Here is a 72,089-nt window from a genome sequence, read left to right on the forward strand (position 1 = left end):
TAATTATAAGTGATTTTTTCACTCTAATATTTATTCAATATCACCTTGGACTGGTACCTGAAGCGGAGGGCTGATCACCTTTCACTCATGTGTTAACGATCAAGATAACACTGCGTTTATATGCAGTGCCCTATGCACTGGGGTGCGGTATGTATATATATATATAATTATACATTTATATATATATATATATATATATATATATTTATACATATATATATATATATATATATATATATATATATATATATATATATATATATATATATATATATATATATAATATATATATATATATATATATATATATATATATATATATATATATATATAATATATATATATATATATATATATATATATTTATACATATATATATATATATATATATATATATATATATATATATATATATATATATATATATATATATATATATATATATATATATATATATATATATATATATATATATATATATATATATTTATATATTTATATATAAATATTAGATAAAAAATACATTATACACAAACTTAGTTCCGTTCTTTCCTCACTCATTTGTTCCACTTTCTTTTTATATCTAAATACATATTTTATTATTTGAGTACCTAAGTAAATATGTAGGTACTACAAATGTATTTTTTCAACAGTTTTGCGAAACTTTAACGAGTTTTCTCAGTACTCTAAACTGGGCCAAAAATGAAAATTTCTCCGAAGCGATAAAACCATAATTGGGTATTTTTAAAGTACTTAGGTATCTACTCTTGAAGCATGAGATCAGGCAAGTTTCCTCGCAAAATGCTTTCTAGTTTCAATTTTATTTGATCCTTTTAATTCAACTGTTTATATTCAAAGCGAATCTCTGAATTCACTGAGTCGGTTTTATAGGAACTACATATTTTTTGATGATTTTTTTATCTGAACCCAGTTTCTTCAACAATGCTTAAGTTAAGAAAACTTAAATAATTGTAATCCACCAACCTCTGGTACTTAGAAGTCGAGATGTATTGATTAATTGCCTTTTTTGCACATTTAGAAACGAAATTTAAAAAGGTAATTTTTGAATATCGTTTAAGTATTTGTTTAGTAAAATAAGGATATCTGGAATATGTCGCTTCCTAACTATAAAGTAATAGCAATTACAATATTTCAGGCTAATGCATAATTCCTTGTTTTTTATATGTTCATCCTTGTTTAGGTAAGTACTTTTCGAACCAATAATATAGTTACAAAGAGAAAATATATTATTTTACCGTAAAGTTTACAACATTTCTAGTACACAAACCATGATACACGATCTACCCACAACGAAGGTTTGATAATCCCAAGAATTAACAATAAATATGGGAGTCCAACACTGCAATATATCGTTCCAAACATTTTTAATTTGTTGCCGACGGAGGTTAGGGGTCATAATAAAATATGGAACAAAGCCAAAATAAAGAAATGGGTAAATGATCAAGAGTTAATTCTATGTATTTAGTAATATAGTCTTAATTTTCTCTCTCTTTTTTTGCTTGTATATTAGGTTAAAATGGATAAAAACAATAAAAAATGTATATTAAAAATAACTCCACCGACAAGAGACACAAGGTGGCTTGGTGGGTGGGTCTCTACAAAAACATATTTTTAATTTGTTTATAATTGTGCTTTAAATAAATGTATACACTATTTATGTAAATAAAAAAAGCAATTTATTATGTCCAAATTGGCTACGACCGTTAAAAAAGGGAAAAATGTCAAATTTTAAGTGAAAACCTGTACAAACAATATTAGCGAGCGTCCACAGACGATATCCTAGTTAAGGATATCGTCTTTGGACCTTCGCATCACTAAGGAGACATAAATTTCTTTGGAAACGGGGGTAAATTAATTAAATATTCATTCTATAAAGAGGAGAAGATTGATCTTCTGTTCTTTGGCGGCCCTATGAATTGCTCGAATTTGTATGCAGACAAGATGGCGGAGCGTCGTTCGGAATAAATACCACAAGTTCGTCACATCTTCGAAAAATACTCCCAGTATAGCCTATGCATTCGCAATATAAAGATTTAACACTTCGATTCCATCTTATATCGTAATCGTTCCCCGCACGAGACGCTTCTGCTCTTCTGACGTTTTGCGTTGACATTTGAAAACGCGGGAAATCGTATTTTTTCTTTTTTTAAAACTTGTGGCTGCTCAATGCACAATTAAACAGCTCTGTGTTAATTACATATTTTTTCAAGTGTTTTTAAAATTATTATTTTACAAAAATGGCGATAGATAATTCGGCATATTCTTGTTTGTGTTTTATTTTATTGGTGATATTTTTTACTAACACTGAGGGTTCTTCAAATCGTGGACCGAGGATGCGGGTAAAAATATTTTTAGTAACCTTTTTTCTTCTTCATTTATTTGTAAAATATGCAATGACATGCATAGGGATTTTATTCAGGGTAGACAGTAGGGATATTGAAAGCTGTCCCACCGCATGCCTAGATCTGATACAGAAGCATCTAGGCTTCCTGACAGATCTGCTCTTGCTAAGCAATTTTTTTAAAAACTAATATAAAATTGTATCCCGATTTTACTGTGAATTTACATTGGGTTGGGTAAGGATAAGGCAAAGGTCGTGTTTCTATATGGAACGCGAGTAATCCAGGGTACGCACAGCTATTCTGCCCATACAGAATGCACGCCTCTGTAAACATGGATGCACATATTTTGGTACATGGGGCGCTGCATCATATACACGCATAGTTATATTGATCGTTAACACATGAAGGAAAGGTGATCAGCCTTCCGCCTTAGGTACTGGCCCAGGGTAATATTGAATACATATAAGAGTGAAAAATCACTTATATTTATTTAACCCCCCGCCTGGGAATCAAACCCAGGACCTCCAGTACGGTAGCCTAGCGTGCTGATCATTACACTACGGAGGCGGACAAATACACACATATAAACATTAATTTATAAATTAATAAACATAACACAACATATTGTTTTTTGCAAAGACACCAAGCCACCTTATGTGTCTTGTCGGTGAAGTTCTTTTTACACACATTAATTTTTTTTATTTATTATTAAGTGATTTTTTCACTCTAATATTTATTCAATATTACACTGGACTGGTACCTGAAGTGGAGGGCTGATCACCTTTCCTTCATGTGTAATAAGAGATAACACTGCGTTTATATGAAGCAGTGCCCTATGCACCATTGGGGTGCGGTAAGGGATTTATTATTATTATTATTATTTATTTTTTTATCAATCAATTTCATTATAGTATATAAGTATACCCACAAAATAGATATAAGAACATAAAACAACATTTTTACAATATTATCTCTTGAGTACCAACCCATTCCTTTTTTTGTCGCTAATCCATATTTTTGTTTACCTCTACAAATTAAAAATAACAACAAATCTAAAAAGACAACAACAAAAATCTGTAATAATATCCACATGTAAAAGATACTGTCCATTTGTTTATTTTTTTATTATTAAAGTTTAAAATAATGATAATTATTATAGTTATAAACTATTTTACCTCTGGCAACACTATATACTCGTAGACTCTTCATATTCATAAAATTTTATAAATCAAATTGGCATTCGAACGTACCCTTTATTTATGGTCAGTCGTTTAAAATTTAAAATTCGAATTTAAAATATAAAAAGTACTTATTTAACAAAACGTATATTATTTATGATTTTTATTAATTTTTATTTTTATTAACTAATATTTAAAGGGTTTATTCGAATGAAAGGTTTTCTAGGTAGGTACGAAATTCATTAAATAAGCTTATAATACGTAGGATTAATTTAAACATATTTATTTGTGAATTAATAATAATAAATATTAAATCCCTTACCGCACCCCAATGGTGCATAGGGCACTGCTTCATATAAACGCAGTGTTATCTCGATCGATTACACATGAAGGAAAGGTGATCAGCCCTCCACTTCAGGTACCAGTCCAGTGTAATATTGAATAAATATTAGAGTGAAAAAATCACTTATATTTATTAAACCCCCCTGGGAATCGAACCCGGGACCTCCGGAACGGTAGCCGAGCATGTTGACCATTACACTACGGAGGCGGAAAATTTGTGAATTACATTCAATTATACTCAACCACTTTTTTTTTACAAAAATATTTATAATATTAGTACTTAACAACATTTTTGGTGTGTCCAAATACTTGTTCACAAATCTGGATTATCTCCAATTGAAGGAGTTATTTTTCATTTGATTTTTTTGAGATCTCAACAGAAGAATAATAATTATTCCATATTCTTCTTCATCTATGTTGAGACGTCAAAAAATAATATTAGTATCTAACCACTCACCGAGATTTTTATGTCTACCACCGGTTTCGTGACGTACCCGTCTCTTCTTCAGGACGATCACTACAACAGCTTGCACAACGATACTACCCGTCAACACCATAGCACTGTTCACACACTTACAACTATACAAAATGGCTAAATATTTATGATTCTGAGAAAACTTCTTTTATTATTGATGTAGGCCTTGTGGTCTGTTTTTTAGACGGATTCCCTGCGATTCCCAGCTGTCAATAGATCTCTTTGGTGGTTTGTCAGGAAGTCCTCTACCTTGGGGTTGTCCGTGCAGTGCGCTGTGGGGGAGTGTGGATGGTTCCATTCTCCTCACATGCGCATACCATTGTCTCCTTCGTTGCTTTCCCCACCTAACGACATCTTCCATCTCGCATATTTCCCTGATCCTGGTGTTCCTTATTCTATCTCGTAGACTCTTGTCAGATATGCTTCTTGGAGTCTTCATTTCTGACTCTGAAACACTGGATGTGTAAAAACATCTTTGTCGAGACATGTAGCATATCGCTCACTCCTTTCAACAACGTCATATAAAGATCGTTTTTAAAGTTTAAAAATATAATGAAATGTATTAAAAATAAATATCAAGCCACTTATTCAACTTTTTACCGTGCAACACATCTTTTTAAGTAAAACCTAAAGGTTTTTTTCTCCATTTGAAAAATAATGAAACAATACCTTTTCTTCAAAATGCAAAAAACAACACTTTCTGCACTGTAGCGGGTAAATATTAAGTTAAAAATATGCCGCTTTTGATGGGATATAGTACATTTTCTGGGCATTCCGAAAAAACGCACAACTGAAAATTATCGATTTTTGATATATGACGTTGTTGAAAGGAGTGAGCGATATATTTATTTATTGTTACTTTAAAGGTCATGGTAATATAAGTTTGTTGGTGGTGTGATTTTTATTTATTTTAGGCCATCTCTTTTGCGGTTGACACAGTCAACTGCAAAAACCTTCTTTCGAAGTTTCCTCAATAATTAATTGTTGTTTAATTTATCAATTCTGCATTCACGTTGTATTAATATATCCATTTTTAATTTATGTTTTAAATGGTAAATACCACTATTTCATAAATTCACATACGGTGTTTGAAAATGATGCGGAATGCATCGAAACACGTGCCGCAATAGATTTGAACAAAAAGTGATACTTTACCAATTAAATAAAAAATATATTTCATGCAAAAAACTAATGCCCATTACATTACATTAACTTTAAAAAAATATAAAAAAGACTTATACTATTAATTATATAAAACATTCAACCTTGCGTGTAAGTCCCTCTCCAAGCACAAGAGCTCAGTCTCTTTTTTGGATAGGCACAGCGAATCTAAAACTATAAGTTTGCCATATGTATAAATGTTTAGAAATTGTATTATGCTGTACTTAAAAATGTAACTATATTAAATAAATAAAAAAAAATGTTATAGAATTTAATTAACTGTTTTTTTCTGCAGATATTCACAAAACAGTCCCAAGCTGATACGTTAATGCTTCCCAGCAACGCTACATCAATCCGAGAAGATATCACTGACAACTTCAGGTATATTTAAAAGAAAATCTAGATTTTATAAAATCTATTTAAAATCTATCTAAAATGAATTTTTTTTTGGTATATATTTGTGTTCTCAGTACACACAAAAATATCTCCATTTCTTTATATTTTTGTGTAAAAAAATATAGTAATAAAAACATAAATAATAAAAATACTGAAATAATAATGTTTTAATTTTAATCTGTGTTGGGATCGGAGTGAAATTGAACATGGTACATATTCTTTAGTTGTTACCCGGAAGTTCCCGTGATTTGTGAAAAATTAATAGTACCTACGTACATGTAGTTCCGGCTAGTGAGAATCTCTACAATATTGCAGTTTTTGGTCGTTTTTGACCTCCGGGTTACTAGGGAACTAAGTATACATTTTGAATGTTAACTACATCATGTGGTCATCGTTCTTGGGAAACATTTTTGTTGTTACATACCGTTAGTATGTGAATTATGGGTTTCATCTTTATCCTTAACATTGTCCATCGTATTACAGTCAGAACTTGAAATTTACAGAATTGAAGCACGTGTTGTTGTAGGGATTGAACCCTCAACGCTAACTAACTAACCATCACGCCACTTCCCCGCAGGGGTAGGCAGAGAGAATAGAACGCCACACCACTCTGTCTTTGCAAACATTCTTCGCCACTTCCACGTTCATGCATCTCCTCATACATACCCGCCGATTATAACGACTCCTAATCTGACCACTTTCAAGTATTTGGCATATATATATATATATATATATATATATATATATATATATATATATATATATATATATATATATATATATATATATATATATATATATATATATATATATATATATATATAAATATATATATGTATATATATATATATATATATATATATATATATATATATATATATATATATATATATATATATATATATATATATATATATATATATATATATATATATATATATATATATATATATATATATATATATATATATATATATATATATATATATATATATATATATATATATATATATATATATATATATATATATATATATATATATATATATATATATATATATATATATATAACGTGGTAATATTTTCCTTCGTAAATTGGGTGTAAATAATATGTAAAGTGGGTGTATAATAATAAAATAAACAATGTGTTGCTTTGTAATTAAAGTTTATTCTTAATTTATCTTTATAATAATTTTTATATCTATCTATCTATCTATCTATCTGATTCTGACAGTTAATAATATTATCGGAAGTCTTTTGTTTTCTTCTGAGCGACGCATGCGACATCTGGTGGTAGAACTGTTTTGTGTAGGTACTATTTGTAAGTACTTAATAAAATGTATAGGTAGGTACCTAGTTATTTTATTACATATATATATATATATATATATATATATATATATATATATATATATATATATATATTTTTTTTTTTTTTAATTCGAAATAATTTATTTTTCCAGTTGTGAAAACAAAACATATGGTTACTACGCCGACGTGGACAATGATTGTCAAGTCTTCCACGTGTGTCTGCCAGTCACTTACTCCGACGGGAAGAACCAGACCTTCAGGTGGAGCTTCATCTGCCCAGAAACCACCGTCTTCAACCAGGTAACAAGTAACAAGATATCACATCATGACTAACCTCTTCATCTATGTTGAAACATTAACCCTTACTTGGCATCGGAATGGCGCCTCTATGCATGGTTTGCAGTATTATTTGAGTGCCGCCATGGAGGCGGCATGCATGATTTGCAGTACTGCGCGAATGCCGCCACAGAGGCGGCATATATCCTTTGCCGTACTACTTGTGTATCACCATAGAGGCGGCATGCATGGTTTACTGTACTACTCGAGTGTCGTCATATAGCCGGCATACATGGTTTGCCGTTCTACTCGAGTGTCTCCATAATCATGGCGTGCTTGGTTTGCCGTACGACTTGAGTGCCGCCATAGAGGCGGCATGCATGGTTAGTCGTACTACTCGAAAACCACCATAAATGTGGCATACATAATTAGTCTTACTACTCGAGTGTCGCCATAGAGGCGGCATGCAAGGTTTGCCATACTATCAAATGTCGCCATAGAGGCAGCATGGATGGGGTGCCGTACTACTCGAGTGTCGCCATAAAGGCGGCATACATGGTTTGCCATACTACTCAAATGTCGCCATAGAGGCGGCATGCATGGTTTGCCATACTTTTAGAGTGTCGCCATAGAGGCGGCATGCATGGTTTACATAACTACTCGATTGCCGCCTGGTTTGCTACACTATTCGAATGTCTACATAAAGGCGATATTCATGGTTTGCCGTACTCTTTGAGTGCCGCCATAGAGGCGGCATGCATGATTTGTCTAACTGCTTGAGCGCCGCTATAGAGGCGGCATTCATGGGTTGCAGTACTTCTCAAGTGCCGCCATAGAGGCGGCATTCATGGTTAGTCGTACTACTCGTGTGCCGCCGCTATGGCGCCAAGAAATTAAAGTCTTAAAATACTCAATATTTTATATGTGCAAAAATTATCCTTTATTTCAGGAAAATTTCGTGTGCGTTCGCGAAGAGGACATGACTATAAAATGTGAAGATTCCGAAGAGTACTACAGCATGAACGACAACTTCGGTGACAAGATAGAGGAAGAAGAGGTCACCGAGATGAACGAAATGGACCAGATGGAGGCCAGCCAGAACATGGAAGGGAACAACTTGGACCAGGGACCAAACATGGACCAGGAGGATGTCGCGCCAAAACCAGAAATGGACACGAACAGCCAAGATGACAAAATGGACACCGGAAATGATATGCAAATGATTGACAGCAACAAAAGAAGGAGGAAGCCGGAAACTGGGAAAAGACGCAAGCAGAATGACAAAAGATATAACTGAAAATAAAGTCGATTATGTTAACCCTTACTGGTCCAATGTCGAATCTCATTCGACATTGATTTTTTCCTTTTAGGTCCCATGTTGGATGTTATTCCACATTTTTTTCATCATTAGTATTGTTTATTTAAATTCCAAGCTTACATTTTGTCACTCGTATCTATTACAACAGAACGTGGAGAAGAGGACAAAAGATTTTTCCAATTGGAATGTATCTGTCTGACTAGATCTTTTTTTTTAAATTTCGGGGGACCGGAAAAGGTTAATTCATGTAATACACAACCCTAATGCACCTAAATACCTGGCTGAAATTTTTATATACCATTCAGATCATGGTCTATCACTTGGTTCTTCCCAAGAAAGAATACTTTCCATTCCTCGCCATAACACATCATTCTCAGCAATTCCTTCTCTGTCCAAGCGGCCAGACTATGGAATGAATTACCTCTCCGCGTAAACAAATGCACCTTCTCTAATCACTTTTAAGAAACGTCGGAGACATTATTATCTATCATTAGAATCCTAACTGTCCATCAAACCTCCTCCCTCTACCTCCTTCCCTAAACTCCCTTTTTCATTTACCCTCCATGTTGTCATCTTTTGTAATTTATGTTTTTTTATGTTCAAGCACTATATACCCTCTGATTGCAAACAGCTATATATGGTATCAAACGTTTTGATCAATATCACTAGTCTGTTTTTGGTTGGTTAGAAGATATTCCTTTTTAGCAATAAGCCCGCCAATGTACTAATTTCTTTTCTGTATATGAAATATAAATAAATAAAAAAAATGGATACAAGTAGAGCAATTAATAAAGACTTACCAATTTTATTTAATTTAACAAATACAAATTGGCGTTGCGTTCTATTCTCTCTGCCTACCCCTTCCAGGAAGCGGCGTGAAGGTTGGTTATTTAGTAAGGTAAAAATAAGATATGTAGTGATTTTAAAACCTTATTTTGAAATAATAAAATGAAAAATAATAATGAAATCGTTTCTTATATTAGTCATAAATATTACAATATTCAAATAAATACTACAATTCACAACATTTTGAGTGTGTCCAAATACTTGTTCACAAATCTGGGCTTTCTCCACTTATTTTCATATTTTATACAAATAAAGGGTCTCTTCAAAATAAAAGTTTTCTCAATCCAACACAGATGGGTGTTGTGAACTCATATGTACTGTATCGTGAGATTGATCAATACATCTTTTTCTACTTCTAAGCAAAGGTGCAAAGGGAACTGCAGTGTTGTTGTGATCGTAACTTACATGATCAATATGAAAGTTCGAGGAGTTCCAAAAAATTATGGGTATGTAGTCTTTTCGTAGTATTTTTTGTAGTATTTTCGTCCACCTCCGTGGTGTAATGGTTAGCGCGTTTAGCTACCGTGCTGGAGGTCCCGGGTTCGATTCCCAGGGTGGTGGTAATAAATATTTGTGATTTTACCCACTAATATTTATTTAATATTACCCTGGACTGGTGCCTGAAGCGCAGGAGTGATCACCTTGCCTTCATGTAAGTAATGATCAAGATAACACTGCGTCAACAGGACGCAGTGCCCTATGCACCATTGGGTGCGGATAAGGGTTGGAAGGAATGTAGTGTGGTTGTCAATCATGGGCAGAATTGGTGAATGTTGCACGTGTGCACAAGTGATCACTTAACCAGCCTATTATAGTCATAAGCTCTGTTAATACCCAGACTTCTATATTCTTCCTCATCTATATTAAGATGTCAAAAAAAGTTTAAATAATATAATATTTAAATAAATAATTTTAAATAAGTCTTTTGATCATAATTATTGATTCGACTTTGGTAGACTTTGGTCAAGTTTATCAGTCGTTGGTTCCAGATCATCTCGTCAAATTTTTGGTTTGCTGTTAATGACTTTATTGTTGTTGAAGTTGATTTCTGCATTTGAGGAGCAGTCGTGTTCTTTAACTCTGTTGGATTTAATTTTGTGGTACTGCTCGACTAGTTCTTGCGCGTGAGCCCCGGTGAAGAATAGAACATACAGAGAGGCTGCGTTCAAGGTAAGAAAAATGGCCCTTTCGGTCCAATTCCACAGATAGAAGATGTTGTAGATCCAGCGACCAGTGGTGTAGTATGTCCCCAGAAACCTGAAACACAGAAAACAACATCCAAAATTATACGTGAGTCGAAGGTGGGTACCAAACGACCCCAGTTTGTATGGAAATCGTAATACGCAGCTCGCAGCAAGTACCAACTGAGTCATAAACCCCACGCCCATCCCAACGCGCTGTTAGGCAGCGACTGAATGCTGCCATCCGATAAACGAGAGGCCGGAAATCGGAAACGAAAGCTGACTAGTCTAGTTGTCTCGCTTTTTTGTTATGATTCTACCACATTTATTAGAGTGAAAGAAAAAATATGTCGCTAGCAGCCAAAAAAATAAACATGCTGATATATAAGTACGTAGGTCTTGTAGTACCGACTGATTGTGTTTTTTTTTAAATAAAAAATGAGACATTTAACGATTTGAATTATAAAAATCAAAAGGGAAAATTTTCATAAATGTTATTTTTAAGATAAATTTATTCTTTGGCTTTTTTAAAACGCGTTGATAAATAATACTTACTCAACACATGGTACTTACCCTGTTTATATATAGCGACTGACGTGTACATCTAAAATGCGCGCATGCTATCTTATTCTATCGCTTTGTATCGATGTGTATACGTCGCTCTCTTTTGCTCCACTCCCGTAGCGTCGGAATACATAGCTCACTTTCTACGTCATATCTTTCTTCGTAACCAAATATGCCTATTAAAACGTGACGCGTCCTTGAAATTTCACTCTCGATTCTCGTCCTATTATCGATTATTGAATCGATAATTATGCAACTAGTTTCGGCAACCTGTTGCCCTCTTCAGGGTTTAATTATATATATATATATATATATATATATATATATATATATATATATATATATATATATATATATAAATTAATTATATTGTCCGCCTCCGTATTGTAATGGTCAGCACGCTCGGCTACCGTACTGGAGGTCCCGGGTTCCATTCCCAGGGGGGGACAAAAAAATATAAGTGATTTTTCACTCTTATATTTAATCAATATAACCTTGGACTGGTACCGGAAGCGGAGGGCTGATCACCTTTCCTTCATGTGTAAACGATCAAGATAACTCTGCGTTTTTATGATGCAGTGCCCTATGCACCATTGGGGTGTGGATAAGGGTTTGAATGAAATAAATTAAACCCTGAAGAGGGCAACAGGCTGTTGCCAAAACTAGTTGGTTAATAAAAATGTGAGTGGATCAAAAAACAAAGTCTTCTGATCCACAAAGGTAATGCTTTCAATATTCAAAACACGATAATTTTCGATTATCAAAGTTTGACTTCAATAAATAAATAAATATATAATTTACACCTACACTGAGTAGTATATGACGATGACGCATCCTAGCCAGAAGAGGCTCGCGGCGAGCTGGCTGCGAGGCTCCTTCCTCTCCCCCAGGATCAGCTCCAAGACCGGCACCAGCACGATGATGGAGTGCACCGAGTGGTTGGCAAAAGCGGGCAGCACCAGGTCGCACTCCAGCGGCATCACCAGCTCGCGGTCGTACAAGAACACCACCCAGAACAAGGCGGCCACGGACTGCAAAAGCAAAGGACAAAATTCAGACTCCAGACATCTCTTTTATCCGTCTTTGCAGTTTTTACGGGACCTTGACTTCATATCAATTCTTCATTTTAGTGCTTTCACACAAACATCATGGTTAGATTAACGCTGAGAACATCATAGTCTAAGCTTATCTCGAAGGTGCACAGTTTACACCCGCGCTGTGCCAGCTGGGTTTCCCGCAAGGTATCGGACCCTCCCAGTTTGATCTTAAGTGCTGCATCGTAAGGGTGTTATCTTTGTGTAAAGTACTGCGTTGTGTTATTGTTGTCTTTCAGTGTCGTGGTTAGGACTTTGTGCCAGCTTGTGAGATAGGGTTGTTCTTTATTTTTTTTATGTCCATCGTTTGTTAGGATTGTGATAGGCGTGTATCAAGAATAAATATATGTGTATGTGGGTATATACGTATATATATATATATATATATATATATATATATATATATATATATATATATATATATATATATATATATATATATATATATATATATGTACGTCTAGCTGTCCATGGAATTCAGAGCGTGCGCCTCCAACACCACATTTCAAAAGCGTAAAATTTTCTCCTATCTGCTGCTTTTATGGTCCATGTTTCAGCAGCATAGAGAAAAATGGAATGAGCCAAGCTCCAGACAATCTTGGTGTTGTTACGCACACCCCGGTCTTTCCAGATCTTGTCTAGCTTAGACATGGCACTTTTGTCGATGGCGATACGACGTCTGATCTCTCCTTCGTATGTTCCTTCATCGCTAATTTGAGATCCAAGGAACTGAAACTCTTTTGAACTGGAACTGAGACATGGGCGATCAAAAAACAAATTAAATAAAGACATAGATTTAAATTAAATTTACTCACAATAGAACAGGGAAAGATAATGGTGTTGAACAGGAAATCTCTGGTTTGGGCACATCTCTTCATCACTTGATGTTGCGGCCACATTTCTACCAACTCTGGCTTGATCTCTCCAACGTCACACAGCATGGCACACGTCAAGAATATCACTTGAAATATCTGCAAAATTATGTTGACAAATATAACTACGCATTTTTATCGATTGTTGCGCGGTATGATCGATAATCCTGAAATTATCCGGAGCATTGGTCTGTATGCTCCTGATAGTTACCTAAGACAGCGTCGGCATAGATTGTTTCACATTCCTATACACAGGACCAACCTGCCGATGGTTATGCCTGTAGGAAGAGCTACCGCTATGTTGAACAGTATCACATTGGATATTGATCTGTTCCATGTGTCCGAAGGAGTTTTCCGAAGCGGGATTCTTCTACACCTTTAAGTCTTCTTGCTTACTTTTACTTTTAATATATACGCCTCGAATATTGTTTGTTATGTATATATATTTTTTTTATTGAATAAATTGAATTGAATTGAATAAATTGAATAACAAAATTATGTTGACCCTTGTACAAAAAATCTTATAACCATAATGGCAGAAAAGCAGTGCCTATCCTAACTTACCCGCGTGACATATAAAAACGCAACCAGTACCTACCCTTCTTTACTAAGTATTTTTTATTTATTTAAAAAAAAGAGAAATATTTGTGTTTTTATTATTTTCACAAATAATTCAATTTTAAACTATTTCTGTGAGCCTAAGCGGGTTATTATAAGAAATATGTATCAAATTGTGGTGGAGGGGTTCGAACCGAGAAACTCTGACTTAAGAGTCGACGACGACGACGAAGAGTCGGTGATGAATGAATTTTTTGAAGGTATAACGTAAATGAGAATCAAACATGTTTATTAAATTAAAGTAAGCAATACAAAAAATAATCAGAAAACTTCTCAGTTCTTCTGTTTACTCTTCTCTTCTTTGGTCCAACGTCTTTACTATTTGACGCCATTATATGCGTCTTGAAATTGTCACGATAGTGAAATACTTTCATATATCGCCCACTCCTTTCAAGAACGTCATAAATCAAAAAACTTGATTTTTCAGGAGAACGTTTTTAAAGTTTCAAAATATAATACAATGTATTAAAAAGAAATATCAAGCCACTTACTGAACTTTTTACTATGCAACAGATCTTTTTAGGTAAAACCTGAAGGATTTTTCTCCATTTGAAAAATATTCAGTATGTTCAAAAAAATAATTAAACAATACATTTTCTTCAAAATGCAAAAACAACACTTTCTGCCCTATGGCGGGTAAATATTAAGTTAAAAATATGCTATTTTGCTGGGATATAGTACATTTTCTGGGCATTCCGAAAACATGCACAACTGAAAATTGACGATTTTTGATTTATGACGTTCTTGAAAGGAGTGAGCGATATGGGATATGATACAAACTACGCACTATGGAATGTTCTTTTAGTGGTTTTATGTACAATTAAAGAAAAAATATGTGAAATGATCCGCAGGCCGCAAGTGGACACCCTTGAATTATTGGAGTGAAAAAATCACTTATATTTATTTGGGACCTCCAGTACGGTAGCTGAGCGTGCTGACCATTAATTAAACTACGGAGATGGACAAAATGTTTACAGTTGGAAATTAGCTCAAATTATTTAAAAATAACCCCACCCCGACTTACAAAGTTCCATGTCGTGAAGAAGCGATCGGAGAAGTCGTAAATCTGCATGAGTTTCTCGCTCTTCCCCGCCAGCCAGTCTACCCTCATCAGGACCGCCAGCGTGAACACGTGGTGGACGAGGAACAACGTGTGGAAGATCAAACGTTTACCAGTCGCCATCTAGGGGAAAACGCAGAAGTCATCCCATCTGATACACACTGGAACAGTGGTCTCCAAACTCAATAAGGATGTGAGCTATACTCAGAAATTGAACTTGTCTGGTGAGCTACCTATACAAATTCCCTCTTTATAGTTTTTTTTTTTTTATCATCGGCCCTTATAATATTTTTATATAAGTTTAACTCTTATCACTCTGTAGGCCAGACATTCTAGCCCGTATGATTCTAGTAGGCAGCTCCGTGGGCCACAATGTCTGGCCCGGCGCAGGTATAACTTTATTCACTGATTTCTCTATCACCCAAGTATATTCTACCAACAAATATTTCAGATAAATACAGTTAATCTTAATTAACACGGTCATACGAATTGCCAGACAGAGTGTCCCAAAATAAGGGAACCAAAATATTTATTTTAATAGTAGAAAAACGTCGCATTTTTTTGATCAGAGTAGCTGATCAGTTATGAGAAAAAATGGTCAGAGTGGAAAGGGTTACTTACCCTTTCCCTCCCGGTGCTAAAATAAAACGCGCGTCCCGGTATTGGGTAGTCACTACACAATAAAAAATTAGCGATTTTAAATCGTAAAAAAGGGTTTCGGAATAATCATTCCATAATTAGATCAAATGTAGATTAAAATCAAATTATTACGGCCAGACATTTATAAGAAAATAAAATTTTGAAAGAGAAAAAAAAAACTATAAAATATAGAAAAAAGAGAAAAGCACTCTCCTTATCATTTATGTTTACTTTGTGTAATACCACTTTTATAAACACTTATTTGTGACTGCTAGTTTCGGAAAACTATTCCATCATCAGGTCATTAAAATAAAGTTATTACGAATTGACATTTGTATAAAAAAATTTTTGAAAGAGAGAAAACGACAAAGATATTTTTAAAAATGAATCGAAGAGAAGTTCTAGTGATTCAAGAACAAGGTTTCTAAATTGGTTCATATATATAGAACTTAATAATGGGTAGAATAATGGGTAGAATTGGTGAATGTTACACGTGTGTAAAGTGATCACTTAAACCAGCCTATGACGGTCGTCAGCCCCGTAAATGCCCAGACTTCCATATTCTTCTTCATCTTTGATGAGATGTCAAAAAATAATAATCGAAGAGAATGTTTTATTACCATACTACAAAGTTATCAATGCCTTTAATATATAGAATATAGTTTTGTTTAATTTTTTTATTTGAAATAAAATGAAATAAGTACTTACGATGCAATTTATAATAAAAGCAAATGCAAAACGAAGCAATTTATAGGTTTTAAAAGTATTGCACAATTTTTGACACCAAAAAAATTAATTGTTCTCAGTAAAAAAAAATTGCTGATTTGCGAATTCTCGTATCACGATTAAATTTAAATTAAAATCCAACGTCGTTTCCTTTGCGGAACTCAGCATACTGAATCATTTTTCTAAAACGCTGTCAAATATATTATAAAGATAAGAGTTTAAAAAATGTGATATTGTGTAGACCAGGGGTTGCCAACCTTTTTGTACTCTAGAGCACATTCTAAAACATCGGTAGGGTGGCGGGCGCCACCTATTTTTAATCGATAAACTCCTTCCATAACTTCTCATTTTTCCATAAATTATTTTCTTATATTCATAATTTATTAATAAATAAAAATAATAATAAAACCCTTATCCGCACCCCAATGGTGCATAGGGCACTGCTTCATATGAACACAGTGTTATCTTGATCGTTTACACACGAAGGAAAGGTGATCAGCCCTCCGCTTCAGGTACCAGTCCAGGGTAATATTGAATAAATATTACAGTGAAAATATCACTTATATTTATTTGACCCCTCTGGGAATCGAACCCGGGACCTCCAGAACGGTAGCCGAGTGTGCTGACCATTACACTACAGAGGCGGACATAATAAATCTAGGCACTCAAAAATTAAAACCCTAACAAATAAATAAAAATAATTCATATTTTAAATTGATATTTTTGAAAAATTTGTGTGTCTGTCGAATAGTGGTGGGCACGGGGTTGGGAACCTCTGGTGTAAACAGTGGTCCTCAATACGTGGGTCGTGATCCGCAAGGAATTCTATTTTCGCTCTAGTGGTGCTTAGATACAAATGAACGCGACCCTGTCCTGATATGGAAATATTAGTAAAAATTAAAAAAAAGAATGAGTGAAGAAAGGATTGTTTGAAAAATTCATGAGACGAATGTGGTTGGTGACAAAAGCAGATGAAGACCGAGGGAAACTTGACATTATCAAGTATTTCAAATATTTGTACGTGGTTGGGTCAGGAGTCGGAATAATCTGCGTGTATGTATGAGATCTTGATCGCTAATTGCGTGAAGACAAGGTGTTCAGCCCTGCGATCAAGATAACGCAGTGCCCTATGCACCACTGGGAAAAGAATGTTTGAGAAGGTGTACGAATGTGGAAGTGGCGAAGATTGTGTGCAAAGACAGACAGATTGGTATGGCGTTTTATTCTGTCTGCCTACCCTGCGGGAAGCGGCGTGATGGTTAGTTAGTTGGTATATTACATGGATGTTATATGTTTAATAGCTTTGCAAGATAAGGTATATCGGTAGTGGAACGGAAGGCCTGTTGACGACAGTCAGTAATCTCTGTGAGCGGCTTCTCCTGAGGAGTGCAACGTGGTTTCCTCCCAGCAATGAGCAAATGCTGACAACTTCCCGATTGGCCCACACTAGATTATCCCTCCTATTCCCAACACAGATTTACATAAAACATCAGGCGGGTTGGGTAGACGCTCGGATGAAAAACTGGTGTCGCGGGTTCGATGCCCGCCAACTGCAAAATGAATTCAAGAAAGATTTATTTTCAATTGTTCTGGGTGTTTGTGATATATTTTTCACACTTACCTTCCCTATCCTTACTATCATACCTGCAGAGGAGTATATAAAATAGACGCTTTGCTGGTTGTTCCTATTTAAAAAAACTTTATTTAGTTAGAAGAAACAAAATCCACTTTTTAATTCTATAAACCTTGTACATAATAAGCAAGGAAAAAATAAATGCAATTCCCATCTAAAAAAAAGAGAAGGTCTGTCAGGAAGTCTAGATGCTTCTGTATCAGATCTGGAAATGCGGTGGGACAACTTTCAATGTATGTTTATACTTTTTTTAAATCGCCTAGTTTTTTTATATTACTTACAATATATGACCTGCCTCACCTTAACCAGACCCAGACGGTCGCTTGTAGATAATAAGTTCCGGGATTCCATTCCGGGTCATACTAGGGTGATACAAGAGATATCAATGTGTGACGAACTTCACACGATTACGTATCTCCAACGCCATGAGAGATGACATAGTAAATACACACTCAGGTGATTGTGGCGTATCTTTCATCCATATACGACAAAAAGGGCTGCAAAGCAACGATTTAGTTGTCAAGATTGCGCTAAGAAAACCTTTTTACTAAAGATATTTAAACGTCAATATATTGTATTTTATAAAAAAAAGTTAGAATTTAGAAAAATATGCTTATAATAGTACTCATGATTCAAAGTAGGATTGAAAATCTTATCTGAAAACTTGAGTACACATCGCGCGAACAGACTATGACAGCGCGCCGCGCAGGCTTGCCAACTTGAATAATAATAACTTATTAGGAATGAAATATGTGGGCCTCCGCCAACAAATTAAATTTGTCCGCCTCCGTAGTGTAATGGTCAGCCCGCTCGGCTACTGTTCTGGAGGTCCCGGGTTCGATTCCCAAGGAGGGGTAAAATAAATATTGTTTCACTGTAATATTTATTTAATATTTCCCTGGACTAGTACCTGAAGCAGAGGGCTGATCACCTTTCCTTCATGTGTAAACGATCAAGATAACACTGCGTTTATATGACGCAGTGCCCTATGCACCATTGGTGTGCGGATAAGGGTTTTAATATTATATTTATTAAATATGTGGGCAGGTATTCACACTGGCGGTATATGTAGTACTAATACATATGAATATATATTTTAAAATTCCAACAATTTTTTTTATATAAAATGCAATAAAACATCAATTAGTTTTGTAAAACTTTAAATTTGATTTGTTAAAGGTCCCAATAGTGCATAGGGTACTGGATTACATCTACATGTTATTATTTTGATCGTTTATCCAAAAATAATACGGTCTGTTTAAATTGATTATAATTAATTTTATAGATTTTAATATATTTTTGTACAAATATTAAAAAAAAAATTAGCTTTATTGATTTTCCAAATTTATTATCATTATTATGTGCAGTTTCAGTCCTATAGGAGATTCTTCTTGGTTTTTACCTTCCGAAAATTTTCATAAAGATTATAAGTACCTACCTTTCTCTATACGAAATAACCAATATTGTCTATGTATGTTCATAAATGGCCACACTTCATGATGTGTCAATTGGCGTAGAGTTCCACCAAAATGAATCCTTTTCGCGAAAAATCAGAAGTTTAATGTACGTATTTTAGCAAATGTAGACGTCCGGTTTCGTTTTTTAGGGATTCCAAAGGTAATAACATACATTATTAGTATTAAAAGCCTTCAAATTTACTCTCGTGTAAAAATAGGTTAGGTGCATAGGTACCCGGGTTTTCATAGATATGTCAGAAACCAAAATGGGCAAGTTATGTAAATGTAAAAAATCTCGGAAGCACTGCACCGGAGGCCCAGATCTCCACACCAAAAGTGCATCTTCTAGAAACAACTGGAATATTATTGTCTTCATATGCCTTTCCGATCATGGTCTATCCATTTCACATGAGGGAGAGATTTTCCACTACTTGCTATGAGACATAATTCTTTAGTGTCTAATTCCCTTTCCATCCAAGTTGCCGGAGATGAAATAAATCACATATCCACGTAAAAAATGCACCCTCTTTGACAATCTTCAAGAAACGTCTTAAAAAATACTATTTTTTCTCCTCAATGGTTCTTCTTCATATTTGCTTACTGATCAAAACAGCATAAATTACAGACCATAACCAATCATACCAGTTTTCTTTTGGTATGTTAGAATGTATGGCTTTATCGTAATACGTTCGCTTATGTACATACTCTTTGTGCATGTTCAATAAATAAAATCAGCAAACTTTATGTATTAGTTTTCTTATATTCTAGTTGAAGCGAATCAAATATGGCGATGGATCTAACTTGTCGAAAACCCGCTATCAGTAATGCTCTAGGAGAGAATACTCCTATTACTGTAAAACCGGTGCCATGTCCTCAAATGAGCAAGGAAACAGTTGAAACTGAACTAGAAACCACTCCCATTACTGTAAAACAAGTGTCATGTCCTCAAATGATTGAGGAAACAGTTGAAACTGAACCAGAAACCACTCCCATTACTGTAAAACAGGTGTCATGTCCTCAAATGATTGAGGAAACAGTTGAAACTGAACCAGAAACCACTCCCATTACTGTAAAACAGGTGTCCTGTCCTCAGATGAGTGTGGAAGCATTTGAAACTGAACAAACCACTCCCATTACTACAAAACTGGCGTCATGTCCTCAAATAAGTAAGGAATCAGTTAAAACTGAACCAGAAACCGGTGCTAGAAGCCACGATGAAGAAGGTTCGAACACGATTTGTCGTGTGAAAGAGGAACCATGTTATACAAGTGAGGACCCATGTTATACAAGTGAGGAACCATATGTCAACAGCGAAAACCCATGCTTTGATATAAACCAGGAGCCATTACTTTCTTCTATCAAGATTGAACCGGGAACCAGCACTGATCCCAGTGAAATGTACACTGATATTGATATTGATTTTCCTAATATTAAAACAGAATGTTTCGAAGCTTCTCATGCCACAGGAGTGGACTCTAGTAAGTAATGTGTGATTATTTTACCATATGTAGTTCCTTTATTTTAACCTTTTAAAACTGTCAATTATCACGATTGTAACATTGTGTTTTTTTGAAATACGGCACCAGTAGCTTATTGAATTAATGCAGCACTAACTAGGTCGTTTTTATCGCTTCACGTGCCAATGTAGGATATATTAAATAAATATTAGTGAGAAAAATCTTAAGGGTTACTTTTGACCCACTACTGAGAATCTTAAATGCACATAGTTCCTACTACGCTAGGAGGTGCATGTACTTTAGAAGAGAGGGATATATTTTTAATATGCTTTTAGATTTGAAGACAAATGCCAGAAAAAAGATGTCTGCTTCAACAAGTAAGAAGAATTTGCTGTCTCAAGGCGAGACATACTCGTGTGGAGAGTGTGGAAAAATATTTATGCATAGAAGTTCGTTGAGAAACCACGTTCTTACTCACTCTAATGAGAAGCCATTTTCATGTACGTTGTGCGAATATAAATCTAGTAGGAAGGGAGATCTAAAAATGCATATGGTCTCTCACACAGGCGAGAAACCATATTTTTGTACGGAGTGCGGGGTGTTGTGCGGCCACAAAAGTGGATTGACGAGGCACATGCTGACACACTCCGGCGTAAAGAAATTCTCTTGCCCGGAGTGCGATTATAAATGCTTGAGAAAAAGCGATTTGAAAAACCACTCGGTGATTCACTCCGGACAAAAACCATTCTCTTGCACGCTTTGCGAATTCAAATGTTCTAGAAAAAGCGATCTAAAAAGTCACATGTTGACACATTCTGACGAGAAACCGTTTTCCTGTTCCGAGTGTGATTATATCTGCAGGCAAAGGAGCTCTTATAAAATGCACATGTTGACTCATTCCGGCGTCAAACCGTTCTGTTGCCCACAATGTAATAAGGAATTCAGAAGAACGACGCATTTAAAAGAACATATGTTAGTACACACTGGAGCCAGACCATTTTTCTGTCCGGAGTGTGACTTCACATGCAAATGGAAAAATGTTCTGAGGGAACACATGTGCATTCATACTGGAGAGAAACCGTACATTTGTCCGACATGCGAATTCAGATGCTCGCGGAAATGGGATCTGAAAAAACATATTTTAACTCACAATGGCGATCTGACCCTGAAATGTACCGAATGTGAATTCACCTGTATTCAAAAAAGTCATTTGAACCAACATATGCTGACGCATACAGGTGTCAAACTGTTTACCTGTTCAGAGTGTTCGTACGTATCCAGACGCAAAAGTCGACTGCAGCACCACATGCTATCTCACAATACGGGAAAACCATTATCTTGTTCATAATGCGATTATACTTGTGGGCTGAAAAACATTTTACAGCATCACGCGTTAACTCAAGCCAGTTGTAACAATTATAATAATAAATAGAATCATTAAATTAAACGAATGTAAGGCTGAGATAAGTATTATCGATAGACTTAAGAAAGATCGTCGAAACGATTTGGGCATGTCAATCAAATAAGTGAAGAATAAACAGTAAAACAAATTTATGAGGCGAATGTTGTAAGAAATAAAAACGGAGGAAGACCGAGAAAATCTTAGCATAGTCAATTTATTCAAATACTTGAAAGTGGTCGGGTCAGAAGTCTAAATAATCGGCGACTTGTATGATGAGATGTGCGAATATGGAAGAGGTTAAGATTATTTGTAAAAGCAGTGGTGTGGGATGCTATCTCTGCCTACCCCTACAGAATCGGCGTGATAGATAGTTTTTAAAAAAATAACGCCTTCGTACATACTTTAAAACCTGTAATGTTTTAGTGGCAAGGAGATAGTAATGTTATGTAAAAAAAAGAAAAACTGTCGGTATACTTTTTTGTTATTAATATTGTGTAATTTTAGTGTTGTATAATAACACAATGTTTTTTTGTATTAATTAAAAACAAGTCTTTTATTTTATATTTTAATTCGACGTTGAGCAGTATTTTATTATCTTAGGTTTGCCATGAAATGTCTGATTATTAAAAAATGTCTAGCGAAATTTACTAACAAGAGTTGAAAACTGAAATGTATCCAATCAAATCCTAAAATCTTTATAATAATTCCCAGCTTTTTGTATGTTTTGATTTCTTAAAATAAATATTTAATATAATCCTAATGTCAAAAATCAAAACATGTTGACGCTAAGAAATCGTTGTTAATTGTTGTTCAATGAATAATAAAGGTTCACAAGTAAGTTTCTTACTATTATTTATTTCAATAGAATTATCCGTGCGGACAGTCTTGGTTTCTCAATTCGTCTGCAAAAGAGATGACTAAAAAAGAGATAGATGCCTCGTAGGTACATAAATGAGAATATAGCACGATGATTAAGTACGTCGTTTACCTGAAAAGATAATGCAGTACGACTGCTAAGCGGACGCGTCGGCACGGCCACATCCCGGTGGCAGTGGCTCACAAGTGACGACAAACACAACAATAAATAGGTGCCACAACCAAAACGAAATGTGTATTATTTTTTTATGCGAAGGGATATGGAAGTCTGAGCTTTTCAGATCTTGTAACTTGGTATTTGATTAGCTTAATAATAATCACTTTATTAAACTTACATTAACGTTTACCATTCTGCTTATTATCTTACATACATATTGCAATAAATGTAAATAAAATTACGTTTCTGATACTTCGGAGATTGACAGTGCATACATGTAAAAGGCTTCATACCAAAATGAGTTTTATTTATTATTATGTTTTCACTGTTTGATTCTGAATTTAATAGTCAACACGAGTTTAAGTTAAGAACTTACTGCGCTATGCACATCGACTCCACTTATAAATTGTTCACGTTCACAAACACTGTATTGAAGGAAAATCGAGGCAAACACTGTTGTACGGAAAATGGCAATTTAAATACCCTATGTGACATGAGTTTTATGTAGTGTTAGGCTGACTTTATGAAAGGATATTAACACTTCAGAGTGTGAATATACTAGATACATATCCAGATATGAAACAAGTTTCTCACTAAGATGAATCAACTCACGAGTATGTCATTTTAAATTCTGTTTTTGTGCGCAATCAGAACAGTCGAACGGTTTCATAATAGTATGATCAAAACTACAAGTACTACATATTTCGTCAGTGTGTTGTACCTACCCACATCTTTTATTCTTAACACTAGCAAGTGCGTTAGTCGTCAAATTGGCTATCCTGCGCGGCGTGCTGTCATAGTCTCTGCGCGCGATTAAGTTTTCAGACAAAATTTTCAATACTACTTTGAATCATGAGTACTGCTTTGATTATATTGTTTAAAATTTAAACATTTTTTTTTTATAAAATACAATAAAACCTCCAATTTGTTTTGTAAAACGTCCAATTTGAGTTGTAAAACGTTCCATTTGAGGGGAAAAACATCTATTATATGGATACATTGTCAAAATCAATGAAGCCTATAGCCAACCCCTTACTAGTAATTTCGGTATACCTCAGGGTACAGTCTTAGGCCCTTTACTATTTATCATCTACGTCAACGACATATTTCACCAAAACATCAGCGGTAACATAATATCCTATGCTGACGACACCGCAATAGTTATAAACGGACCCAACTGGAATACCGTAAATGATCGCGCAAATAAGGACATGAAAATCCTAAAATTCTGGTTTGACAATAATCTATTATCCCTAAATACAGATAAAACATTCTTTATCCCATTTTGTATCCATAAACTCAAAATACCGACAAATATAAAAATTACAATTCACAATGGTGACTGCAGGGATTCAAATTGCAAAAACTTATGTTCTGTTTTATGTCCAAAAAAAGAAATAAAATATCTAGGTGTTATAATAGACCAACATTTGAAATACCATAGTCACATTAATGAACTAGTAAAACGAATAAGAAAATGCATATATATATTCATTAGAATCCGAAACATACTAACCATCGACAACCTAAAAAGAGTTTACTATGCTATCGTTCACTCACTACTACAGTATGGCATTATTGCATGGGGAGGCTCATACAACAACATACTGAACTCAGTGAAAATAGTACAGAAAACCATAATTAAAGTCATCTTGAAAAAAAAAACATATTTCCAACAAAATTATTATTTAAAAAATTTCAAGTCCCAAATATAGAATCCATTTATAAAAAAACCGCAGTTTTTCAAATACTAAAGGGTGACAACTATTTAAATTTAACAAAGAATTTATCATCGAGATTATCAAACGATTTTTCTATTCCAAAATGCAACACCAAGCAATTTCAGCAAAACTTCAAATATTTGGCAATCAAACATTTCAATAAACTCCCTAAAGAAATAAAAAAAATAGATGATATAAAAATCCTCAAGAAAAAAATTAAAGCTCTATACATTTAAATCTTTAAAAAAATATATTAAAAAAACTATTATATCTTTTATTATATAACATTAAACCACGAGTGTAAGTCCCTTTCCAAGCACAAGAGCACAGACTCTTTTATGGAGAGGCACAGCGAATCGAAATATAAAAGTTCTACATATGTATAAATGATTCAAATGTTATTATGTTATAAATAAAAATGTAAATATATTAAATGAATAAAAAAAAAAAAAAAAATACATACATTCTGAACAAGCGCATGGTTTCTTTGAAGCAGTGGGCAGAAGTATAATGTTTTAAATCGCCTTTTTGAAATTTTTTTATTGGTTTATTTTGTTTTATTGGTTTTAATATGAATGCGTGTTTACAATTGATAAGTAATAAATTAATTTAAATAAAAGGGTAATGTATAAGAATGCCTATAATTAATTTTTTTCCTTTACACTATTATCCCGGAACGTGTTTATATGACATAAGACGGAAAACAAAAAGGTAGACCACAACTTAATTTCTTTTACACCCAGGTACATTTAAAGTTATTAATATTTTTGCCTAAAACACCGTTTTTGTATTGAAAAAATAAGTTTTTCTTCGAAAATAAAAAATGAAATGGTTTTGAATAAAAAATAGTTATTGAAAGGTAAGAAGTTAAGAGAAATTATCAAAATATTTTTTTCAATATATATTCAAAAAAAATCTAATTTAAATTCTAAAAAAAAAATATGCGCAGACAACAGGTGTGGCTTCTCACGCAGCCTATCGCATACTGAATTAACACCCTTAATGTGTTCTGTTAGTATTCTCTCGATATGTTATTAATAGGCGCCGTGGCGTAGTAAGGTTTCGCTCGACTACAAAACTGTTGTCGCGGGTTCGATTCCTACCAATGAAAACATAAATTCAAGAAAGATTTATTTTCAATTGGTCTGGGTGTTTGTGATGTATTTTTCGCATTTACCTTCCCCATCCTTACTATCCTACCTGCAGACAAGCCTCTAAAAATAAAGGGTTTGCGGGTTGTTCCTATAAAAAAAATTGAAATATGATAATATATCCATGGCGTGGTCGAATGCTTTGATGATGAGCAGTCGGCTAGTAACTGTTGGTCCATAAAGTGTGATTGCGGTAGTAAACGAAGGTCGTATTGCTTTTCTGCTGAGACTCTCATTTGTGAGGTATGTTTGTGGGTTCACGTCGTTTCTCCGTGTAGTCACGTGGCTGAAGAGTCTTGTACACTATTGTAGACATCTACGTTCATGTCATTGAGTCCCAATTCCTCGTTTTGTTGATAGCTTCTCTCGTATTTGGTGATGGTAAGACCTAAAGTAAAATCAAATACACTTCATTAATATCTTTAACAAAAAATATATACACAGTAAAACCTCGATATAATGGACTAATTGGTGGAAAGGAGTGTCAGTTAAAGCCGAAAGTCTGTCTATAAATAGGTCTATAAGTATGTAAATAGGTTTGACACGTAGAACGCCAGTTATTTTTAACTCGCGCAGTGTTTGGTCAAGAAGTTGCGTGAGTTAAACGTAACTCCAATCATGGATTGGATTTAACGTTCCGTGAATTGGATACGCTTCAAGGTTGCTATGTAATGTAAAAGTATGCACTTTCTGTGAATTGGTTACGCTTCAAGGTTGCTATGTAATGTAAAAGTATGCACTTTCTGTGAATTGGATACGCTTCAAGGTTGCTATGTAATGTAAAAGTATGCACTTTCTGTGTGGCCCTCACGACAAATTACCGAAGTTGGCCCAGATTTTTCTCTGTAAAATAATACTTTGCATTTTACAGTTGTAGCCCCAAGGATGGTTTTTTTTTCTTATTTGGCAGTCAATGTGTTAAAATAAATAAACTTTTTTTTTAAAACAAGCATTTAAATATAAATAAACAATACAAAATACAAACCAAATTCTACTTATTGTCTTTGGACACTCGTCATGACGTGATTATGTATTGTCCTATGAAAAAAAAAAGGTTTATAACACATACCTTCATCCGGAGTTCCATCATCATTGAGAGTTTGAACATAGGAATTCCCTGCCGGATCATCTAGTATCAGAGTTACCGCCATGTTCCCTTCGATAACTTTATCCATTCGGTCCACAAAGCTAAAAAATATATGAACTCAATAAAAATGCAATAAATCTGCAAAATATTAGACAAAAATCGATATGCAAATCTCCTTAATAAGTGTATGGTCCAGCCAAGTTGTGAAGTTGCAAGTTATACAAAACAAGATTGACTGTAAATGCAGATTGAAGAGTTGTAAGATGGACTATACAATGAGACAAGCTGTATAGTTGCAAGATGGCTATACACGAGACAAGCTATATGTATAGTTGCAAGATAGACTATACAACGAAGACAACCTGTATGGTTGCAAGATGGACTATACACGAGACAAGCTATATGTATAGTTGCAAGATAGACTAAACAATGAAGAAAACCTGTATGGTTGCAAGATGGCTATACACGAGACAAGCTATATGTATAGTTGCAAGATAGACTATACAACGAAGACAACCTGTATGGTTGCAAGATGGACTATACACGAGACAAGCTATATGTATAGTTGCAAGATAGACTATACAACGAAGACAACCTGTATGGTTGCAAGATGGACTATACAAAAGACAAGCTATATGTATAGTTGCAAGATGGACTATACTACGAGACAAGCTGCATAGTAGAAATATGGAATCTATGGATAATGGAAGCAGATTGTACAACTTTATTACATAATAATCAAAGTTCTTTTGACCAAAAGAGGTATGTGACCGGTTTTGTTTGATGTGTTTTTAACTTTTGTTTTTTGATGAAAAGAGAAATATTGGTGTTTTTATTTACAAAAATACTTCAATTTCATACTATTTCTGTGAGCCTAAGCGGTTCATTATTAGAAATAGGTATCAAATTGTGGAAGAGTGGGTTTGAACCGAGAAACTCTGACTGAAGAGTCAGCGAGACTAACCACGGGACCACAACCCGGCACTGGGACTCAAGAAGGAGAGCATGCGCCCAGCTGTGAGGGGAAGTAATCAGACAACAGAGTGAGGGGAAGTAACCAGACAACAGAGTGAGGGGAAGTAACCAGATAACAGAGTAATGGAAAGTAACCAAACAACAGAGTGAGGGGAAGTAACCAGACAACAGAGTGAGGGGAAGTAACCAGACAACAGAGTGAGGGGAAGTAACCAGACAGTAGAGTACCTGTCCAGCTGGTTGGCCCTGTCCCGGCTGGTGGAGTCCCCGGCCAGCCCCGTGAGCTGCTCCCTCATGGCCCGGAGGGCCCCCTCCACGGTAGTGAAGCGCCCGCACAGCGAGTGGGAGCCCGCCTCCAGCTCCAGCTCCGGAACCAGAAGGTCGCAAGTGTCCGACTGGAACAGCAATACATAATAAACGAGGAGAACAAAAAATCTTTTTTCTATCCATTTTTTTACAAAATTTTTAATAATAATAGTATGTAACCACTCACCGAGATTTTTATGTCTACCGGTTTCGAGACGTACCCGTCTCTTCATCAGGACAATCACTAACAATACCACCCTTCACCACCATAGCACAATTTACACACTCAAAACTACACAAAAAAACACATGCGATTTTTGGTCAACCCGAAGACCAACATGCACTTAAGTTTTCGACACAGACATGCGTTACGAGCCGAGGTTAAACATGCAATAGAATTAGACCAATAGACGAATCAACTTATATACTTGTAGGATGAAAGGAGTGGGCGGGGTTCAAATTGGATACGGACGAATCGTGCTTGACTGATGTCGAATCAAACAATCTTTCTTCCTAGCTTCCCCGGAAAAGTTACCATTTGAGTGAAACCCTTTTCCCGATTGGCCAATACCACATACGGGAAAGAAACAAGCGTTTGCGGATTTTACCCGGCAGAGAAATAGATCAAACTGATACTCAAAATAGTAACGTTGGTATTATGTGGTAGATTATAATGAAGTTATGGGCTAGAAGTACAAGATGGAAGACCAGCATGTATCTAAAAATAGTTTTAAAACTAGTTACAAATTCTCTTAAAAATTCTAGTAAATTTATGTATCTTTAACCGGTCCGGGAGTATGGCCATGTACGGCCATTCCAAACTTTCCTCTAATGTAATTAAAATACTCATAATTAATTACATTCAGGATTTACAACATTTTGAGTGTGTCCAAATACTTGTTCACAAAATCTGGATTATCTCCAATTACAGGAGTTAATTTCATATTATTAAATAAATAATATGAAAATAACTCCTGTAATTGGAGGTAATCCAGATTTTGTGAACAGGTATTTGGACACACTTAAAATGTCGTAAATAAATTATCTGGTCAAATTATAAGCTTAAATAATAAAAATGAAAATGGTATTTTCTGGCGTTTCTCAAGTGTGTGATTGGAATCCAGGATTTGGACCTCACATACTAATATAAGAGTTTCAGCTTAGTAAAAAGCTTCTTTATATCTCACCAATAGATGTCTCTAGTGAAGTTCTAGTGATTCAAGAACAAGGTTTCTAAATTGGTTCATATATATAGAACTTCCAAGAATTTGAGTAGTTTGGTTGTCAATAATGGGTAGAATTGGTGAATGTTACACGTGTGTAAAGTGATCACTTAAACCAGCCTATGACGGTCGTCAGCCCCGTAAATGCCCAGACTTCCTTCTTCTTCTTCTTCATCTTTGATGAGATGTCAAAAAATAATACATTTAGGATTTTTTACGGTGTGTGGAAGTTTTTGGTAAGGGAATGTAATTAATTATGAGTATTTTAATGTTTTAGAATTTAATAAACCCTGATGATGACAAGGTTTTTGTCGAAACCGGTAGGTTGAAGTGTACTAATAATAAAAAAGTGGTTAAAACAAAGTTGTTTAATTTTATAAAAAATAAAATTTCTATATTTTATTTATTGTTTCGGCATTAACTTTGTGGTAAGACATGTTACAGTGATTAAAGAAAACACTTGTTTTTTACCACTTGAGTTTTATTATAGACTACGTGTTTCAGAAGTTAAACTTCCATCATTCAGGTCTGTATAATAACTAAAATATAAAATATAAAATTGTTCTATAAATAAGGAAGGAGAGGGGAAAGTTAGGGGGAGGGGGTTAGTCAAGAGGCGGAGTTCACGTACGATTTATGTTCACGTAAGCCAGCATGTTCTCTTCCAATGCGCCATCTACCCATATTAGCACTGATAAACTAGGAATTAGATGGTAGCTGCAGGATTATGGCAAGTAAACACAGTAAGAGATAACTCCTAGTCGTCATCCTAGCAAAGAACGCAATCTACCAGTTATCTCATAGTTGGCAGTCAACATGTTAAGTCCTTGGTCGTCAAACTGCGGCCCGCAGATATTTGTGCGGCTCGCGATATAGCAAACAATTTTAGTAGACAATAATGAATAATGACTACCAAAACGGATTATGCGTGCAAAGTAAACTAAATAAAAGTACTTACGCGGGACGGGAATTTGGGAATAAGAAGAGCAAGTGTGCGGGTAGCTACGGCGACCCCGCCGCCCGCGCCTGTGGGCGGGGTTGCCGTAGCTGTATTTTGAGTAATTCAAATCTCGATAGAGACAAAGAATATTTTTAATTTATTTCAGGGAATAGCATCAAGTGGCCACTTAAACCAGCAAATGACAGGTCATAAGCCCTGTAAATGCGTAGATAGGGGTAGGGGTTGGCTAGGAGTATGTATAGGAGCTTCGAGCTGGAAGCTAGCATGTAACAGTCGGCTATCGTACATAATACCCAATTCATAAGTGTGCGGCCCGCAGTGATACCTCACATTTTCCCATGTGGCCCTTGACCAGAAAAGTGTGACGACCGCTGTGTTAAGTGGTATGTATTGCACAAAGTGAATGATGAATGATAAGGAGAGTGTTGTACCTTCAAAAGGTCCCTGGAGAAGTCATCACGGCTCCGGACTTTCACCTCAATCCTCACTCCCTTTTCTTCAATGCCTCCTCCCGATTTGACCTGGGGTAAGTTGTATATTTATAATTTAAAATGTAAAAAACAAAACTCACGAGGACTTATTCATTAAGGACGTGAATTGGATACATATCTTTTATTTACATATCGTAGTCATACAGGAGAAAGTGACCAAGTGCATTTTTTACAAAAAACGTGATCATTGACTATTTGATATCTTACTAGCTTAATATTGCCCTGAAAAATCCCAAAGGATTTTAAACTTGGAAGTATAATATATCGACTTTTTAAAAATGACTAACTGCATTGGTGTTTATTTTCTTGCCAAGCAAAAGTGACTTAAATGGCCCCCCTGAACTTTTTACGTTTTGGTAGTTGGTCACTTTCTCCTGTACGACTATGATATATATGATAATATATGACGCGTTTCCTTTTATTATCACTCTGTGTTTGATAATGTCTTAATAAGACGAAACGCGTCACATATTATCATATATCGCTCACTCCTTTCAAGAACGTCATAAATCAAAAAACTTGATTTTTCAGGAGAACGGTTTTAAAGTTAAAACATATAATATAATGTATTAAAAATAAATATCAAGCCACTTATTGAACTTTTTACTGTGCAATAGATCTTTTTAAGTTTAACTTGAAAGTTTTTTCCCCATTTGAAAAATATTTAGTTTATTTAAAAAAAACATTAAACAATACCTTTTCTTCAAAATGCAAAAACAACACTTTCCATACTGTGGCGGGTAAATATTAAGTTAAAAATATGCCTCTTTTGCTGGGATATAATACATTTTCTGGACATTCCGAAAACATGCACAACTGAAAAATGACGTTTTTTGATTTATGACGTTCTTGAAAGGAGTGAGCGATATATGTAAATAAAAGTAGAATTCAATCTAATAACCGTGTTTAATTTTGGATATATTACCCAACAATTTAAAATGGAATTCTACCAACTGTCTGCAGCTACAATAAAAAAGACACAATGGATTCAATATCTTATATCAATAAAGATTTGTCAAGCTCATTTTTTTGTCTTATTCGTCTTGTCATATTTTTCCTTATTTCACCATTTGAACATCCATCATACATCGTTTTATTTATATGTATGTATAAATATCATGCTGCTTCCACACAGGGGTAGGCAGAGAGAGTAAAGCAGAGAGAACTCACTTCGTTAGTGCGGTGGCCACACTGTTCGCAAGTAGTAGCCATTATAACGACATCTTTGAAATGCGGAATGCCTGAAAAGTAAAAAAGTACATACATCATCAACCTGTTCATTAAAATTCAAACTTATTTCAATATATTTGTAACATATCGCTCACTCCTTTCAACAACATCATATGTAAAAAAAACTTGATTTTTCAGGAGATTGTTTTTAAAGTTTAAAAACAAAATAAAATGTATTAAAAATAAATATCAAGCCACTTATTGAACTTTTTACTGTACAACAGATCGTTTTAGGTAAAACCTGAATATTTTTTCTTCATTTGAAAAATATTGAGTATATTTAAAAAAAATATTTAACAATACCTTTTCTTCAAAATGGAAAAACAACACTTTCTGCCCTGTAGCGGGTAAATATTAAGTTAAAAATATGCCGCTTTTGCTGGGATATAGTACATTTTCTGGGCATTCCGAAAGCATGCACAACTGAAAATTGACGATTTTTTTTTATATATGTTGTTGTTGAAAGGAGTGAGCGATATGTGGCAATAGTATGTAAGTATTATGTTATATTACAAGGCAAAGAGAAGGTGAATGCAGCATAGGAAGAAGGCTTGTATCCTGCCTTTACACCTTGCAGTCCACTCATGTATTGATGATAATAATAATAATAATTTTAAGAACACATCATAATTTTGGGGACATGTCATAATTTTGGAGACATGTCATAATTTTGGAGACATGTCATAATTTTGGAGACATGTCATAATTTTGGAGACATGTCATAATTTTGGAGACATGTCATAATTTTGGAGACATGTCATAATTTTGGACACATTTAAAATTATAATTTCAGGGAAATGTTATAATTTAGTAGACGTGTCATAATTATGGAATATGTTATTATATTAGAGACATGTCATAATTTTGGAGACATGTCATAATTTTGGAGACATGTCATAATTTTGGACACATTTAAAATTATAATTTCAGGGAAATGTTATAATTTAGGAGACGTGTCATAATTATGGAATATGTTATTATATTGGAGACAACATGTCATAATTTTGGGCGATATGCCATAATTTTGGAAACATCATAACTTTCAGGACAGGTTATAATTTTGGGTCCATGTCTTAATTTTGCGGACATGCCATAATTTTGAGGACACTTCATAATTTTAAATACAATCATAATTTTGAGGACATGTCATAATTTTGTAGACATGACATAATTTTAAAGACATATCATTTTAGAGACGTAATAATTTAGGGGACATGTCATTATTTCAAGGACAAGTCATAATTTTATGGTCATGCCATTAATTTAGGAGATATATCATAATTTTGCAAACGTGTCATAATTTAAGGGACATGTCATAATTTTAGGGCCATGTTATAATTATAGGGGCCTTTTCTTACCATTTTAGTGAGAAATCATAATTCTGGGGACATATCTTAAGTTTGGGGATCAATCATAATTAAGAGGACATAATTTTGGGGACAAGGGGATAAAACCTATCAGTATCTAAACGGATCTGATGTTAGACTTACTGGTGACCTTCATGTTGGTGTCGCAGGGAGCGTTGCAGTCCGGACAGTTGGTCCTGAAGGTCAGCACCTCTCCCGCCTCCATGTCCTGGAGAGTGTGTTCCCCCTCTCCCGTATTGTGAAGTATACCCTCCTCTTTCTCATTCTCTGCAAGCTGAATATTTGATTAATGATTTCACCATATGTACAATACTCCCGATTTTCCGGGGTCAACGTCAACTGGGATGCAAAGGCAATTCTGTATAACAATGTGCCTCATCGGTGAACAAAATTTTGCGTTGAAAAAGAGGATTATGCTGAATATTGTTTTCGGTCCATTCACCGAACCTAGGACGCGCATAATGGTCACTCAGTCTATTCATGGTGAAATGACAAAACATACTGACTACAAATCAACTGTCAACTGCCAAATTGACAGTCTGTAGAAACAATGTTGCCAGTATAAAATAAAAACCTCTAAAAAAACACCCATTATCTCCACAATTATTTTTTCAGTTCTTTGTCTTTATAATATTTCGCTCACTCCTTTCATATATCAAAAATTGTCAATTTGCAGTTGAATGCCCAGAAAATGTACTATATCCCAGCAAAAACGGCATATTTTTAACTTAATATTTACCCGCTACAGGGCAGAAAGTGTTGTTTTTGTATTTTAAAGAAAAGGTATTGTTTATTTTTTTTTTTAAATATACTAAATATTTTTCAAATGGAGAAAAAACTTTCAGGTTTTACCTAAAAAGATCTGTTGCACAGTAAAAAGTTGAATAAGTGGTTTGATATTTATTTTAAAAACATTTAATTATATTTTTAAACTTTAAAAACGATCTCCTGAAAAATCGTGTTTTTTGATAAATGACGTTGTTGAAAGGAGTGAGCGAACTGTCAAATTGACAGTCTGTAGAAACAATGTCGCAAGTTTAAAATAAAAACCTCTAAAAAAACACCCTACACCTCGACAACCATTTTTCATTTCTTGGTTGTTATAATATTTGTGATAAATATTCTCCGGCGTTATTGGTGCGATTTATTTGACAGAAGATCCATTGTTTCAGTGTTGAGCCGCTTGTGCACTACAGGGAATTTCACCGTCCAGCAGTATGGTTTTGAAAAATAAAAGCGACTACCACAGTTAAGCGTGATGGAATTTACGCGCAATGTGTTCACGCACCGATCAAGAGTACTGCTCCGAAGAAAGATGGACAAAAGCACAAGCTAATCCAAGCCAATTGTCGTTTTAAAATGCTAACTCAAGTGCCAGACGGTAAAATTCCGTGAAGTGCACAAACACCCTTAGAGTACATATTCCCTGATGCAGATTTTTTAAATGATCAGATCTTACCCATCTTCAATCGAAATAATACTCTATGTTTTTTTTTTTGACATCTCATCAAAGATGAAGAAGAATATGGAAGTCTGGGCATTTATTCAAATTATAAGCTAAAATAATAAAAATGAAAATGATATTTTCTGTCATTTTTCATGTATGTGATTATAATCCAGGGTTCGGACCTCACATACTAATAAAAAAGCTTCTTTTCGTCTCACCAATAGATGTCTCTGGTGAAGTTCTAATGATTCAAGAACGTTTCGGAATTGGTTCATATATATAGAATTTCCAAGAATTTGAGTAGTGTGGTTGTCAATAATGAGTAGAATTAGTGAATTTAACATGTGTGTAAAGTGATCACTTAAACCAGCATATGACGGTCGTCAGCCCCGCAAATGCCCAGACTTCCATATTCTTCTTCATCTTTGATGAGATGTCAAAAATAATATGAAAATAACTCCTGTAATTGGAGATAATGCAGATTTTGTGAACAAGTATTTGGACACACTCAAAACGTTGTAAATACTCTATGACAGGGGTTCCCAATCTTTTTTAGCCCGCGGCGCACTTACAAGAATAATAAAAATAGAAAGAAATAGGTACCTACAATAATAGTAGTTGGGTAGAAAGATGCAAGCGCTAAAAATAGAAATTGTTGCTTTATAGGTACCCGAGAATATTTATGGTTTCGGATAGTGATAGATGATCGACGCACCGCGCCCCCCTTTACTTTTTACTGCGCACCAGGGCGCCGCAGCGCACACTTTGGGAACATCTGCTCTACGGTATCATAATTTAAAAAAACATTTTCATTTTCAGCAAAACTTCAAATATTTGGCAATCAAACATTTCAATAAACTCCCTAAAGAAATAAAAAAATAGATGATATAAAAATACTTAAGAAAAAAATTAAAGCTCTGTACATTTAAATCTTAAAAAAAATAATAAAAAAAAACTATTATATCTTTTATTATATAACATTAAGCCACGAGTGTAAGTCCCTTTCCAAGCACAAGAGCACAGTCTCTTTTATGGAGAGGCACAGCGAATCGAAATATAAAAGTTCCCCATATGTATAAATGATTCAAATGTATTATGTTATAAATAAAAATGTAAATATATTAAATGAAAAATATATATATATATATTTAATTACCTCAGATTGTGAATAAATTCCAAGTGTGTGATTTTGTTCCGTGTTTCTGTTGAAGTATGTCACTTTTAGCTGTGGGTCCGGTTTGGGTGCCTGCGGATTCTCTATGTGACTATTTCCTACAAAAAAAGAGGTTAATAAAATATTTTTCTCCTTCTGCTTGGTGTAGGCCTTGTGGCCTGTTTTTAAGAGAGATCAGCCTCTTGCAATGTCGATTCCCAGCTGTCGATCCATCTCTTTGGTGGTTTGCCTGGGAGTCGTCTACCATGGGGTTGCCTGTACAGTGCGATGTGGGGGAGTCTGGATGGTTCCATTCTCCTCACATGCGCATACCATTGTCTCCTTCGTTGCCTTCCCCGCCTAACGACGTCTTCAATCTCGCATATTTCCCGGATCCTGGCGTTTCTTATTCTATCTCGAAGACTCTTGCCTGATATGCTGCTTAGAGTCTTCATTTCTGACACTCCAAGCGCGTTTTTTGTGCCAATAAAATATGAATATTTCAAAAAAATGTGGAAGAATAAGCACATGAATATTAAAAGCAAAGTAAAAACATTTGACAAGCTTGATATCGGTAGGTATAGCCTAGACAACTGTGGCGCCTTTTACCGCCGATAGTTCTTACCATGGGTCTCTGGTGATTTCTAAATAAATAAGACATGTTCCGCCTCCGTAGTGTAATGGTCAGCACGCTCGGCTACTGGTCTGGAGGTCCCGGGTTCGATTCCCAGGGGGGGTCAAATAAATATAAGTGATTTTTTCACTCTAAAATTTATTCAATACTACCCCGGACTGGTACCTGAAGCGGAAGGCTGATCACCTTTCCTTCGTGTGTTTACGATCAAGATAACACTGTGTTTATATAATTCAGTGCCCTATGCACCATTGGGGTGCGGATAAGGGTTTGAATTGAACCAAGTATATAACCAAGCCTATGACTTCCATATTCTTCTTCATCTTTGATGAGATGTCAAAAAATAATATGAAAATAACTCCTGCAATTGGAGATAATCCAGATTTTGTGAACAAGTATTTGGACACACTCAAAATGTTGAAATTGATTTGTTTTTATTTTGTCTTACCACTGATGTCTTCCAGTACGAGATTGAAAGGTCCATTTTCCTCAACGTCTTTTAGCTTCTGAAGCCTCAGCAGGAAAAGGTCTATTTTCTCTGCATCCTGTGGGTGGTCGATCCGTCTTTTCTCTTGATCTTGCTTCAGACCCGCTGCCACGCGATCCAATATTCCTTCCACGGTCGTGACCTCTGCAAAAATAGATCCCATGACGCAATATTATTAGACTATGACATCTCGAAAATGGAGTAACAGAATATGGAAGCGCCGAATGTGCCCCAGATGGAATAAAGCTTAAGTAATCCGCCAGATCCAATTTTATAAAGTTTTTAAATTAAACACTCTATCGGTATGCCAATTGGGGAACTCAGTCTCGTCCAAACAAATCTTTGAGTCAAAATTTCAAAGCAATCTGTGAATAACATTAGGCAATTGAAGATTTAAAAAAAAACTTGTTTCCAAATCCTTGTCCAAAAACAAGGTTTACTTTAAAAATGTTGAGATCAACACAGATGAAGAATACCAAGGTAAGTCTGGGTATTGAATGGGTTTACGACCCGTTATAAGCATGAAGCGGTGATCACCTCCTTTCTGGCCGAGCGGCGGCACCTCCAGCTGCAGCTCGGGCAGCGCGATGCCGGCGTGCTCGCTGCGCACCACCTGGCGGTCGAGGTCGCGGCTGGAGGCCACCGTGAGGCGGAAGGTGGCCCCCTGGGGGCGCAGCGCGGCCGCGTCGCGCAGCTCGCTGTCGCTGTGCCCGCAGTGCGCGCACGAGAAGGACATCACCACAACGTCGTGGAAGTGCGGGATGCGCGTCAGCATTATGCGCGTGGTGCCCTGGAAAACACACAAGTTAATCTATAGTACAAGACTCGAGACGAAGCATGTATCGTTTTTATATAAAAGACAATTTTAATTGAATTTGTTTTGAAATTTGAATTATAATAATAATAATAAATATTTATTCCAGCTTGACTAAGTGGTGGGTGCAATACTTAGTCAGCCATATCGCTCACTCCTTTCAAGAACGTCATAAATCAAAAAACTAGATTTTTCAGCAGAACGTTTTTTAAGTTTAAAAATATAATACAATCTATTAAAAATAAATATCAAGCAACTTACTGAACTTTTTACTGTGCAACAGATCTTTTTAAGTAAAACCTGAATGTTTTTTCTCCATTTGAAAAATATTTTGTTTATTTAAATAAATAATTAAATAATACCTTTTCTACAAAATGCAAAAACAACACTTTCTGCCCTGTAGCGGGTAAATATTAAGTTAAAAATATGCCGCTTTTGCTGGGATATAGTACATTTTCTGGACATTCCGAAAACATGCACAGCTGCAAATTGACGATTTTTGATTTATGACGTTCTTGAAAGGAGTGAGCATTCTAATTATTATTAATCCTAACATTCATCTACCTAAATCGCGTCATTACGACGTTGGGTTGTAATGGAAAATAAAATTTGATTGTTTACTCACAGTTTCATGACAATTCATACACAAGGATTCCACCTGTGTGACTTCGGGGTCTTCTTCAGCGTTCAAATCAGAAAATATCGGCTTCTCAACATCCATGGCTGTTTTGTTATGAATTTACTTCGCGTGGAAACTTCTCGGCGTTCAGAATTTATAGGTTAGGTGGGCTGTCACTGTCATGCGCTGACACATGTCGTGTTATTTGGAGAGCGTTCACAAAGTTTTTACAACCACGCGCTAAAAGTGTGACACGCAATTTATCGGATTGTATTAAAACGAAAAAAATATATAGCGAGTGTTTTTGCCTAGAATTTTCACTCATGAATTACATAAAATTATAGTAACTTTAAACATAAAGAGTATATCCACTCACGAGTAGGTATAGGTTATAAAACTTAAAAATTTTAAGCCTGAGTAATGATAAGCGGTGTTGCGCAAGCCGTAACTAGATTTCAGATTCTCTTGGACGTTAGGTTATTTAAAAAATAAAATGGGTAGGTATTTATTTTAAAATTGCATTTTAAAATAAAACCTTATTGATATTGTTATAATAGTTTCATTTGATTTCTATTCCATGCAAGTTTATGGATATTTATACATATAATTTTTGAATTTCTGGAAAAAAGTGTTGAAAATACTCAGAGGTAGGGATATAAAACTTTGGATTTATGTTAAATACGACAACTAAAATCAGACTCAAATTTGGAGCTCGATCTTTTCTCCCTCCCTCGCACTTACTATTACCTCCCTCTCTCTTCTTCAATCTCTCCCCCTCTCCTTATATCTTCCTCTCAATAGCCCTCCTTTTCTTTCTTTATCATCCCCCTCTCTGTGTACTTTTTTTTTCTCTCACCCTCTCACTCCTTCACTCTCAATTCCTTTCTTTCACTCCCTCTCTTCCTTTCTCTTACACATATATGAATTATGATATGAACATGACAACGATATATATCTCCTATTTAGTAATCGAAATAATAAGCGGGTATGTATGAGGAGATGCATGAATGTAGAAGATGCGAAGAATGTTGGCAAAGACAGGGTGGTATGGCGTTCTATTCTCTCTGCTTACCCCTGCGGAGAAGCGGCGTGAAGATTATTTTTTAAACCCTTATCCGCACCTGATGGTGCATAGGGCACTGCATAATATATAAACGCAGTGTTTACTTGATCATTAACACATGAAGGAAAAGTGATCAGCCTTCCGCTTCAGGTACCAGTCCATGGTAAAATTCAATAAATATTAGAGTGAAAAATATCACTTTTATTTATTTGACCCCCCCCCTGAAATCGAACCCGGCCCGGGACCTCCAGTACGGTAGCCGAGCGTGTCGACCATTACACTACGGACGCGGACAAATGAAGTAAAGGATGATCAGTTAGTTAGTAGTTAAACTAACTAACTAACTAACCATCACGCCGCTTCCCCGCAGGGGTAGGCAGAGAGAATCGAACGCCACACCACTCTGTCTTTGCAAACATTCTTTGCCTCTTCTACATTCATGCATCTCCTCATACATACCCGACGATTATTACGACTCCTGACCCGGCCGCTTTCAAGTATTTGACATACCTGATTGTGCCAAGTTTTCCTCGGTCGTCCTCTGCTTCTTTTTCCAACTACATTCGCCTCATAAATTTGTTTAACCGTTCTTTCTTCACTAATACGCTCCACATGTCCAAACCATCTCAACACACCTTTCTTAATTTTATCAATAATGCTTATCTCAGCCTTACATTCTTTCCTTATTTCATCATTCGAACATCTATCAAACATCGTTTTGCCACACATTCGTCTGAGGGATCGCATTTCGACTGCATTCAGTCTACTTTCATCCTTCTTTTGCCAACTCCATGCTTCGCTTCCATACATAAGGGTTGGAACCAGAACTCCATTGTGTACTGCCAGTTTAGCTTCCGCTAATAGATTTTTATTTGCTAAAACTGATTTAAGTGCACCATTCACTCTGTTCCCAGCGTTAGTTAGTTACTAGTTATAAAATAATAAACTATTAGAGGGAAAAAAATCACGATATATACGAAAATATTTCACGATCGCCATTTTAAATTGAATGTACAATAATCTGCGAGCATCACAACTTGAATAAAATGACATAAAATGTCACAAAGAATACTAGTTTCCCAATAAATTTTAATAAGAAGTGGTCGGTCAGGAACGGCTGTCCGCCCCTAGCGGACGGAGTCGGAACTAACTCCAAGTGTGCTCAGACTAGGGCTACCACATGTATCTCAACAATTCCGGCTATTTATTGTAACTGCTGACAGTTGGTAGAATTCCATATTGAATTGTTGGGAAATATATCCAAAATAAAACAAGGTTTGGTGGATTGAATTCTACATTTATTTTTGTATATGTTAAATACGTGTCGCGTTTCGTCTTCTTAGGACATTATCAAACACTCTGTTTTGTTTGTTTCTGTTAATGTCCTAAGAAGACGAAACGCGACACGTATTTAACATATACATAAAGAAATGTAGAATTCAATCCAACAAACCTTGTTTTATTTTGGATATATTACCCAAAAATTCCGGCTATAACTAATAATAATAATTATAATGTGAACGTTGTACATATGTCATTCTTTATAATACTGTACGATTGCATAGGTCTGTTCTAAGGCATCATTGCATTATTCTCAGACAATCTTTTCACAGTGACGTCATTAGACGCTCTAGTGAACGAACAACTCATCTTATTTGGGAAATCTAGGAGTCAGTTTAAATAGTAAAAAGGCAGATAGCTAGAGGTGTCATCTGTATCCCTTCTTCTGGCCCCAAATTGGTGCAAAGGGCACTGCACGAGATCGACACAGTGTAAACTCGAGCAGGGTGATCAGTTCCCGTATTCCAGATTCATATATATATATATATATATATATATATATATATATATATATATATATATATATATATATATATATATATATATAAGTGAGGAGTGTCTTTGATATGATGCTGATGACTTAAGTGAAGGAACTCAGAGTGAAGGCTACTTTTCTTACATGTGAAAGGAAATAGAGGAGAAATTGCAGGTGCTATAGGAGAGGAAAATGAGAACAGCATCACTTGCTTGATGTAGTACTCTGCTGATATGATAGCCTTGAGAGCTAAAAATCACATTATTTTCATACATCACTCAATAAGTATGTTGAAGATGTTGTACGATGGGGAAGAGAAAGAAGACGTTTCTGGAGAAATCATGTGGGAAGAGCGAGTTCGGATCGAGTGGTGAGGATAGCAGCGGACAGCAGCATAAGCGGGATCAGACCCCCAGGAAGACTACCTAAACGATGGAAGGATAGCTGGTCTTCTACCTCCCAGGAGCGGACCGAAGAATAACAGGACCTAGTCCTAAAAGAAGAATAAGAAGAAGACTCAATAAATCTCAGTTTAACAAAGAAAAACATCTGTTTTTTTCATGTGAGGTCATATTTGAAAATTATTTCTACACTCAATCGATATAATAAAACTTATTTAACATCGCTCTGTTCCCCCACAGGGGTAAGCAGAGAGAATAGAACGCCCCACCACTGTCTTTTCAAAAACTTTTCGCCTTTTTCTACTCCTGGCCTGTCCATTTTCAAGTATTTGAAATTGTTGATAATGCTTAGTTTTTCTCGGTCTTCTTCTCCTCTTATTTTCAACTGCATTTGCCTCGTTTTTCCTCACATATTCGTACCACATGCACAAACCATCTCAACACACCTTTCTTAATTTTATCGATAGTGCTTATCTCAGCCTTGCATTAGTAAATTATTTATTATTAAGGATTGATTTGACACCGCATTTGATACAAAGCAGTGCCCTACGCACCATGTGGATACGGTTGGGATTCGTAAGAAATAAAATGTGGCGAAGCGAATGTGACAACCCTAGCTCTGTCCTAAGTTATTGAGCTTAGATTTATTTTGTAATTTATTACTTTTTTCTATGGACTAGACTGCCCCTCGCAAGTCATATCAGAACCCATTGTTGTGTGGTCAGTACTTAAAGGTACCTAACCATATAAGTGCATTTCTCCCTAAAATTCTGAAACATTTTAACACTCACATTTCGCAAGAAAGCACCTCACAGCAAAGCACACTATTAACACACTTTATTGAAACATATTTAGAAAAACAACATCTAACACATACCTCTTTCAGTAAAAAGTACCTACTTTGATTATTATGCAATACAGTTGTTCAACCCCATGGAATGATTCATATATATTTTTTTAACACGTTATATCCCGGAGCCGTGTTTTGACGTGATGATGCAGTCGTCTAAAAATGTGTTATTGACATCTACTGTCTTCTTTTATATTTTTTGTAAACAATTTTTTTTTAATAAAGAGAATTACCGTATACGGTGTTTGAAAATGATACGGAATACATCGAAACACATGTCACAGTAGATTTTAAGAAATAGTTGTATTTAGTAAGTAAAACATTAATTAAAAAAGGATAGATTTTACCACAAAGTGACTGCCGAATCAATTCATGAAATTAAAGAGAAATATTTGTGTTTTTATTATTTACACAAATATTTAAATTTCATACTATTTCTGTGAGCCTAAGCGGTTCATTATTAGAAATAGGAATCAAATTGTGGAAAAGTTTTTGCCGACGCTTCAAAAATGAATAGATAAATAGACAGTGCTCGCAAAAACCAGGACAAAATCTGAACCGGAACCCGTGTCTGAAACCGGGACAATCCCGGTCAAACCGGGACGTATGGTAAGCCTAGGCACGTGGAACAAATGAGTGAGGAAATAAAAGTAAAATGAATTTAAGGCTAATGTGACTGGTACTAGAAACAAAGACAGACCGAGAAAAACTTAGCATGATCAAGTATGTCAAATACTCTAGCGCGGTCAGATCAGGAGTCGGAATCGACGGGTACCTATGTATGAGGAGAATCCAGTATACTTCCAGTGAATACATATGCACTAGAGATGTAGAAATGTACACAGCGATCCATGGAAAGGTCCATGCTTGGTTTAAGCCTGAAAGATAATGTAAGAAGTATTATTATTACAAGAAATATTAAAAATATTATGAAATATTATGTTCAGTTGGAAATAAATTCAAAATGCACACAAAAGAATGGCTCCTAAAAATTGGAAGATCCCAGCTGGAGCAGCAAATAAAAGTTTGTGTGTGATTAATCTATGTGTCAGTGTTTTATAATTATATAATCCTATTTTCTAATTTTATAATATTACTCCTTTAGATTTTACTTTTCTTTTAGTTAAACTCTCTATTTGCTTTCATTTTATAATTATTATTTCATATTATTTCAGTCTTACCACTTTTATATTATATTATCATTAAAAATATATAAAGCTGTATTATAAAAAGAATAAGCATACCCTGCCTACCTCAGAACAGGTATCTCCAAATACCTAGTGAGGATAGACAGTGTCCAATAAAAAAAAATATATGTTTATATATAAATATGTATAACCTTAGTACAAAATTATATTAAATAATAAACGCTGTTCTGCAGCACTGAACCTGAAGTGAAGAAATTAGTAACAGAACCAGGATAGCGGGTATCATGGATCAAGTAGCAACTCAAGTAGCAATGGGTAGGACATGTTGCGAGACAAATCCCCATAAGATGATCCCTAAAATTTTAAGGAGACCTTAGGAGAATAAAAGAGGCGTCGGAAGACCTCAAAAAAGATGGTCCGACGACACAGTCGCTGTGGGAGGTAAAAACTGGCTGCAAGCAGCAACAGACCGAAAAAAAGTGGAATAATACGTTAGAGGCCTTTATTTTGCTGGATCCACTGCTGTGGAAGATAGAAGGCTAAAAAAGATGAAGTATATGAGGAGAAAATTGTTTATAAAGACAGCTTGGTGTGGCGTTCTGTTCTCTTACCTACCCCTGGTTAAAAAAAGGGAAATATTTGTGTTTTGCACAAATATTTCAATTTCATACTACATATTTCTGTGAGCCCAAGCGACTCATTATTAGAAATAGGTATCAAATTGTGGTAGAGTGGGTTCGAACCGAGAAACTCTGGTTAAAGAGTCCGCGACACTAACCACAGGACCACAACCCGGCACAGTTAGTAAGCTTAGGGTAGTAATTTATAGGAAAGTAATTGAGGAATATTTGATTATTTAATTTGCGGGTATTACAATCAGGGAAATATTAACAGTAATTTGGTTAGAATATGAACTGAATGAAATATTGAGTAGCCACCCTAATGTTTGCGGTGCAGTGGGTATCGGGGAGTACTGGGCCACCCTAAGTGCTCCCCTGATATAATTTAAACTGTCAATTAGCAATGGGAAAGCCACCGAAACCACCCTCTTGACAAAGTTACACAAACCACTTAGCTTCTCAAACTGTTAGATTCTCTTACTTAGTAAATACCACTATTTCTTAAAATCTACTGTGACACGTTTTTCGATGCATTCCGCTTCATTTTCAAACACCGTATGTGAAGCTGATCAACAATATGACAATGACTAAAACCTCCCCCCTTTTACAATGATTAAAAAAAACACTTGTTTTTTACCACTTGAGTTTTATTATAGACTACATGTTTCAGAAGTTAAACTTCCATCATTCAGGTCTGTATAATAACTCCCCCCTTTTGTCAATGTTCCCACTGATAAGAAATAAAAAATATAAAAAAATAATTAAAAAATAAAAATAAGAAACAGCTACTACCCCCTCTTCAACCTTCAACGTCCCAAGGACCCAACTCTAAAATTTAGAATCAGCTTCACATACGGTGTTTGAAAATGACGCGGAATGCATCGAAACACGTGTCACAGTAGATTTTAAGAAATAGTGGTATTTACTAGGTAAAACATTAATTAAAAATGGATAGATTTTACCACAAAGTGACTGCCGAATCAATTAATGAAATTGTTAGATTCTCATTTATGTTGAGATGTCTATATTCATAGCTCAGATTTAATAACACGGGATTAGGATTCACGAAAAATGTTACGAATTAAATAACTGGGAAAATTAGAAGTTGAATTCAAATTTAAAATCATTTACAACATTTTGAGTGTGTCCAAATACTTGATCACAAATCTGGATTACCTCCAATTATAGGAGTACAAACTGAACAAAGTGGTACACACTCGAAATGTTGTAAATAAATTATCTGGTCAAATTATTCTTCTAACCCATATCCGCACCCCGATGGTGCATAGGGCACTGCATCGTATAGAAGCAGTGTTATCTTGATCGTCAAATACACGAAGGAAAGGTGATCAGCCTTCCGCTTCAGGTACCAGTCCAGGGTCATATGAAATAAATATTAGACTGAAAAATCACTAATCTTTATTTTGACCCTCTTGGGAATCGAACCCGGTACCTTCCAGCATGGTAGCCTAGCGCACTAACCACTACACTACGGAGGCGGCCACATTATAAGCTAAAATAATCAAAATGAAAATGATATTTTCTGGCGTTTCTCATGTGTGTGATTATAATCCAGGGTTCGGACCTCACATACTAATATAAGAGTTTCTGCTCAATTAAAAGCTTCTTTTCATCTCACCAATAGTCTCTAGTGAAGTTCTAGTGATTCAAGAACAATGTTTCTAAATTGGTTCACATATATATAGAACTTCCAGTCTATGACGGTCGTCAGCCCCGTAAATGCCCAGAATACCATATTCTTCTTCATCTATATTGAGATAGGGATGTGTTTATAAACCAAGTGTATTAATTAATTTTTGTTGGAATGATGAGTTCTGATACATTACTATCTATCATTAGAATCCTAACTGTCCATCAAACCTCCTCCCTCTACCTCCTTCCCTAAACTGCCTTTTTCCTTTGCCCTCCTTATTATCATCTTTTGTAATTTATGTTTTTCTAAATGTTTTTGTTTATCTAATTGAAGTTCAAAAAAAAAAATAATTTTGTGGAAAATCGAAACTAATAAGCAAATATCTGATGTTTGAGTACCACTAGGTTCTGTTACAATCGTTCCAAATCGATTTGCAAACTACACACAGCAGGCAGGCCGCAGGGTCATCACACGACATCCACTGCATTGCGACCAAATTTTCAAGATATTATGGAATCACACAAAATTTTTCTTTTTTAATTTACTGAAACATTTATTTGTCAACTATATATACATATATTTATATATATATATATATATATATGTATGTATAAATATATATATATATATATATATATATATATATATATATATTTATATACATATATATATATATATATATATATATATATATATATATATATATATATATATATATATATATATATATATATATATATATATATATATATATATATATATATATATATATATATATATATATATATATATATATATATATATATATATATATATATATTTATATACATATATATATATATATATATATATATATATATATATATATATATATATATATATATATATATATATATATAAATATATTTATATATATATATATATATATATATATATATATATATATATATATAAATATATATATATATATATATATATATATATATATATATATATATATATATATATATATATATATATATATATATATATATATATATATATATATATAGATATATATATGTATATATAGAAATTATTTTTTGACATCTCATCAAAGATGAAGAAGAATATGGAAGTCTGGGCATTTACGGGACTGAGATGTCAAAAAAAAAAAGTGAAAATAACTCCTGTAATTGGAGATAATCCAGATTTTGTGAACAAGTATTTGGACACACTCAAAATGTTGTATATATATATATATATATATATATATATATATATATATATATATATATATATATATATATATATATATATATATATATATATATATATATCAATCGAAGATTTTACTCTTCTTGACACCTATTATATAAGGTTTTGGTACGTGGATGCCATTTTTTCGTCTCGAAACCATACCTGAATTATGGACAAAATGAGCTTTTCCACCGTAGTGCAATCAATTTTGTAAAGCCGAATCTTACAGATTGCCGATAGATTTTCAATTAGGTTTATGTCTGGCGAAATTCTTGACCAGTCCAACACAGTTCATTGTTTTTGGGTGAAAAATTTCATACTTTTTTTGGATTTTCGGCAGGGTATCCTAGGCAATCCTGCTAAAATATTCCATTACCATTTGACCTTCGTTTTTGTATCTCTGGTAGTATCTTTTCCAGTAGAACTGGGTGACACTTCTCGCCATTCATCATCTCAGTCACTGAAAGACGCAGCCCTGGTCCATAATACGAGGAATACTCCATAAACGTTTCTTAGAGGGTGTTGATAATACGAAGAATAAGTTTTGTTTCAATTAATCTTTTCGATACTGTATTTATATTTTCCTTCAGCTATGTTGAGTAGCCAACATTTAGAGTGAAAATAAATTGATAATATATTTGGTCACCCTACTCATGGGAGTCTATAATGTATTCATGGGAAAATTATATGTCCACTGGCTTTAACTCGTATGGGGAGAAGTTAGCTCGACTTTCTTGGACCTGTTTATACAATCCATGTATGGAAAGTGGAGATACACCATAATTTAGAAATATCGATTATGTAATTTGTTTTAAACTATTATTAACCTATTTATTACGAGGTTTAGAAATAAAGATACGTTGGAGTAAGATATATATATATATATATATATATATATATATATATATATATATATATATATATATATATATATATATATATATATATATATGCATATACTTCATCAATTTCTCAACTGATGGCGCCAGTATCGGCCATACTACTTGTATTACCATCACGCCGTTTCACCGCAGGGGTAGGCAGAGAGGATGGAACGCCACACTCTTCTGTCCTGACATACACTCCTCGCCTCCTTCGCATCCATACATCTAGTCATACATGCCCTCCGATTACGCAGACTTTTGACACCGCCAGATTTTAGGTTCTGGTTGATCTGATCGTGCCAAGTCTTTTTCGGTCGTCCTCGTGCTGTTTTCTCTCCCACATTCGCCACATTTATTTTCTTATCTATTCTCTCGTTATCCATTCGCTCCACATGTCCATGCCACCGTAAATAACTCTTCATAATCTTTTCAATTATTCCTCGTTCAACCATATTTCCATACTTCTTAATATATTAAATAACTACTCGCATGTGAAAGGAATCCGATACCATTGCATATGTAGAAATGAAAACTATAAATTAAAAAAAAATATGCGATAATTGTCCACCTCCGTAGTGTGATGGGTAGCGTGCTCGGCTACCCTTCTGGAGGTCCCAGGTTCGATTCAGGTCAGGAGTCGGAATTATCTGCGGGTATGTATGAGGAGATGCACGCATGTGTAAGATGCAAAGATTGTTTGCAAAGACGGATTGATGAAGCGTTATATTTTATTATCTCTGCCTACCCCTGCGGGGAAGCGGCGCGATGGTTGGTTAGTTATATCGCTCACAGCTCAACAACGTCACATTTAAAAAAAAACGTCAATTTTCAGTTGTGCATGTTTTCGGAATGCCCAGAAAATGTTCTATATCTGTATTTTAAATATTTTTTAAATGTAAAAAAAACATTCAGGTTTTACCTAAATAGATCTGTTAAAACCTGATTTTTTTCTCCATTTGAAAAATGTTAAGTTTATTATAAAAAAATAATTATACAATACCCTTTCCTCAAAATGCAAAAACAACACTTTCTGCCCTGTAGCGGGTAAATATTAAGTTAAAAATATGCCGCTTTTGCTGGGATATAGTACATTTTCTGGGCACTCCGAAAACATGCACAACTGAAAAATTTACGATTTTTGATATGTGGCGTTGTTAAAAGGAGTGAGCGATGTAACAAATTTGATACACGGTGCAGCGAAGGGTTTAAAAAAAATCAATTATTAAAAATGTTGCCTGGATTTAGAGGAAATTGAGTTGCGATATAACGAATGCTGGACCTCAAAGGAAGCTTGTTGTTTTGACAATTCCGTATATTTAGCTTGCTGCGGTCCGGCAAATACATCTGCGATTAGCGCGTCTCAAAATATCCAAATCATTTCATCCGTAAAAACTCTTTACACTTTCAGATTAAATGGCGCGATAAACTCTAGCCTGTAAGAGTTATTGCCGAATCACGATGTCATTTCTAGACTGGGAGAGTTCAATTATTTGTAAAGAAATGATTATAAGAAAAAAATTGACGCCACATGGAAAAACTTCTTAAACAGTAAAAAATTAGAGAGATTAAGTGTGTGAAACATGGAGAGAGAGAGGATCTCAAAATAAATATGTACAACAATAAAAAAATCCATTAAAAATATTCTATTTCATAACATTTCAAGTGTGTCCATTTTGTTCACAAATCTGGGTTTTCTGCTCTTATGAGTTATTTTTAACATTTGTGACATCTCAACATATGTAGATGTAGATATAGTTAGGTAGTTAGCCAGTTTGTCAACTGATGAGTGAATTAGTTAGTTAATTAGTTAGTTAGTTAGTTAATTAGTTTGTTAGTTAGGTAGTTAGTTAGATAGTTAGCCAGTTGTTCACTGATGAGTTAGTTAGTTGGCTAGTTATTAAGTTAGTTAGTAAGATAGTTAGCTAGTTTGTTAACTGATGAGTTAGCCAGTTAGGTAATTATTTAGCTAGTTAGATAGGTAATTAGCCAGTTTATTATCTGATTAGTTAGTTAGTTAGCTAGTTATTTAAATAATAAGTAATATAGTTACCTAGTTTGTTAACTGATGTGTTAGCTAGTTAGTTAGTTAGTTAGATACTTAGCCAGTTGTTAACTGATGAGTTAGCTAGTTGGTTAGCTAATTAGTTAGATTTTTAGTTAGATAGTTAGCCGGTTTGTTAACTAATGAGTTAGCTAGTTAGAAAGTTTCCAGTCTATTAACTGATTAGTTAATTAGTTTGTTGGATATTTAGCCAGTTGTTGATGAGTTAGTTAGTTGTTGATCTTCACATTCGTTTGATAATGCCCTAACAAGGCGAAACAATTGTCACAATATAATTTTTTATGTGTTTTTTGTTAATAAAATACAACTTAGTAGACTCAAAAAATCTGTGTTTTATTTAAAATTAATACATAAATTAAAATGGAGTTCTACAAATTAAACGCCAATTAAATAAATAAATAAAAATAGATAGTTAGCCAGTTGTTAACTGATGAGTTAGCTAGTTGGTTAGCTAATTACTTAGATATTTAGTTTGATAGTAAGCCAGTTTGTTAACTGATGAGATAGTTAGTGGGTTAACTAATTAGTAAGATATTTATTTAGATAGTTAGCCAATTTGTTTACTTATGAGTTAGTTAGTTAGACAGTTAGCCAGTTTGTCATCTGATGAGTTAGTTAGTTAGCTAGTTAAAAAGACAGTTAGTTAGTTTATTAACTGATGAGTTAGCAAGTTGGTTAGTAGTTAGATAAGTAGTAATTTAGTCAGATTATACGAGTATACACAGTGCAGATAATGCAGTGCTTAGCGCGCGATTAGACTGCCAAGAGGGTAACAAATTCCGTGCGGGGGAGAATATAAATAAATTATTCATAATATAATATTATATGTCTGAATTGTGTAGACATTATGCACCGCTCTTGCTACAGTAATATGGGAGCAGTCGAACTAAGTGAATTCTGACGTCTAGCACCCCTGCCTGATGGATGCCACCCTCTGTGGTAGGGGAGCTTAACCTTTTTGCATTTATACACGGTCATTCATTATTCGGTTTCGAAAGAAAAGCTAAATGAAACACACACAGCGGTACATTTTTTATAAAAAAATTATGTCATTATAAAGTTGGGACCTTACCATTTAGTGTGAAAAACAATATCATTCAAATGGCACCTCGGAAAGATTCGATCCATGCGATTCTTTTGAGGTAATTTTTAACCACTTTTTTGCACATTTCAGGTGGTATCTATATATATATATATATATATATATATATATATATATATATATATATATATATATATATATATATATATATATATATATACATATTTATATATACTTATTTATCTTTTTACAAAAATGTTAGTAATATTAGTATATAACCACTCACCGAGATTTTTATATCCACCAGTTTCGAGACGTATCCGTCTCTTCGTCAGGACATAAAAAGTGAGTGGTTATATACTAATATTAACAACATTTTTGTCAAAAATATAAATAAGTAAAAATGACTAACCACAAAGTAAATGCTTTAAATATTAATAAAATTGAGAATATTGTGTATATATATATACATATATATATATATATATATATATATATAAATATATATATATATATATATATATATATATATATATATATATATATATATATATATATATATATATATATATATATATATATATATATATATATACATATATATATATATATATATATATATATATATATATATATATATATATATATATATATATATATATATATATATATATATATATATATATATATATATTTACAAAATATAAAAATATTGTTGAGCCAATGGTTGAAGACCCCTGGGAAGCCCTTTTGAGATGTTGACAGTTATAATTTAAATCACAAAAGATGGAAAGCGGTACTCATAAAACGCGTATTAAAATACATTATTGCTTCGCCAAGAATCTCATTCTCCGTAGCGCAGTGGATAGCAAGTTGCCCCTCATAAATTCAATAAAATGAAAGAATATGTTTTTGTTTTTTTTTGACATCTCAACATAGATGAAGAAGAATATGGAAGTCTGGGCATTTACGGTGCTAACGACCGTCGTAGGCTGGTTTAAGTGATCTTTTTATACACGTGTAACATTCACCAATTCTACCCATTATTGACAACCACACTACTCAAATTCTTGGAATTTCTAGTGATTCAAGAACAAGGTTTCTAAATTGGTTTTTTATATATAGAACTTCCAAGAATTTGAGTAGTGTGGTTGTCAATAATGTGTAGAATTGGTGAATGTTACACGTGTGGAAAGCAATCACTTAAACCAGCCTATGACGATCGTCAGCCCCGTAAATGCCGAGACTTCCATATTCTTATTCATCTTTAATGAGATGTCACAAAAAAAGAAAATAACTCCTGTAATTGGAGATGGTCCAGATTTTGTGAACAAGTATTTGGACACACTCAAAATGTGGTAAATAAATTATCTGGTCAAATTATAAGCTTAAATAATAAAAATGAAAATGGTATTTTCTGGCGTTTCTCATGTGTGTGATTGTAACTTAGGATTTGGACCTCACATACTAATATAAAAGCTTCTTTACATCTCACCAATAGATGTCTCTAGTGAAGTTCTAGTGATTCAAGAACAAAACTTTCTGAATTGGTTCATATACATAGAACTTCCAAGAATTTGAGTAGTGTGGTTGTCAATAATGGGTAGAATTGGTGAATGTTACACGCGTGTAAAGTGATCACTTAAACCAGCCTATGACGGTCGTCAGCCCCGTAAATACCCAGACTTCCATATTCTTATTCATCTTTGATGAGATGTCAAATAAAATAATAAAAAATCCTGTAATTGGAGATGGTCCAGATTTTGTGAACAAGTATTTGGACACACTCAATGTTGTGAAATACGTTTTTTTGACATCTCAACAAAGATGAAGAAGAATATGGAAGTCGGGACATTTAGGGTACTTACGACCGTCGCCGGCTGGTTTAAGTGATCTTTGTATACACGTGTAACATTTACTAATTCTACCCATGATTGACATTCAAACTAACTAACTAACTAACCATTGTCCCGCACAGGTAGGCAGAGAGAACTGTGTTGGACTGGTCAAGAATTTCGCCAGACATAAACGTAATTGAAAATCTATCGGCAATCTGTAAGAATCGGCTCTCCAAAATTGATTGTTCTACGGTGGAAAAGCTCATTTTGTCCATAATTCAGGTATGGTTTCGAGACGAAAAAATGTCATCCGCGTGCCAAAACCTTATATAATAGGTGTCAAGAAGAGTAAAATCTTTGATTGAGCCCAAATGAGATCATATTAAATATCAATTTGTGATGTAACTAATAAACAAAAGATTTTGCAAAACTTTTTACGAAAATATAACAAAAAAAGCTTTGTTTAAATTAATCTGTTCGAAACTGTATGTGGTTTTGAAAAGAAAAGAATTTACAACATTTTGAGTGTGTCCAAATACTTGTTCACAAAATCTGGATTATCTCCAATTACAGGAGTTATTTTCATATTATTTTTTGACATCTCATCAAAGATGAAGAAGAATATGGAAGTCTGGGCATTTACGGGGCTGACGACCGTCATAGGCTGGTTTAAGTAATCACTTTACATACGTGTAACATTCACCAATTCTACCCATTATTGACAACCACACTACTCAAATTCTTGTCAAATTATAAGCTTAATAATAAAAATGAAAATGGTATTTTCTGGCGTTTCTCATGTGTGTGATTATAATCCAGGATTCGGATCTCACATACTAATATAAGAGTTTCTGCTTTAAAAAAAAGTTTCTTTACATCTCACCAATAGATGTCTCTAGTGAAGGTCTAGTGATTCAAGAACAACGTTTCTAAATTGGTTCATATATATAGAACTTCCAAGAATTTGAGTAGTGTGGTTGTCAATAATGGGTAGAATTGGTGAATGTTACACGTGTGTAAAGTGATCCCTTAAACCAGCCTATGACGGTCGTCAGCCCCGTAAATGCCCAGACTTCCATATTCTTCTTCATCTTTGATGAGATGTCAAAAAATAATACAAATGAGATCATATTAAATATCAATTTGTGATGTAGCTAATAAACAAAAGATTTTGCAAAACTTTTTACGAAAACATAACAAAAAAGCTTTGTTCAAATTAATCTGTTCGAAACTGTATATGGTTTTGAAAAGAAAAGAATTATAGAAATGTAGAAAACTATGTAGAAAAAATATGTAGAAAAGTAATATAAAAATATTTTTACAATACAATATTATTAATATTTAAAAAAAACGTATTACAATATGTATTCTAAAAAATTTGAGATGGTTTGGACATGTGGAGCGTATGAGTAAAGAAAGAACGGTTAAACAAATTTATGAGGCGAATGTAGTTGGAAAAAGAAGCAGAGGACGACCGAGGAAAACTTGGCACAATCAGGTATGTCAAATACTTGAAAGCGGCCGGGTCAGGAGTCGTAATAATCGTCGGGCATGTATGAGGAGATGATGAATGTAGAAGAGGCAAAGAATGTTTGCAAGGACAGAGTGGTGTGGCGTTCGATTCTCTCTGCTTACCCCTGCGGGGAAGCGGCGTGATGGTTAGTTAGTTAGTTAGTTAGTTTTTCTAAAAAATCTCGCAAATAAAAACGCAGCGCGGCCGAACTCGGTTGAACTTTCGAGATGTCGGCCTTAAGTACAAATATGAGTTATAGCAACTAGTCAAACATTTATCAAATTTTTCCAGACTAAATACAATTATAAAAACAATTAAGTCACATAATTACATACTTTCTTTAATTAGTGATCTGTGTGAACTAATTATTTGTTTTTTGTCTTCTCAACATAAAGTCAGTTTCACAATCGCCATCATAAAAATTAATAAAATTTATACAATTAGAGGACTTTAAATGATTATAATTCTGTTTCTACGATAGTTATAAGACATAGGAACACAGATAATATTGTACTCTAATTTATTGCATAGTTTCAAGAGTAACCTGCTCCGCGCGTATTCACTGTATTGTAGTATTTAACGTTAGAAAAAGGTCCCTATTTTAGAGTGAAATTGGAGGACTTTAAATGATTATAATTCTGTTTCTACGATAGTTATAAGACATAGGAACACAGATAATATTGTACTCTAATTTATTGCATAGTTTCACGAGTAACCTGCTCCGCGCGTATTCACTGTATTGTAGTATTTAACGTTAGAAAAAGGTCCCTATTTTAGAGTGAAATTGGAGGACTTTAAATGATTATAACTCTGTTTCTACAATAGTTATAAGACATAGGAACACAGATAATATTGTACTCTAATTTATTGCATAGTTTCACGAGTAACCTGCTCCGCGCGTATTCACTGTATTGTAGTATTTAACGTTAGAAAAAGGTCCCTATTTTAGAGTGAAATTGGAGGACTTTAAATGATTATAATTCTGTTTCTACAATAGTTATAAGACATAGGAACACAGATAATATTGTACTCTAATTTATTGCATAGTTTCACGAGTAACCTGCTCCGCGTGTATTCACTGTATTGTAGTATTTAACGTTAGAAAAAGGTCCCTATTTTAGAGTGAAATTGGAGGACTTTAAATGATAAAGTTTAAACATTCATATCTCTCTTAGTTCTGTACATATTTCAATAAGAATGCTACCGATAGTCTTGCGATTTTTCATATTAATTTATAAGCCAATAAACCAACATTGTAATAAAAATCTATTTATTGCGAGTATGAACCATTGCGGCTCTATCTCGAGGTGACTTTGTACACGTTATCGCTAACAAATGTCGTATGTGCGGTTGAAGAAAGACGCCACAAGACGGAAGCACGTGTAAGAGTGTTAGAAGTGGAATTTGCCGCAGTTCCGGGCGATGTGGCCGCTGATTTATCTCGTCTACAGGCGACACTTTACTGCAGATGTTTCGCTGAGACACTAACGTAATGCCACAGCGTAGAAATCGATATCCACATCGAAGAGACGTGGACCATTGACTTCCATGAGTTGAGAAAATATAAAAGATACAAACACTCTAAAAAAGAAACTTAACTTAAGGTAGTCGTACAGGAGAAAGTGACCAACTAACAAAACGTAAAATGTTCAGCAGAGCCATTTAAGTCACTTTTGCTTGGCAACAAAATAAACATCAATGCAGTTAGTCATTTTCAACAAGTCAATATATTAAACTTCCAAGTTTAAAATCCTTTGGGATTTTTTTCAGGGCAATATTAAGCTAGTAAGATAGCAAATAGTCAATGATCACGTTTTTGTAAAAAATGCACTTGGTCACTTTCTCCTGTATGACTACGATATATATATATATATATATATATATATATATATATATATATATATATATATATATATATATATATATATATATATATATATATATATATATATATATATATATATATATATATATATATATATATATATATATATATATATATATATATATATATATATATATACATATATATATATATATATATATATATATATATATATATATATATATATATATATATATATATATATATATATATATATATATATATATATATATATATATATATATATCACTAGTTATTTATTAACTAATTTGCATGTTTAGCATCGTAATGCCGTGTAATGTTATACTTTTTCAAGATATAAACAGAATCATTGCATATCAGGCATGTTGGCTTTGTTTTGAATTCCACAAAAAAAAAGTTTATAGTCCATCTGTCTTTAGAACTTCTCAGTTCTTCTGTTACTCTTCTCTTCTTTAGTCCAGCGTTTTTACTACTTGACGCCATTATGGGTCTTGAAATTGTCAAGGATAGTGAAATACTCCCATATATGGGATATGACACGAACTACGGACGATGGGGTGTTTGTTCTTTTGGTGGTTTTGTGCACACTAAAGGAAAAAACGTGTGATTTGCTCCGCGGGCCGCAAGTACACACCCGGCGGGCCGCATGGGGCCCGCGGGCCGCTGCTGACCAGCGCGCTGGTAGGCCACCCTAGGTGTAACCTCTAGAGTAGTAAGACACATATGAAGAGCATATAATTTGATTACTTGATCCGGCAATCATTATATTTTTTATCAATCTATACATCTTTTGTTAACATTTAACTTGGTAAATAGTACCAGCTCGCTACTCCGAACACTTCGTAACCCGAACGAATTCGAAGCAAACGAATTCCTGATTAATAATGGTTCTTCGTAAGCATGTAACTGAAAATCTGAATGACAAATTTGATGTTATTCAACTCGTTATAAAAGGATATTATATTCAGTACATAAATAACATTTAAAATGAAGAGCATTTTCATAAACTGAACTTTCCTTTTTTCCTTCATTTTTCTCAGAACACTCAGTAATCGGAACAATTCCCTAATCCGAAGTACCCACTGCACGATTTACGTTCGGTTTATACTATACCAGATATAACTTTTTTATTTCTACTGAAAAAGTGGTATTTAAGAAGTAAAGCTTTAATTAAAAGTATGTTATATATTGATTCGGATTTTAATCATTAAACACTTGAATATCCACTCTAATGAGTTTTATTTATATACACGACTAGTTTCCAAAACTAACTGATGTTTTCATCTTCTGGTACAAATTAAAACATAATTAATTAAATTTGTACCAGAAGATGAAAACATCTGTAAGTTTTCAAATCTAATCGTATACATAAATAAAACTCATTAAAGTGGTATATTCGAGTGTTTAATTTTACTAAAATAATAAAAAAATTAATGAGTATATATATATATATATATATATATATATATATATATATATATATATATATATATATATATATATATATATATATATATACATGTATATATTTCAACGCTGTGGCTTTCAGATTTCCGGGGTGCCACGCGCAGACGACGAAGTGTGAAACCATTATTTCTGTTTTGCTTACTTTTGATCTCTCTATTTCTCTCGCAAGACGGGCAATTAATTTCACTAATAGGATTCGCCCTCTCTGTATCTTCGCCGACCGGCCCGTTCGGCAGTGTGCTAACTGCACACGCTAATGGCTGACGACTTGCCAAGATGATCTACCTCCATTTTCTGAGTGCCTCGTACAAGATTTATCGCTATTGGATTAGAAGAATGTTCAATTTGTATTATTATTAATTTTTTTTGACATTTCATCAAAGATGAAGAAGAATATGGAAGTCTGGGCATTTACAGGGCTGACGACCGTCATAGGTTCGTTTAGGTGATCACTTTACACACGTGTAACATTCACCAACTCCAACCCATTATTGACAACCACACTACTCAAATTCTTGAAATTTCTATATATATGAACCAATTTTGAAACATTGTTCTTGAATCACTAGAACTTCACTAGTGACATCTATTGGTGAGATGAAAAGAAGCTTTTTATTGAACAAAAATTCTTATATTAGTATGTGAAGTCTGAACCCTGGATTATAATCACACACATGAGAAACGCCAGAAAATATGATTTTCATTTTTATTATTTAAGCTTATAATTTGACCATTTCTTCATATTCTTCTTCGTCTTTGATGAGCTAGAGAAGAAGAAGACTGTAAACATCGGAACCCCGGGAATAAAGACTCCGAAATTCCAAAAAAAATCCTAAGCACAAATTGAATTCACAACATTTTGAGTGTGTCCAAATACTTGTTCGCAAATCTGGATTATCTGCAAGTATAGGAGTTATTTTGATATTATTTTTTTGACATCTCATCATGACATATATAAAATAATATTAATAATGTGGAGGTCCTCACCAAACCGTTACATTTCCATTTTGAATGATTCAAAGTAATCAGGAATTCTAGCTTGTAAAATTGTTACGTTTTGGTGCGATTCAATGATTTCATATTGGTTTAACACAGGATTGGTCACGTTTTGTAGCAACTTTAATTAAGATTTGGATAGAATACAGTAAAGAGAACAGATTTGCATTTAAAGGACTTTTTGTGCGATATTACAAATGTGACTTTTTAGTGAGGACCTCCACATATCGATCACTCCTTTCAAGAACGTCATAAATCAAAAATCGTCATTTTTTAGTTATGCGTGTTTTCTGAATGTCCAGAAAATGTACTACATCCCAGCAAAAGTGGCATATTTTTAACTTAATATTTACCCGCTACAGGGCAGAAAGTGTTGTTTTTGTATTTTTAATAAAATGTACTGTTTAATTATTTTTTTTAAATATACTAAATATTTTTCAAATGGAGAAATAACCTTCAAGTTTTACCTTAAAAGATCTGTTGCACAGTAAAAAATTTAATAAGTGGCTCGATATTTATTTTTAATACATTGTATTATATTTTTAAACTTTAAAAATGTTCTCCTGAAAAATCAAGTTTTTTGATTTATGACGTTCTTGAAAGGAGTGAGCGATATATCAGTCTTTTTATAGGTATTCAGTTGAGTCGGGCTATGCATTGCCTTTTGAGCCATTTGGCGCGGACGATGTTTAAAAGAAAGAAAAAAAAAACAATAAAGATATGTTTGTGTGTTATTTTACCCCCCCTTGGGGATCGAACCCGGGACCTCCAGAACGGTAGCCGAGCGTGCTGACCATTACACTACGGAGACGGACGTTATAAGTGATTTTTTCACTGTAATATTTATTTCATATTACCCTGGACTGGTACCTGAAGCGGAGGGCTGATCACCTTTCCTTCATGTGTAAACGATCAAGATAACACTGCGTTTATATGACGCAGTGCCCTATGCACCATTGGGGTGCGGTAAGGGTTTTATTTATTATTATTGTGTGTTATTAAAATTGGGACTGTCAAAAAGTAGATTGTCTTTGAACTTTGATCAGTACATATGTACTGATCAAAGCTTCATCAGCGGACATATCATTCACTCCTTTCAACAACGTCATATATCAAAAAACTTAATTTTACAGGAGATCGTTTTTGAAGTTTAAGAATATAATGAAATGTATTAAAAATAAATATCAAGCCACTTATTGAACTTTTTTACCGTGCAACAGATCTTTTTAGGTAAAACCTGAATGTTTTTTCTACATTTGAAAAATATTTAGTATATTTTGTCTGCCTCCGTAGTGTAACGGTCAGCACGCTCGGCTACCGTTGTGGAGGTCCCGGGTTCGATTCCCAGGGGGGTCAAATAAATATAAGTGATTTTTTCACCCTAATATTTATTCCATATTACCCTGGACTGGTACCTTAAGCGGAGGGCTGATCACCTTTCCTTCATGTACTAACGATCAAGATAACACTGCGTTTGTATGATGCAGTGCCTTATGCACCACTGGAGTGCGGATAAGGGTTTAAATGAAATGAAATATTAAAAAAAATTAAACAATACCTTTTCTTCAAAATGCAAAAACAACACTTTCTGCCCTGTAGTGGGTAAATATTAAGTTAAAAATACGCCGCTTTTGCTGGGATATAGTACATTTTCTAGGCATTAAGAAAACATGCAGAAATTAAAATTGACGATTTTTGATATATGACGTTGTTGAAAGGAGTGAGCGATATGTCCGCTGATGAAACTTTGCCGGCTCGTTTGGGAAGTTACGCTCTCAACACGTTTCGATATAATCGACTAAATTCAATTAATGGTCTATCAAAGAGCGATTTGGCTCGAGTAGCAACCTCGCTACTACCAATTAGTCCGCATTGACAGACGTGCATTACAGGGAGCCGGTGCATACGGCTGCAAGTGCTAACAAAACTAAATAATGCGAGAAATACCTACTCAAATAAATACTGCCCAAAAATAAATATAGAAAGAAATCTTTAATAAAGTTCATAAAAACTGAAAAAAACCATCTTTGAAACCAAACGTAACATCCTAAATAATATTTTGAGTGTGCCAAATACAAATAATACATACTCACATACAAATGTACACATGCGAGTATATATAATATATACTTTGGGAACACGAGGGAACCGCTAAGGTTCTTCTTCTCCGTCTTATTCCTCATTGCTGAGGGTTGTGACTCTTGCAGAAGCAATGACTCTTCTCCAGTTATCCCTTGCCTGCGCTGCACGTAGCGCTCCAACCATTGAGGTGCCTGCTGCTGCCTTAATTAATAATATATATATATATATAAATATATACATATATATATATATATATATATATATATATATATATATATATATATATATATATATATATATATATATATATATATATTATATATGTATATATATATATATATATATATATATATATATATATATATATATATATATATATATATATATATATATATATATATACACGTGGGAACTGCTAAGTAAATAAGTAATGTAATGTAAGACAGTAAACCCCAGTGAAGGCAGATTATTGTTACTTGAAAAGTCAGCATCCCAGGGCTTGCAATGCCTTATACACCATTACAGGGTGTGGCAGTATTTTTTTTGTAATAAATAGGAATACCGTATACGGTGTTTGAAAATGACGCGGAATACATCGAACCACGTGTCACAGTAGATTTTAAGAAATAGCGGTATTTACTAAGTGAAACATTAATTAAAAATGGATAGGTTTTACCACAAAGTGACTGCCGAATCAATTCATGAAATTAAAGAGAAATATTTGTGTTTTAATTAATTACACAAATATTTCAATTTCATACTATTTCTGTGAGCCTGAGCGTCTCATTATTAGAAATAGGTATCAAATTGTGGTAGAGTGGGTTCGAACCGAGAAACTCTCACTTAAGAGTCCGCGACACTAACCACGGGACCACAACCCGACACGAATTAGTATCCTCATTTCCAGATTTCTAACGACTGATATAAATTTCCTGTCTTTTAAGTATATTAACCCTCACACTAGTATCACTTACAACGTTATAGGGGGATTCCTGGGTGTGAGTGACTGTCAGTGCCCCTAATTTATGAGTGTTGGAGCATTTCTGTGAAGAGGGGCGGGCCAAGAACCCGCGACCCAGACGATGGATTGAGTCGAGTTTGTCCCAAGCTGTTTTTTCTTGTAACATAGGCGCATCATCTACCTAGATGTACATCAATACGTCTACACTATTATAATTAACATATTTTTGACTGACTTGTGTTTCTTAGCGAGCATAAAGAACGCTAGTTATCATGTGAACCCTGTCAACCCTGTTGCCACGACAATCCTATTGCTATGTCTACCCTGTCATCACTGTCAACTCTGTCTACCCTGTTCTGTGGCACAGGGTGGACCAGATTGACATGGTAACAGGGTTGACATGATAACAGGTTTGACATGCCAACAGGATTGACATGGCAACTAGGTTGACGAGTCACAGGATTAACATGGTCGAACTGTTGACCTGGCAACTGGGTTGCCGTAACACAGTTGACCGATTTGACATGGTTACGGTGTTGACACGGCAACTGGGTAGACCAAGTTGACATAGTAATAGGGTTGACATGGCAACAGGGTTGACATGGTAACACAGGGTTGACATGGTTACAGGGTTGACATGGCAACAGGGTTGACATGGTAACACAGGGTTGACATAGTTACAGGGTTGACATGGTTACAGGGTTGATATGGCAACTGGGTTACCGTGGCACAGAGTTGACCGAGTTAACATGGTTACGGTGTTGACATGTCAACTGGGTCGACAGGGTGTACATGGTAACAGGGTTGACATGGTTACAGGGTTGACATGGTTACAGTGTTGACATGGTCAAACTGTTGACATGACAACTGGGTTGCCGTAACACAGTTGACCGATTTGACATGGTTACAGTGTTGACATGGCAACTGGGTAGACCGGGTTGACATGGTTACAGAGTTGACATGGCAACTGGGTATACCGGATTGACATGGTTACAGAGTTGACATGGCAACTGGGTGGACCGGGTTGACATGGTAACAGGGTTGATATGGTTACAGTGTTGACATGGCAACTGGGTTGACATGGTTACAGTGTTGACATGGCAACTGGGTAGACCGGGTGTACATGGTTACAGGGTTGACATGGTTACAGTGTTGACATGGTAACTGGGTAGACCGGGTGTACATGGTTACAGGGTTGACATGGTAACAGGGTCGACATGGTTACTAGCTGTTATAGCAGTAGAATTGTTTGTTTACCACTACACTACCATTTGTGTTATACAAATATGAGGGGAGGGAGGGGTGGGAGGGTGGTCCATAGACATCAACAAATAGAGCCGCCAATAATATAGCAATGTTACCAATATTAAAATAACCCCATCATTTCGGTGACGTCATTCACTGCCAACTTACGAAAATAATGTTTTTTCGAATGCGAATTTTCCAAAAGAAAATGATAAGAACATGACAAGACACAGTGGCTTGGTGGGTCACTGCAAAAAAATATTTTAAATATATATTCAATTGTTCTTTTGAATAAATGTATACAAATTATGTAAATAAATATTTTTTTAAAATATAAATTAATACTTAAATAAAATGTAAATAGCGGTTTGTATTAAATGTAATATAAGCCAACTGAAGATGAATAAAAATACCCTCTCCGCGCTGTATAGTTGTACGGAATTAGACGCAATAAAAGGAGAGTTAGAGCGCTTGTGCACTACACGGAATTTCACCATCCGGCAGTCCGGTTTTGAAAATAAAAGAAAATACGACAGCTTAGCGTGATGGAATTTACGCGCAACGTGTTCACGCACCGATCAAGAGCTCCGATCCGAAGAAAGACGGACAAAAGCACAAGCCAATCATCGTTTTAAAACGCTAACTGACGTGCCGGACGGTAAAATTCCATGTAGATAATTGACAAACGCCCTACGCCAGCTTGTGCACTATACGGAATTCTACTGTCCGGCACTTCAGTTAGCATGATAAACCTGATGATAATTGAATACTTAATAAAACCCTTACCGCACCTCAATGGTGCATAGGGCACTGCTTCATATAAACGCAGTGTTATCTCGATCGATTACACATGAAGGAAAGGTGATCAGCCCTCCACTTCAGGTACCAGTGCAGTGTAATATTGAATAAATATTAGAGTGAAAAAATCACTTATATTTATTATTATATCCCCTGGGAATCGAAACCGGGACCTCTAGAACGGTAGGCGAGCATGCTGACCATTACACTACAGAGGCGGACATTTAATTTGAACTATTTTGAAATAATTTATAAAAAAATAAAAAATTGTTATATTTTTAAACTATTTAACCGTTACTGGTCCAATGTGGAATCTCATTCGACATCGATTTTTTGCTCCTAGGTCCCATGTCGGATGTTATTCGACATTTTTTTCACCGTTAGTATTATTTATTAAAATTCCAAGCTTACATTTTTGTCACTCGTATCTATTACAACAGTATGTGGAACAGAGGACAAATGAATTTTTCCAATTGGAATGTAACTGTCTACCTAGATTTTTTTGTTTAATTTTAGGGGACCGGAAAGGGTAAATATGGCATAAAAAGTTTTTTTTTTAAATATTTAATAAATAATTCATTTTATGTTAGTATATTTCTACTTTAACAAACATAAAATTAATAACGCAGTTCTCTCCAGTAAAGAGACCAAGCTCTTGTGCTTGGAGAGGGACTTACACTTATTATTTATTATATATCGTAGTCATACAGGAGAAAGTGACCAAGTGCATTGTTTTACAAAGACGTGATCGTTGACTATTTGATATCTTACTAGATTAATATTGCTTTGAAAAAATCCCAAAGGATTTTAAACTTGGAAGTATATTATATTGACTTGTTAAAAATGACTAACTGCATTGGTGTTTATTTTGATACCAAGCAAAATTGACTTAAACGGCCCTCCGGAACATTTTACGTTTTGGTAATTGGTCACTTTCTCCTGTACGGCTTCGATATGTTTGACTTGGATTGGATTGGCGTAGTCGCTTTTTATTTGAACTCTTTCCACTCTGACCATTTTTTCTCATAACTGATCAGCTACTCTGATCAAAAAAGCGACGTTTTTCTAGCATTAAAATAAATATTTTGGTTCCCTAATTTTGGGACACTCTGTCTGGCAATTCGTATGACCATGTTAATTAATATTAACTGTATTTATCTGAAATGTTTTTCAGTAGTTTTTGTCCGCCTCCGCGGCGTAATGGTCATCACGCTCGGCTACCGTACTGGAGGTCCCGGGTTCGATTCCCAGGGGGTCAAATAAATAGTAAAGTGATTTTTTCCCTGTAATATTTATTCAATATAACCCTGGACTGGTACCTGAAGCGGAGGGCTGATCAGGTTAATGATCGATATACCACTGCATCAATACGATGCAGTGCCCTATGCACCATTGGGTGCGGATAAGGGATAGAAGAAGAATATACTTGGTTGATAGAGAAATCAGTGATTAAAGTTATACCTGCACCGGGCCAGACATTGTGGCCCACGGAGCTGCCTACTAGAGTCATACGGGCCAGAATGTCTGGCCTACAGAGTGGTAAGAGTTAAAAATATACTCTTTACCTCCTGCATTCCTCTGTACTCCTGGTAGTTTCACAGGAGTTTGTATGGAAGCGATGAGTGGAATATCAGAACGTATGTGTGTTATTGAATTATATTGGAAGGTTGTATGTATCCCTTCGTAGTACTTTAGTAAAAATAATAATCAACTAACTAACTAACTAATGGGTGTAATTTGGAAATTATTATTATCAACAGAATCATTTCATTGAGATAAAAACGCGGATTGTAATTGTTTATTTGACTGTACTTCCGTATTTTTCTGTATTTTCTGATAGTCTGAATGAATGTCTGAATGTCTGGCCTAAAGAGTGGTGAGAGTTGAAAACCGGACTGCCGGACGGTAAAATTCCGTGTTGTGCACAAGCGCCCGTAGTCGTCTAGGTAGATGGGTAAGTAATGACGCCTAAGTGGTGTAAAGAAGCGCTCGGAAGTGGACAAAGGGAGCTTCCGCATTCAGCGGAGATACGAGAAAAAAGGTTCCCTCCAAATGTCGTCGTTTCCCGCCAATTTGCCCTCAAAATGGCGGACGCTGTAATGACTTTCTTCCCCGGTAACCCGCTGGCCGACGCAGTACCTACTTGGACGAAAAAAATGGTCAATATATTATTGTTTATTGTGGATTTTTCAGAAATAGTGGTATTTACTAAGTAAAACATAAATTTAACGTTTGTCGACTGGCGGACATATCATGAACTTACACAAAAAAATGACATTCACAACATTTTGAGTGTGCCCAAATAGTTGATTCTATGTTTTTTCATCCTTTATCAACGGCCGTGGCCATTTTGTTTGCCTCCGTAGTGTAATGGTCAGCACGCTCGGCTACGATATATATATATATATATATATATATATATATATATATATATATATATATATATATATATATATATATATATATATATATATATATATATATATATATATATATATATATATATATATATATATATATATATATATATATATATATATATATATATATATATATATATATATATATATATATATATATATATATATATATATATATATATATATATATATATATATATATATATATATATATATATATATATATATATATATATATATATATATATATATATATTATATGTGGCCAATTTGAAAATAATAAATTACATTTTAAATACTTAATCTTCAAATTCACAACATTTTGAGTGTGTCCAAATACTTGTTTACAAAATCTGGATTATCCAATCAATTATTCAATCTGATACGATATACAATCTGAAGAGTGACTTACACTATGGAGGTGACACACTCAAAATGTTGTGAATAAATTATCTGGTCAAATTATAGCTTAAATAATAAAAATGTAAGGATATTTTTTGGCGTTTCTCATGTGTGTGATTATAATCCAGGATTCGGACCTCACATACTAATCTAAGAGTTTCTGCTCAATAAAAAGCTTCTTTTCATCTCACCAATAGATGTCTCTAGTGAAGTTCTAGTGATTCAAGAACAATGTTTCAAAATCGGTTTAAATATATAGAAAATCCAAGAATTTGAGTAGTGTGGTTGTCGATAATGGGTAGAATTGGTGAATGTTAATATGACGGTCGTCAGCCCCGTAAATGCCCAGACTTCCATATTCTTCTTCATCTTTGATGAGATGTCAAAAAAAGAGGTATTAACCCTAATGTATAGAAGTAAGGCATAGAGTAGGCTGAAGAAGGATAAAAGCAGACTGAATGCAGTCGGAATGCGATCTCTCAGTGCGGCAAAACCATGTGTGGTAGATGTTCCAATGGTGATATAAGGATAGAATGCAAGGCTGAGATAAACATTATCGATAAAATTAAAGAAATTTACTACATTTTGAGTGTGTCCAAATGCTTGTTCAAAAAATCTGGAATTTTCTCCAATTACAGGAGATCACTTTACACACGTGTAACATTCACCAATTCTACCCATTATTGACAACCGCAATACTCAAATTCTTGGAAGTTCTATATATTTGAACCAATTTTGAAACAACCAAACAATCAACCAGTCTATGAAGGTCGTCTTCCATATTCTTCATTATCTTTGATGAGATGTCAAAAAATAATATGAAATTTAGAAAATTAGACACTTGGAACGAACGAGTGAGGAAATAATGAGCCAGGAGAATGTAGCTGGAAATAAAAACAGAGGAAGTCCGGCGAAAACTTGGTATAATCAAGTATTTTAAATGCTTGAAATTGGACAGGTCAGGAGTCGTCATAATGGAAGAGTCGAAAATTGGTTTAGCAAAGACAGATTGGGTTTGCATTCTATCCTCTCTGCCTACCCCTACGGGAAAGCCGCGTGATGATTACTCAATTTAAGTCATGCCATTAGTTTTTTTTTTTTTTAATATTGCAATTTCAAAATATTTTTCGTTGCCAAAAGGATAATGCGTTTCATTTCCCAAATTACTGCTGTAATTGCTTAGTAGACAATCATCTTGCATCCCCCTTTCTCCCACACAGTCAGGGTGTTTCTCTCTCTATCGCCGTCTCCCTCTGATCGTTTTGCCCCGACCAATCGGACGTCCGCATTTTAATAGGGGGGCGTGACCGCGATTATTATTTCTTTCTCGGATCACGCCCTGATTTATGACATCATCCCTTATCCTCGTCTCACTCTGGCTTTAATAAATGGTACTAGATTGAATGAGAGAGAAGCGAAAGAGATGCGTTTGCACAAATCAAGAGATTCAAATAATTATTCCGTCAATTGGACCTTGTTAAGCAGAAGCCGACCGACCCTCAACTTGGCAAGCTGAGATAATCACGTTTGAATGTTTTCAGAATTAAAAAAATGTATCGCTCACTCCTTTCAATAAACGTCATAAATAAAAAAAACGTCAATTTTCAGTTGTGCATGTTTTCGGAATGCCCAGAAAATGTACTATATCACGGAAAAAGCGGCATATTTTTAACTTAATATTTACCCGCTACAGGAAAAATTAAGAAAGAAAGATTTAATTAAGAAAGGTGTGTTGAGATGGTTTGGACATGTAGAACGAATGAGTGAGGAAAGAACGGTAAAACAAATTTATGAGGTGAATGTTATTGGGAAAAGAAGCAGAGGAAGACCGAGAAAAACATGGCACGATCAGGTATGCCAAATACTTGAAAGTGGTCAGGTTAGGAGTCGTAACAATCGGCGGGTATGTATGAGGAGATGCATGAAAGTGGAAGAGGCGAAGAATGTTTGCAAAAACAGAGTGGTGTGGCGCTCTATTCTCTCTGCCTACCCTGCGGGGAAGTGGCGTGATGGTTAGTTAGTTCATTAAAATTAAAAACTGAAAAAATACCAAATTACACACTCAAAATGTAGTTAGTCGCGTTCATCAGACAAAATAAAACATATTTTACACATTGCCGGTTGGATGGTTTCTGCATAACATGGTCCAATTATGCATCCCTTTCATTTTCTCGAGCAGCTCGTAGAAGCGAAAGAGAGAAAAACAGCTGTGCATCTTTTTCTGTTGTATTTATTAACGCGCGTCAGATAGAGACAGATGTACCTAAACAAATTACTTCGGAAAGCGTTGTTTTCCATTTTCCTAAGAACATTTCATTTAAATTTAAAAACATTTTTTTTCGAATGACAAATAATTAGGTAGAGTGGAATTTCGCCATTCGTCGATTCATTCCGTATTCGCGCGACTCGTAATTCGTACGTTTTAGCGACCTACAGAGCTTTGTGGAAAAAGAGACATCGAGCGCCGTCGTTTTCTTCCATAAGAGACTTATTAGCTACACGTCAGTTGTATCATGTGCAACTTTTATGATCTTGAGCGAATACGGGTATGCAACCCTGGGTTCTCTAACCATTGCTGTTATTTTACTTACACACACACACACACACACACACACACACACACACACACACACACACACACACACACACACACACACACACACACACACACACACACACACTTTAATTTGTCTTAAAACAGAAATTTCGGAACTACCGTGAATAATGTAAAGACTTCTTTTCATTCGTGTACATATAAATATAATTTTTATTTAATAATATAAATATTCAAAAATAGTTTTTATTCAAATATATTTCTTTATTTTTTTGTGTGCATGTTATGTAAAAATAGATAATAATACATAATTTTTTTTTTTAAATGTAAAAAGATCTCCACCGACAAGACACATAGGGTGACTTGGTGGTTCTCTGCAAATAATATATTACCTATATGTATATGTCATGATGTGTTCAAATATACAATTATATCTTGGCGTCGGGTTGTGGTCCCGTGGTAAGTGTCGCGGACTCTTAAGTCAGAGTTTCTCGGTTCGAAGCCACTCTACCACAATTTGATACCTATTTCTAATAATGAGCCGCTTAGGCTCACAGAAATAGTAGATATGAATTTGAAATATTTGGGTAAATAATAAAAACGCAAATATTTCTCTTTTTATTAAAAAAAATGTTAACCATGTTTTATGAATTTAAAAATTATTTACATTTACATATATATATTTAACATATCGCTCACTCCTTTCAAGAACGTCATAAATAAAAAAATTGATTATTCAGGAAAACGTTTTTAAAGTTTAAAAATATAATACAATGTATAAATTTCAAGCCGCTTATTGAACGTTTTACTGTGCAACACATATTTTTAGGTAAAACCTGAGGGTTTTTTCTCCATTTGAAAAATATTTAGGATATTAAAAAATAATTAAACAACATCTTTTCTTCAAAATGCTAAAACAACACTTTTGCCTGTAGCGGGTAAATATTAAGTTAAAAATATGCATCTTTTCTGGGATATAGTACATTTTGTGTGCATTCTGAAAACATGCATAATTGAAAATTGACGATTTTTGATTTATGACGTTCTTGAAAGGAGTGAGCGATATAAGTGAATTTTTTCCTAATTTTCCCACACATTCAGATAATTCAATTCAAGTAGCTCCGAATATCCTAATACTCTATCCTAATTTTCTACCCGCGCGAATATCGAAGCGCCGCCGTAAAACAACGAAAATAATTTAGTATCGAGGAACAATACAAGGCAACTGTCAACACGAATAATGGTTCTATCAATTACCACCCTTAGGGGAGAGAATTAAGGGTCGTTAATCGGTAAGGGCGGATACACACCAGAAGCTCGGAGCGGCCGGATCAACTGTTTCAAACTTCAGAGCTTTCAACTTGAAATTTCAGGTCAGTTCTCATTCAAACTGTCGCCGTTGGCCATACAGTTTCAATACCAAAATCTCATTCAAACTGCCAGTCCGTTTTCGAGCAAATTTTCATCTTATTTGGAAATTTTAACAGAACAGTTACATAAATACATTTGCAATAATAAGTAACGAAAAAACAGGTATCCATTTACGAAATTTCGCATATCGCTCATATCTTTCAACAACGTCATATATCAAAAATCGTCAATTTTCAGTTGTGCATATTTTAAGAATGTCCAGAAAATGTACTAAATCCCAGCAAGAGCGGCATATTTTTAACTTAATATTTACCCGCTACAGGGCAGAAAGTGTGCATTTTGTTTTTGCATTTTGAAGAAAAGGTATTGTTTAATTATTTTTTTAAATATACTAAATATCTTTCAAATGGAGAAAAAATATTCAGGTTTTACCTAAAAAGATCTGTTGCAGGGTAAAAAGTTCAATAAGTGGCTTGATATTTATTTTTAATACATTTTATTATATTTTTAAACTTAAAAAACGATCTCCTGAAAAATCAAGTTTTTTTTATATATGGGTATGACGTTGTGGAAAGGAGTGAGCGATATGTCATTAAATATAAATACCTGAAAGAGGGACGGGAGGAAAAGGGGAAAAGGAAAAGATCAAAGATCAAGTCCAAGACAAATTATGTGAAAATTGAGACATACCACGATATGAATATAGACTTACTATGTACGCGATCGCA

The 72,089-nt window shown here is 34.4% G+C and overlaps 4 protein-coding genes across 5 annotated transcripts; 2 read left to right on the plus strand and 2 right to left on the minus strand.

Annotated features, from left to right (window-relative positions):
- Nucleotides 1–2,015: 2,015 nt before the first annotated feature.
- On the plus strand, nt 2,016–9,613 carry LOC148311205 (uncharacterized). Its single transcript, XM_088257094.1, has 4 exons — nt 2,016–2,360; nt 5,815–5,900; nt 7,379–7,526; nt 8,452–9,613. Exons 1-4 carry the CDS (start codon nt 2,259–2,261, stop codon nt 8,797–8,799), a joined length of 684 nt encoding a protein of 227 aa, XP_088113220.1. The 5' UTR covers nt 2,016–2,258; the 3' UTR covers nt 8,800–9,613.
- Nucleotides 9,614–9,902: 289 nt separating this feature from the next.
- Nucleotides 9,903–16,567, minus strand: LOC148311206 (androgen-dependent TFPI-regulating protein-like). The gene is made up of 5 exons (XM_088257093.1): nt 16,403–16,567; nt 15,020–15,178; nt 13,321–13,476; nt 12,219–12,442; nt 9,903–10,923 (listed from the first exon to the last, which is right to left on the minus strand). Exons 2-5 carry the CDS (start codon nt 15,176–15,178, stop codon nt 10,665–10,667), a joined length of 798 nt encoding a protein of 265 aa, XP_088113219.1. The 5' UTR covers nt 16,403–16,567; the 3' UTR covers nt 9,903–10,664.
- Nucleotides 16,568–19,526: 2,959 nt separating this feature from the next.
- On the plus strand, nt 19,527–23,207 carry LOC148311207 (uncharacterized). 2 transcript variants are annotated; one of them, XM_088257032.1, is made up of 3 exons: nt 19,527–19,670; nt 20,263–20,988; nt 21,303–23,207. In XM_088257032.1, the coding sequence occupies exons 2-3, from the start codon at nt 20,295–20,297 to the stop codon at nt 22,313–22,315; spliced, it is 1,707 nt and encodes a 568-aa protein (XP_088113158.1). In that variant the 5' UTR covers nt 19,527–19,670; nt 20,263–20,294; the 3' UTR covers nt 22,316–23,207. The 2 variants fall into 2 exon arrangements, with proteins under 2 accessions (XP_088113158.1, XP_088113157.1); XM_088257031.1 differs by having other exon boundaries at nt 20,279–20,988.
- A 2,429-nt stretch (nt 23,208–25,636) lies between these two features.
- Nucleotides 25,637–39,246, minus strand: Zpr1 (zinc finger protein Zpr1). Its single transcript, XM_088257095.1, has 10 exons — nt 39,075–39,246; nt 38,173–38,425; nt 37,597–37,779; nt 36,518–36,633; nt 34,038–34,188; nt 32,488–32,558; nt 31,258–31,347; nt 28,565–28,731; nt 27,344–27,462; nt 25,637–26,662 (listed from the first exon to the last, which is right to left on the minus strand). Exons 1-10 carry the CDS (start codon nt 39,168–39,170, stop codon nt 26,553–26,555), a joined length of 1,356 nt encoding a protein of 451 aa, XP_088113221.1. The 5' UTR covers nt 39,171–39,246; the 3' UTR covers nt 25,637–26,552.
- Nucleotides 39,247–72,089: the final 32,843 nt, after the last annotated feature.

Source organism: Brachycentrus maculatus, unplaced genomic scaffold (assembly GCF_059751285.1).
Source record: "Brachycentrus maculatus isolate JH-2025_06_01 unplaced genomic scaffold, ASM5975128v1 h1tg000070l, whole genome shotgun sequence".
NCBI classification, from domain to species: Eukaryota; Metazoa; Arthropoda; class Insecta; order Trichoptera; family Brachycentridae; genus Brachycentrus; species Brachycentrus maculatus.

Bases quoted from the DNA above. Each gene is read 5' to 3' on its own strand.
- LOC148311207 (XM_088257032.1), top strand. From the start codon at position 20,295: ATGGCGATGGATCTAACTTGTCGAAAACCCGCTATCAGTAATGCTCTA. The intron at 20,989-21,302 runs GTAAGTAATGTG...ATATGCTTTTAG, and splicing joins TGCCACAGGAGTGGACTCTA to ATTTGAAGACAAATGCCAGA.
- LOC148311206 (XM_088257093.1), bottom strand. From the start codon at position 15,178: ATGGCGACTGGTAAACGTTTGATCTTCCACACGTTGTTCCTCGTCCAC. The intron at 13,477-15,019 runs GTAAGTCGGGGT...ATAATTTTGCAG, and splicing joins TCTTCACGACATGGAACTTT to ATATTTCAAGTGATATTCTT. The intron at 12,443-13,320 runs GTGAGTAAATTT...TTGCTTTTGCAG, and splicing joins TTATCTTTCCCTGTTCTATT to TCCGTGGCCGCCTTGTTCTG.
- Zpr1 (XM_088257095.1), bottom strand. From the start codon at position 39,170: ATGGATGTTGAGAAGCCGATATTTTCTGATTTGAACGCTGAAGAAGAC. The intron at 37,780-38,172 runs GTGATCACCGCT...CTATTTTTGCAG, and splicing joins GCCGCTCGGCCAGAAAGGAG to AGGTCACGACCGTGGAAGGA. The intron at 31,348-32,487 runs GTGAGTTCTCTC...AACTTACCCCAG, and splicing joins GTGGCCACCGCACTAACGAA to GTCAAATCGGGAGGAGGCAT.
- LOC148311205 (XM_088257094.1), top strand. From the start codon at position 2,259: ATGGCGATAGATAATTCGGCATATTCTTGTTTGTGTTTTATTTTATTG. The intron at 2,361-5,814 runs GTAAAAATATTT...TTTTTTCTGCAG, and splicing joins ATCGTGGACCGAGGATGCGG to ATATTCACAAAACAGTCCCA. The intron at 7,527-8,451 runs GTAACAAGTAAC...CCTTTATTTCAG, and splicing joins AAACCACCGTCTTCAACCAG to GAAAATTTCGTGTGCGTTCG.